The 69,558-nt window shown below is 55.8% G+C and overlaps 2 protein-coding genes across 2 annotated transcripts; one reads left to right on the top strand and one right to left on the bottom strand.

Moving 5' to 3' along the window:
- Nucleotides 1–33,830: 33,830 nt before the first annotated feature.
- On the bottom strand, nucleotides 33,831–45,961 carry MTCH1 (mitochondrial carrier 1). The gene is given in 14 exon segments (XM_050911179.1): nucleotides 33,831–35,564; nucleotides 35,991–36,066; nucleotides 36,784–36,851; nucleotides 37,044–37,091; nucleotides 37,458–37,551; nucleotides 40,833–40,892; nucleotides 41,741–41,792; nucleotides 42,265–42,322; nucleotides 42,642–42,719; nucleotides 43,170–43,276; nucleotides 44,652–44,736; nucleotides 45,581–45,694; nucleotides 45,696–45,776; nucleotides 45,779–45,961. Coding segments are annotated over 14 exon segments (1,179 nt in total). The 3' UTR covers nucleotides 33,831–35,489.
- A 713-nt stretch (nucleotides 45,962–46,674) lies between these two features.
- On the top strand, nucleotides 46,675–55,401 carry FGD2 (FYVE, RhoGEF and PH domain containing 2). The gene is made up of 16 exons (XM_050911416.1): nucleotides 46,675–46,791; nucleotides 48,930–49,197; nucleotides 49,880–49,960; nucleotides 50,467–50,615; nucleotides 51,016–51,172; nucleotides 51,302–51,440; nucleotides 52,004–52,062; nucleotides 52,461–52,607; nucleotides 53,018–53,110; nucleotides 53,441–53,520; nucleotides 53,599–53,629; nucleotides 53,737–53,829; nucleotides 54,055–54,180; nucleotides 54,382–54,528; nucleotides 54,943–55,086; nucleotides 55,171–55,401. The coding sequence occupies exons 1-16, from the start codon at nucleotides 46,727–46,729 to the stop codon at nucleotides 55,399–55,401; spliced, it is 2,010 nt and encodes a 669-aa protein (XP_050767373.1). The 5' UTR covers nucleotides 46,675–46,726.
- Nucleotides 55,402–69,558: the final 14,157 nt, after the last annotated feature.

The following is a 69,558-nucleotide window of genomic DNA, read 5'->3' as shown; positions in this document are numbered from 1 at the left end:
TGATTGCGACTGCTGAGGTCTGGTTCAGCTCCTGGCACAGACCTGGGGAGGGATCTCCCCCCCGAGAGCTGCCCAAGGCTGATGTTGCAGTCGCTGAGGGTACAAACGGCAGCTCCCTGCTCTGTGCCTTGTTCTTCCCCGCCGGCAGCAGCGGTCGCCTGGGGTGGTGAAGCACGTTTGCACCAGCAGGAAGGGTTGGACATGGGAGGAGAGAAGGGTGCCCACTTGCAAAGCCCTGGGACTAGCCTTGGGGACCACTTGCTTGGAGCTGGTGAGACCAACAAGAGTGGCCAGTTGCTGCAGACCTTCTTAGGGGTCTTGAGCAGAAGGGAGACAAAAATCACGTGTCCAAATGCCCATCGACTGCTCTGTTCTAAGGGGTGGCGAAGGATCTGGTCCATGGAGCTGTCTCCCCTGGTTTGAGCAGCCTTGGGGTCAGGCTGTTGAGTAAACGGCGCTGACAGTCTGTGGCAGGAGACCAAGACCTGTTTTTTACATTAATGCTGACTGAGTATTGCCTTGGCTGGGATATTCCAGTTGAATCAGACCCCCTCTTTGGGATGGGTGTTTCCCCCTCTCCTCATGCCTTCTTTTTCTTGGCGTCTTCTGCTTCCAGGGGTAATATGAAAGGCCGAAAGCCGTACAAGGAAGGACCTTCATGTTCGCAGTGTCCCGAGGGCAGAGTCTGTGTCAACTCCTTGTGCGGTAAGTGAAGCAAAGCGGCGCGTGTCCCTTGACAGGCTTTTGGGACTCAGACCCCTGGGTTGGGGTCCAAGCTCTGAACCCTCCTGGAGCTATCAGGAAGCCCTGGACCAGCAGTTCCAGGGCTGGACCATGAGACATCAGGTGCGATGGCAGCCCCTAAGACAGGTCAGCTGCCTCAAGATGAGGAGGATCGGACAAGGACCTCGTACCCCCTTAGCCAGCAATTGTTGCCCCGTGAGGATGCCCCGATGCCGAGGGGCAGGAGGTTGTGTGAGGGAGATGAGATGTCTCCAGGTTGGGAACCCCAGAGTGGGGGATGGCCCAGAGTGACCTGAGAGGGGTCGGCTGCTGCTTCACCCCCCGGCTGATTTCTGCGGGCCCTGCTCAGCGCAGGGGATCAGCTGAGGTCAGCCGACCCCAGCCCTAACCCATGGCACTTTTCGTCTCTTACCAGAACCCACTGTAGAAGAGACCACTCCAGCCCCTGTGACAACAAAGGCAAGCCCATCCACCCCAACCACAGCCACGCCAAAACCCACAACCACAGCCAAACCAGAACCCACAACCGCACTCCCCACCACAGCCAAGCCAAAACCCACAACCACAGCCAAGCCGACACCCACAACCACACTCCCCACCACAGCCAAGCCACCACCCACAACCACGCTCCCACCCACAACCACACTCCCAACCACAGCCAAGCCAAAACCCACAACCACGCTCCCAACCACAGCCAAGCCAAAACCCACAACCACGCTCCCAACCACAGCCAAGCCAAAACCCACAATCTCACTCCCAACCACAACCACAGCCAAACCACCCACAACCACGCTCCCAACCACAACCACAGCCAAACCACCCACAACCACGCTCCCAACCACAACCACAGCCAAACCACCCACAACCACGCTCCCAACCACAACCACAGCCAAACCACCCACAACCACACTCCCAACCACAGCCAAGCCAAAACCCACAACCATGCTCCCAACTACAACCACAGCCAAACCACCCACAACCATGCTCCCAACCACAACCACAGCCAAACCACCCACAACCACACTCCCAACCACAGCCAAGGCACCACCCACAACCACGCTCCCAACCACAGCCAAGCCAAAACCCACAACCACGCTCCCAACCACAGCCAAGCCAAAACCCACAACTACGCTCCCAACCACAGCCAAGCCAAAACCCACAACCACGCTCCCAACCACAGCCAAGCCAAAACCCACAACCACGCTCCCAACCACAGCCAAGCCAAAACCCACAACCACGCTCCCAACCACAGCCACGCCAAAACCCACAACCACGCTCCCAACCACAGCCACAGCCAAACCACCCACAACCACGCTCCCAACCACAGCCAAGCCAAAACCCACAACCACGCTCCCAACCACAGCCAAGCCAAAACCCACAACCACGCTCCCAACCACAGCCATGCCAAAACCCACAACCACGCTCCCAACCACAACCACAGCCAAACCACCCACAACCACGCTCCCAACCACAGCCACGCCAAAACCCACAACCACGCTCCCAACCACAGCCACAGCCAAACCACCCACAACCACGCTCCCAACCACAGCCAAGCCAAAACCCACAACCACGCTCCCAACCACAGCCAAGCCAAAACCCACAACCACGCTCCCAACCACAGCCAAGCCAAAACCCACAACACTAGCACCCATCACAACGACAGCCAAGCCAAAACCTGCCACCACAGTCCCAACGACAGCCCCAGCCAAGCTAAAACCCACAACACCAGCAGCCACCACGGCCATGGCCAAGCCAAAGCCCACCACGCTAACCACTACGCCAAAACCCACCACAACTACCACTTCCACTAAGCCAACACCCACCACACCAAAACCCACCACAACTACCACTACTGCCAAGCCAACAGCCACAACGGCCAAGCCAACACCCACCACACCAAAACCCACCACCACTACCACTGCTGCCAAGCCAACACCCACCACACCAAAACCCACCACAACTATGGCTAAGCCAAAACCCACCACAACCACCACTACAGCCAAACCAGCACCCACCACAACCGCCACTACGGCCAAGCCAGCACCCACCACACCAAAATCCACCACACCTGTGGCTAAGCCAAAACCTGCCACAGCTACAGCCAAGCCAACGCCCACCACACCAACATCTACCACCACTACGGCCAAGCCAACACCTGCCACTACAACATCAGTAAAGCCAAAACTCACCACAACACCAGCACCTACTACAACAGCAAAGACACAACCAAAACCTGCCACAACCGCAAAGCCAGAACCCACTGAAACAGAAACACCCAGTCCTACTGAGGCAACTGGGCTAAGTCTTTCCTTTGAGCCCACATTAGACCTGGATTATAAAGTATCTCCAGAAGTAGAGGTAGACACTGGAGAGCCTGTTAGCCCCTTCACTACAGAGGATCTGACCTTATTAGAAAGCATAGGCACAGCCTTCAGCCCCACATCAGTCCTGGAAACAAAGAAAGGTGTGAAAGAGGACGGGAAAGAGAAATCAGCCTTTTCCAGTCCACCTCCATCCCTCAGCCAAATTGTTCCAGACATCAAGTTAGGTTTCAATAGAGCTGAGCTCATAACCCCCTCAAAGTCAGTGGTTTTCAGCCCTGAAGAGCCTACCTTCTTGCGCTTAACATCATCTTCCAAAGAAAAAAAAGGGCAGAGCCCTGGTTTCCAGACCTCCCTCTCAGGTAAGGTAACTGTGGAGTCTGTCCTGGCATGGACACGCAGATGTTCAGTGATCCCCAAGCAGCATGGAGAGCGCTTGGGAGGAACCAGTATCGGACTGGTCCTCTGGATCCTCCTCTTGTCTGTGGCACCAACCCTTTTCCTCACTCTTTCCTCTAACACTGAAAGGGGCTGGTTGGATGTCTCGTTCATGAAGCATGGTTTTGTTTACAGCCTGCTGCACTAACCCACCAGCTGTGTCATGCCTTCGCTGGATCGGTGCACTGCTGCCTCGCACCTCGCGGTGTCTTGGTGCACGTCACCGATGGACCTGCATGAACGGGAGTTTTTCTTTTGTCCAGATCTTCCCCTCTAACTCCAGGTTTTCTTCTTGTCTGCCAGCAGGTGCCCTGGACACTGAAGAACTGGAGACAAACTCAGACCAGACAAGCATGGATCAGCCCACGGCCGGAGCCCCCAGTACCCGCTTGGGGCTTTCACTCTTCCTCCTACCCAGTGTCATCCTGGTGGGCCTTCTGCTTTGAATGGTCTTTCTCAGCTGTCCCTGCACCAGTCACCAAGGCTTTCTTCAGTATTGGTTGTTCCACGACCCTGGTAGGCTTGGGAGATACCACGGACAATTCAGGTTGACACGCTCTCTTCTTACGCTGCCTTATCTGCTCCAGCCTGGACGAGCCAAGGGCAGCTGGCAGTCCCATGGGAACTTGGTCCCCTTCCTGAGGAGACCCAAGGGCAGGAGGGTGTCTGCCATAATGCTGGGGACCTTGGACCCTTCTCCTTTCTTCCCAGCCAGCCTGGGCTTCTGGTCCATTTCCAAACTGGAAGTGATGAGCTATCCCACCCACCTGTGTGGCTGGCAGGCCTCGCCGCACCGTGTCCCCAGGGAAAGCAGAATGACTTGGAAACCCGAGTGGCGATGAGATGCGGTCGTTGGTTTTGGTGTTTGTCTGTAGATGAGACGTGGTGGTTGGGTTTGGTGTTTGTCAGGATGAGTTTCCAACAAAAATGCTCTTTTCCCCTCCTGATGTGTCTGTTTGTCTCAATTTTGGAGAAGTTTCACTTCTTCCCTTCTTGTCCAAAAAGGGTGGCTTTTTTTCCCCCCCCCCAGGAGAGGATCTCTATTTCCTTTCTGATTCTGGTATAGCTATGGCCAGTACTACCCAGATATACTCCTTTCTCCTCCTCACACCTCTGCAACCCTCGCCTCCTTCCTCTCTTCTGCTCTCTGCCGCATGTACCCATTTCACAGTTAGTCCACTGCCATGACTTTATTTTACGCGTGTGCCTGTACCTGTGTGCATGCACAGAAGAAAAACCTTCAGCACTAAAGAGGAGTTACTGGCTCCTTCATACAGCTTTCTTCTGCATGGCTTCCTTCTTTGCATAACTTAAGTGTATTTGAATTTAGATACAGATCCCGGTTGACATATATTTTGCGTGTGGTGGAACCTGGTCCAGGAGAAACAAGTCATCACGTGTGCCGGTACAATTTGAGCTCAAGAGAGCCAAGTGAATGATGTTAGAAGTTACTGGTGGTTCCAGGACTTGTTGCAGGACCGCTTTCGTTGTCTGGGACACTGTGCGTTTTATTCCCCCATGTCTCTGCTCCCTTCACCTGAGGATTCCCAGGAAGGTGTGTTAAATATGTGACAAGCTTTGCAGACCGGTGGAAGGGATTAGGAGATACAGTCCCTTCTCTGGTTGTTGCATCCTTTGATTTCTTAAACAGATGAGGTAGAGAATGACCTGAAGGCCAATATTCGTGTCCTCCCCCATAATGCTGTGTCCTGTGCATCCCCAGAGCATGCACTGAATAAATCCTGTTGTGAAAGGCTGTTGTGGGGCGTGCAGTGTCTCGCTGGGGGATCTGGAGGCCGGGGGTCTGCTTGTTATATCTGGAAAATGCTCTTGATTGTGTGCGTAGGTCGAATTGCTAAAAGACAACGTGGCTCCAGGGGGTGCTGAAGGTTTTTTTTTCGCTTTCCAAAAGCATCCGGGTGCCAGTTTTTGCAAGGTTGCAACTTAATGTTTTTAAGCCTGTGTAAGAGCAGCAGCAGGAGGAGATTGAGGATGACGCAGGGAATATTCCCCGAGCGCCCAGCTGAGTGCACAGCAAAAATGTGTCCCCACCAGGAATTTTTGGGCAAGGAAAGCAAGAGGAAGAGAGCTCAGAGCAAAAAAAAAGAGATCAAAACTGGGGCTGGAGCGTTTCTGGTTCCCTGTTTTGAGAGGCCCAGCAGCCAGCCTCTCCCGTCCCCCCAACACACACTTTTTCATCTTTGCAGCAAAGAAAGAAGTTAAATGCAAGTGTGTCCCCCCAGATCCCGTGCTTCTGCAGCGTTTCCACTGCAGAACATCACCCAGCTGCGAGCAGCAGGCGGGGCAAGGGCCTTGCGAGGCGTAAACTCGCAGCGCAGGAGCGATGCTGGGATCAGAGCTTTGCTTTTTGCTTTTCCCCATCCTTCTGCCCCCGCTTTGCCTGGCGAGGCTGCCCTGCGGCTCTGCGTTTCCCTTCTCCCTGAAATCCTGCTGCAGGAGCCCAGCAGCACCAGCTTTCTTACAGGAAACCAGCTGCCTGCGGGGTTTTTTTAGGTCACGGTCACCGCTAGCCCTGCTAAACGGTGACCGGCAGATGGCAGTGGGAGAGACACCGCAGAGAACTGGGCAGCTCTGAACTCGCTACGCAGAACCCTACAGAGAGTTCAGTGCTTGATTTAATCACAAGCATCAGATGTAGTTAAGAATCAGATTAAAAATAACCTCCTGCCCAGGTGCCGCGGCTGCTGTACGCTCTCGTTGCAGGCTGAGCTCCCGCTGCCGAGCTGCTTTCGGGGAAAAAAATCCAGCCTTGGGTTCGGGCCAGATGATAGAAATACAGCCGGAGCGGCTGCTGTTCGCCTGTTGTAAGGGGCGAGGGTTCAGGCAGGGATGGAGCTGGGAGAGCATTTCAGGACCGCGACTGTTTTCACCTCTGGGTGAAGGAGAACGTAGCATTAATTCCCTATGAACAATAAAAAGAGCAGAAAAGCATTTCTCCTCCCAGCAGAATCAAGGCATTTGGTTAACACCTGATTTTTTTGCAATGCTGAATCCTCCACCCTGCTGAGAGCTATCATGGAGCTGGGAGCAACAGTGCTGCTGATTAACAGCGTTAACAGAAGCCCATCAGAATAATTCTAGGATTTAAATATTTTATCATCATTTTGGGGCTAGTGAACCTCATAAAAACTGTTGCATTTTGTTTTCCTTAAGGTTTTGACTTCTGGAGACACGCAGTTGTGCAAGGACCTATTTATAGAGTTCCTTGTAACAGAAAATTCAAACCCAGAAAGCAAATACCCTTTCCTCTTCCCCCTGCACCCCAGGACAGCAGGGCTGAGCCCTGCCAGCACGGGCATTTGGGTTGGTTTGGTTTAATCCTAAATTAGGGGGGTTTAGGGAAGGAGGGAAGGTGACCGCATGGCAAGGGCAGAGTATGGTGCGATGCACAGGGGAGGACACAAAACGTTCCAGGGAGACTTTTGCAGCATTTCCACTCCGTTTCTGGGGTTGGCATGAAGGATGCTCTGGCGTCGGGGTGACGCGGTGGGCAACTCCTGCGGGGCAAAGGAGCCAAGACCCTGGCGAAGATGCTGCTGGGTCCTGGCAGCCCCATAGCCGTGTATGGTGGGAGGAGGCATTTAACCATCAGCTGTGCTCAGTTGGGTTAAAATCATGGGATTTGTGGTGTTTATAAGGCCTGGCTGCTGCATCAACCCTACCTGCTTGGGTCCCCCTGACCCCTGGGGCCTGTTTCCCAGCAGGGAGAGGGACGTGCGTGCTGCTGGTTGAGCAAGAGGAGGTTGCTTGGCTTTGGCTCCTGAAGCTCCCCTGAACGCGGTGAGTCGGAAGGGTCGGGGCAAGCACATACACATTCCTGGGGGATTTGCAACTGGGGCTATGATGCTGGTAGGTCCGGCTAGCTGCTAAATATTCCCTCTGAGGATTTGGGCTGAAAGCACTCTCATCCCGCAGTGTCCCCGGGGGTGCCGGCACGGACCCACCTTTCACCCTCTTGTTTCCTGGCTGCTTTTTGCTAAAAGAAGGTGCCTGCCCCTCCTTGTCATTGCAGCCAGTGATGCCATTGCTGCCACAGCGTGGCTGCCCCGCGGAGACGTGCCTGGGCATCCTGGCCAGCGAGTTAGCTGAGTGTCCCAAATATCCATAGCTATAAACTCGGACAGCCTGCTAACCCTCCTCCTGAGCAGAGGCTGCCCTTTCCCATCTACCAGGAAGTATTACAGAAAGTAAATATTGCCGTGGCAGGTTTCTGAGCCCTAGTTGTGATTTATCAGAGATAAGACGATGGGTTAGTGGAGCCTGGAAGTCCCTGTGTTCTCCTGTTGCTGGTATCAGAGTTATAAACATGCTTATAGCGAGGACTATCCAAGGCAGAGAGAAGCCCAACCTGCAGCCCTTGAACTGGCTGAGGGTGAGGAAGCAGGTTAGGGCTTCACGATAGGATTCGAGCTGGCCCAGGAAAGCACCTACTGACAGCCAAAAAGGATGGTCTCAGCTGCTCGGCCAACTCAATCTGCCCCACATCCTCATCGTGTCCTGGCTGTGGTTTCCCTTTCATGCTCAGGATTTTGGTCAAACGGAGAATTTGGTCAGTGACACACAGCCAAGAACGCTGGCCACCCCTCTAGAGGTTCCAGTTCACCAGCCAAGCTCGCTTCAAGGCAGTAAAAAGACACTGTTTTAAAAAAGTCAAAACAAGTTTATTTTCACAAGAGAATATCTCCAGTAATATTTTCTTCATGGCTTCCAGCTCACACAGTTTCACTGCTTGAGATTCTCTGCGTTAACATCAATGCAATGGAGGGGGACTGAACTGATTTCATCTGGAACACACAGGATTAGTTCTTTTCTAGGGGATACCTCCTAAACATGAAGTGGATATGCCGCTCTGTTCCCATGCTAGTGGTGCTATTTTGGTACCTTCCAAACAATTTGCGGGTAGGAGCCCTGCCCCTCAGCAAGCAGCTAGAGGATAATAATGCATCTAAGAGGACCAAGCTGTAGTTTTGCACAGCAAGTCGCCAGGACTGCTGAAGAGCCAGATTTATGGAGAGAGGACTGCATTCCTTCGCCGCTAGACGCTGCGGCATCCCCACCCACCAGCTGTCGCCCAGCCTGAGGAAGTCACGTCCCAGCCTCGCTGCAGCTACGCCCCGTCCCAAGAAGCAGAGGAGCCTTAAACAAGCTGCTTCATTTTGGGGAGTCCCACGGCCCAAGCAGTCAGGTCTGGGTCTCCATGTGCGTTTGCTCAGGGTGAAATTTGAGGGCTCCAATTGCTTTTTGCAGCTCTCTTTCTCCTGCTTCATCTGAGAAGGTGTCCTCTGCTTGCCCTCGCTCCCCAGTGTCTCAGATCTCAGGCGTTTCCCTGACAGTGAGATGGCAGTGATAATGGCCTGAGATGTCCTTCAGTCTTGAAGAACTGATGCAGCCCTGATCGTGTTACAGCTCCACTCATGGTCTTGATCCTACTTACTTTGGAATATGGCAGAGATACAGTCCCATCTGCTCCTAAGAAAGAGAAGAAATAACGATTCCCTGTCCCTTGTCAAGTGCCAGAGCTCTGAAGCGTGCTGTCTTCTCATATGTCTGTTGTCATATGACAGTGCTACCTGCCTGGGAGCAGCCAGAAGGATTAGGACTTGCTACCTTTGGCTCACATCTCTTCCTTACCTGTCTCCCTTCCAGGACAGGGTGTGAGTCTGAATTGTTGGCTTATTCTATCTAAATACACAGGAGCCCTAATCTCCTCACCAGGGTTTGCGTATGAGTTAGGTCGATACGAATTATCAAATCAGAAAGAATCGCCCTCTAACTCTATACCATGGGAGAGCTGGGAACTTGTCTAAAACAGAATGCACTTCCTGAGCAGGGGCCAGCCAGCTGAATCCGATCAGCTCCCAGGGCTTTGAGTCCACAGGCTGAGCTTGCTCTTGGATCTAGTTCTTAACCCAAACTTCAGAATGGGGTGCAACAAACTTAAATCGCAAGCTCAGATCTATCCTCTTTGTACCAAAGTATCCACTCCCCTCCAGACTTGAGGACAGACCAGAAAAGAACAGCACACTTAAACCCTTTACACCTTGAGCCCATCTCCTGCAAAAAAAGAATGGGACTGAACACCAGGAGCTGATGCAACAACTCATTTCATTGTTTCTCTTGCACCGATTAAACAGAGAGGTAGATTTTTTGATATGACTGAGGCACGGAGCAGTCCCTGGAAGAATGCAATCCTGGATGCTATAAGAGAAGACCCACTGAGTTGTTCAACAATGCCGTGCTGTGTTTTGGGATCCTCAACAGAAAGAAGTGATGCCTTAGGAGCTCTGTGGCTGAGCCAGTCCTCCAGTGGTTTTGCTGCTCTTTAAGGAAGGCAATAGACTGTATAGTTATCACCTGAAATGGGATAAAATCCCTCCCACCAAACTATACAACCTACTACCTCACCTCCACAGAGCAGTACAGAGGTCTAGCCTGATTCACGGCCGTATCACTGGCTTTGCATTACTTGCACCACCTGCCTCCATGCTTGGAGTAGAAGTAGATGACGAGAACTGAAGACCTGACTGTCTCCTTAGGAAAGACAGTAGATTGTATAGTTAGCTCAAAGGGAGGATAGGACTCCACAACTATTCAATCTACTACCTCAGCCTCAAGGACAGCTTGGGACCATGGCAGTCTAAGGCAATGAGATGATCCTTATCCAGGCATCGGCTGCTCTGCGGCTCCTGTGAAGAGAAATGCATGAAAATTCATCAGACTTCATGATGTTAGGGAGAAGGAGTCTCATACCCAACCTTGTCCTGGAGCTCCCTTTTCTTCTTTAAACCTCCTTCAGTCCACTTGGACTATACTTTATCCTTGGCAATCACACGGGCTGCAAACTTTATGCACCCAAGGGCTTACAGAAGCAGCAGCCCTCCCCTTTGAACCCAGGGCCATACATGCGGATAGCACAGCTCTCGTGAAACTGCAATAACGCCAAGTAACATGCAGCCAGGCTGACCTCACCTCTTGAACACACAGCATATCCAGAACAAACCTGCCAGACCAGATAAGGGAATCCATCAATTTAGCTGCTATGCACTCCAGGGAATTGAGCAGATTAGAAATAACTGAGTACAAGGAAGCTTTTAGGCTGCAAATGTAATGGTATCGAGTACATCAAGGCAGATCTCATTTCCTAAACAAATGAGTGCAACATGCAGGCTTGGTGTCCCTTTAATGCTATAGCACAGCCAGGCAATATTAGCATGGATCTGAGACAGACTGGCTTCCCCCCAAGCCCTTGGCTCACCTTCTGAGGCTTTTTCATTCTCTGTACACCCAAATACAGATGCAAGGTATTAAGCTGGTAGTTTCAAAGAAACGTGTGAGGTTCTTTTGCAATGAGAAAGAATTCCCCTTGAAGATTAAAGCAAGCCGTAATGAAAAGGGAGCCACCAGTAGCACATTAAGCGGGCTGCATGTGCAGCACAGCAGAGACCCAAAGGAGGACTTCCCATGAGAGCTCAGCAGAAGGTGTCCCCAGCCTCCCCAAACATCTGCTGAGTGTTGTGGTGGGAGAGGCAGGGGCTGAGGCAGAAGTCCCCAAAGGGACAAAGGCTGCCTAACGCTTTGTGCTTCCACAGCTAACAGGCAACAGCCTAAATAAGTGAGATTCCCAAAGGTTTGGTGGAGAATTGTAGCTGGGATCCTTGAGGTGAGAGTTTAGGGTGGCCTGGGGAACAAGGATGTCTTTGCAGCAAGGTTTGGAAAGTGCCCCTGTTCCTTTGCAGAGCTGTCCAGAAGTCCTTCTCGCTGGCGTTCAACACAGTCCAGGTAATTCTCTTAATTTCCTTTGACAAACTCAGCCTTCACAAGGGATGACCTACTGTGCCAGGCCATCTGGCCCAGGCCTCTCCTAGTGTGACAGGGTATAAACAATGTCAAAAAATCAATGTTGCAGGACTGATTCCTATAGCATTTAAGTACCCAGCCCATCCACAGTGCCAAGTACCTTGCAGCCCAAACGGCCTTCTGATGGGAAATATTATTCTTCCTGTTTTATTGGCATAGAAAGTGATGCACAGAGGTTCCACATCCCTCTTTAGCACATACAGCACCAGCCAGAGCTTCACCAAGGTTACGATCAAGCTCAAAGGTCCATCCAGTCTGTCACAGGCCACTCTGCCTCCTCAGGGACAGAAGTATTAGTTTAGACTAAAGTGTTTCAGCTTCCCAGAAATTAAGCTAGTGCCACAGGCATCAACCAGAAGGGATCACGGTGGCAAGAAAGCCAGCGGTCGCCGCAATGGTAGCGGACTGGGGAGGTGGGTGGCCCAGATGATCGCATCAGGTGATGCATATAGCAGAGGACACTCATCTTCTCCGAAGAGACTCTTGGCAACTGACCTGGAGGAACAATTTTTCCTGATTCCCAATCTGGTGGCTTATATTATTTTAAGCATATAAGCAAGATGTGTAGGCCAGGCATTTAAAAGGTCACTCTCAATACCATTGCAGAGAATAGGCGTTTGGGCCAATCTCAAACTGTGGGTGGGAAATTACATTAAATAACTCCTGGTTCACATAGATCTAATTATACATGGAGAGAAAAAAAAAAAATCCCTTCTGACTTCTATAAGTAATCCTGAAAACAGGAGATTTAATTATATAATTGTCTTAATGAGTATAGGTTTTGGGAATACCCAGCTGCTGACTCTGCAATCCTGATCTTGCCAGGATCCGTGGAGAAAGGAGTCAAACAGGAGGATTTAGAAATATGCCTGGTAAGGATCACTATGACCATCCTACCCTTAGTATCACTGTCACACTTGTTTGGGCTAGGTGCTATACAAATTGCAGCGACAGCAAGCCCCTCTCCTGGATGGCTCGTGGTCTAAACCATCAAGGCAAAAGTTGGGGAAAGAAGGAGAAGCAGAGAGGTGGCCAAATTTGCCAAAGATCACACAGCAAGTCCATGGTAAAGCTGACACTGGAATCAGCCTTGGGAAGTCCTGCTCCAGTCTGGTTGCACTGCCAGGGCAATGGTTTGCCTGGGCCAGCCTAACCAGGATAGGACGGGTTGATATCCATCTCTCCCAACTGTCTTTGACAGAGAGCAAAAAAGTGATGTTCCGTTTTAATATCTGCAGGAGAATCGTAGCTCCTGGGAGAGAGAAGATCACACACATACTGGATAACAGCTCAATGGTAAAACCCCGCTGGGGTTTCACAAAGAGGCATTATGAATAAGTCATATATCCATGCAGCCATAAGATTTGTGCAAACTCCGTATCTACTGAGATTCTCAGCAAAAATCCCACGGCAATCGCCAAAGTGAGCTGCGTTCCAGCTCTGCCCTGCTTTCCAGACACGAAGCCTTCCCTTCTAGCATATCACTGCTGAAGCAGTAGGTTTACAGCCTGAATGTGATGTAGCTGTGCAAAATTCTGGATAAAATAGCCAACAGGGTCTGTAGGAGTCAGAAGCCTATACCCCAAAGCCTCTCACTGCCTTCTAAGTTATTTAAGCCCAGCTTTTGAAGATTTGTGGGTACTTGACTGCTAAGAACTGGACCTCTTTGAAAAACACCATTTTCTGTGCAGACCTTAAGGGCAGTGGCACTGTAATTTTCCCTTCCCAGATTCATGGGAGTCCTTCAAAACTAGCCAAATTTGATTTTTTGTGAAAAAGCTTGGTCAGCCTCTGCAAGAGACTGCAGGAAGGTCCCTGTGCTCAGAGTGTGCCACAGCACAGTCCTGTTGTCTAGGTGTGCTTGGAAGGGTGAGAGAAATTGGTGGGTAAAGGATTAATATGTTTCTTCGCAGCAAGACCTTCCAGGCTGGCAAAAAAATGGCATTTCCAGTCCAGCTTTCAGACTCATTTTTGGGAGGGAGACGTGACCTACAACTGTTCTTCAGCTACCAGGGCTCAGGGCAGCTCGTGATGACCAACCGACCAGACCCCCAGCAGGCAACGCAAGCTGGTGCCCCCCCAAATTTCAAAGCATCTGCAGACCAAAGATACCCGAGCATGGCCAAGTCTCTGCCTTTGAAACAGGGAGGCACGGAGCCCGCCTCGGAGAGTAGCTGGAAAGGCTCCGAAGCTTTGAGGAGCTGATCTGGTTTACTAAGGAGCACTGAATGAAATGGAGGAGGGGGGAGGAGGGAGGAGGAAACCATAAAACAACAAAGTCGCTCCTTTAAAAGCAGACACTGCTTTCAGCCTTTGTATAGCCGCAGTCCTGCGTGTTGGTGCCAAAACGTGCCGGGGACAGGCAGGGGTTCTCAGCGGGAAATCAGGGCCCCGTGTCTCTGAGAGGCTTTTCAGCCTCCTGGAGCACAGGCTGGACTGGGGCAGAACCAGCCCCGACCAACGTGAAGCCTGCATGCAGCCAGCCGGCTGTGTTGGCACAAAATGGCTGACCATCGGCCATTTTGTTTCCTTAGCTTTGCCTGTAGGGAAGCCGGTAGTGACTTCACGTCCTCGCCTTGCCGCGTTGCTGGAGTGGAAAAATAAAGAGCAAACAGACCGGAAAAAAAAAAACCAAACCAAAACAAACAACCAAATCCCAAATAAGTGAAAATAAAAAGACGTGGGGAAGGTTTTCGATAGCTCCCCAACATTGCCGGAGCATGTATCCACATACAGCACCGTTCAGAGCCGCTCGACTCTACCGGCCAGCAGCGAGGAACCCGCTCACAGAAAAAGCAGCAGACGGCCCAAAAAAATGTCTTGAATGTACCCCGTGCCACTGGAAAGCAAAAAAATGACATTTGCCCAACTAGCCACGAAGACAAGTTGCTTTTAACTTCTCAAAGGCCAAGTGAACCTCTCAGAAAAGCAAGGCCAACCGTCTTCCCAGACAGCCAATCCTGGAGTCAATATTAAAATATCACGCTTTGAAAGAGTTAATCAAAGGTGCTGCGAATAGGGAAAGGGAAATGGAAGTAAAAATATTTAAAGTTCATTCCTGCAACAGCCCCTGTGTCTCAGCAATGCTTTTCCTCCATGCTCTTTTAATGACGTAGGTAGTATTTCATATCAATGTTGTCGTAGCATTTGTTTATTATTAAACAATTAGCAGGTATCTTAATAAATAGCTACTCATCTGTTAGGGGTTGTTTCAGATCCTATCAGATGTTTATAAACATCTGGGTCAGCATTAATGAATCTGGTATTGTTATCTATAATACATGCATCTATAACCTGCTTGTTACACGACTTATCTTTTATTAATCCTTCATAAATCCGTTATTAAAGGTGGCCACAAAGGTAACGGTTTTTCTAAATGTTCGTGTATTTTCCTTGTAAATTAGCATATAATTTACACTCTCCTGAAGGAAAAAAAAATCCTAGAATTTTTGTCATAAAAGTAAAACAGGTGTTATTGATATTTCATAGAGTAATTTCTCCAAAATACTAAAAGTCAAGAGATATAAGAGAAAAAATATCTTTTTGGCTTATTTTTACCTGCTCCATACTCAATTCCATAGGTTAACTCAAAAATCTAAAGAAAGAAGATCCTTTCCTATAATACTCTATAAAATTCTTCCATTAATACTGTTTTCCTTCTCGATGTTCAGTTCAAAAGCTGCTCACGAAAGGTGCGCAGGTAACGTCCACCCCTAACGTAGATTTGAACCAAAACATTTAATTTGCAATGCGAACCGCCCGCCCAGCGCCCACACATGCAGCCCCGGCTCCGGGACCACTGTCGCCCGTGCAATTCTCTACATTGTCCATTTGTAAGCAAGCCAAGCAGATATGGAGGCAAATACCTTTCTGTGCAAGAAAAGCGATTTCACCTCTTTCTGCTCTCCTTCCCAGCTCCTCTCTGCAAGTGTCTGCTTCTCTCCAGATGTCCGGGCAGCCCCGCAAGGAAAGGTAGGACGATCACCCCAACACCGATGCCTTATCAGAGCCCGATCCCCCCATGCCACCGGACAGAGATCTGCTCCTCTGAGCGTCCGTGAACGAAGAGACGTGACTACTAACTCCAAGATATCCAGGCTACTGAAGGAAATGCAGAATCACTTTTAAAAAAAAAAAAAAAAAAAAAATCGCTTTTATTTGGCGCATGTTCTGGTATTTTTGCCACGCTTCTGCGCAAAATTGTATGGTAACGCCACCAAGTTCCCTTAAACTTTCAAGGCATGTTACTGTTGATGGCGTCTCTGTCGTGTATCACACCTTAACGTGTGCAGGATACACACGCTGGTGCAGTAAACAGCTTGTTATCACAGTACAGCTCCATCCTCATAAGAAAAGCAAGGGCTTAAAAAGCCAAGAACAGCTAGTTCTTTTAATATTTAAATTAAGATTTTGTATTCCCGAGATGAAAACTTTCAAGGCAAGAAGGCAATAAACAAAACAAAAATCCCTAAAAAAAAATCCTCCGGATCACATCAGCTAAATCCAGGCACTGCCAGATCAGTGGAAAGGTCAGATCTCATATTCACCAAAAACAAGAGGACACACAACAGGTTAAAATGCTACCGTCCGGCAATGACCGGCTCTAATCATACCAAGCCGATGTGTAAAACCATCCGCCCGTCCAAAAACAAATTAGACAACAGTGCTCTCTGGTACTTTATAAATACAGAAGAAAGGAGGGCTGTTTTATTGAATATAGCGAACAAACCTTTCCGTCCGGCTATACCGTGCAGCCCCGCGACTCTGCATGCACCGAGTAGCCTTACGCTGCTAATACAAAAGCTCAGTTTGGCAATTCCAGGCATTTTCAGTGCTCAACATACGCCAAAACTACCCACTCTCTGCCTCTGACTTTGGTCTCGTTCCAAAAGGTCCTTTTTTTTTTTTTCTTTTTTTTTTTTCCCCTCTCTCTCTTGCTACAGCCGGTGCCACGTAGAGACGGGAGAGTTGGGCTTGAACATGGCCGCAGCCTCCAAAAAAGAGCCAAGTCCCAGCGTCCTGGCTTCCCCCTTCCAGACGGAAAACAAAATGGCCATGCAGCAGCCATTTTGTTTGCTGCGGGATGGGAGGGAGAAGGGAAGGGAGGGGAGACGCAGGCCAGGCGGGAGCACACAGGAAGGATGGGGGGGAGAGGGAGGGAGAGGGGAGGGCGTCGATTCGGCAGGAACCCAAAAGCTCTGCAGCGATGCCCGGGCGCGTCCTCCCTTCCTCCCGCCGGGGCTGAGCGGCCCCGTCCAGCCCCGCAGCAGGACCGATGCGGAGGGACGGACATGGGGTCGGCTTTTCCAGCCTTCCCAGGCCAGTCGAGCTCGAGCTGTCTGGCCTGACAGGGGTTACGCTTCCTTCCCTGGTCCTGGCTGGCACCTCTGTCCTGCCTGCTGGCACGGGCAGGCTCCTGCCTGGCCACTGCTGGCACCGCAGGGCTCGGGCTCTGCGAGAGCTCCCGATGGGAGCCAGGCAGGAGAGCGGAAACCAACCCGGTAGCGTCAAACTCCTGAACTTCCCTGGGCAGGAAACGGTGTAAATAACACCCGCGGGGAGGGGGAGAGGAACCCGGAGCAGGCGAGGAGGCTTTGGGGACACCGGCTCGGCAGCAGCATGGCTTCTACAACCAGGATCCTAACAGCACCTGCGGCTCCCGCTTGCTCGCTCCTATCCAAGACGAGCCTGCCTCAGAAACGGAGCCGCATGGCCGAGGCCTGTGCAGGGTCTGGGCTGGCCTGCGACGACGCCTCTCCACTCTTGAGCACACCAGGAGACAGTGCAGGCAGCTGCCTGGTACCTGCCCGTAACGCGGGGTGCAGGTCTGTCCCTGGTCCCTCCGAGCATGCCGGGAGGAGTGAAAGGCTGTGCGAGCCATGGAGGATGGGGCTGGGCCGCGCTGCAGGCAGCGGGGCTTGCAGGCAACCCTGCCTGCCCAGCGACCAGCTGGCTCTCTCCAGCAGTACCTCGTGCCTGCAAAGCGCCTCGCGAGCTCCATGACTGTTATCTGTCTTTCTGCCCTTCCACGGACCAACACCAGACAGCACGCCTACGGCTTGAGGGACCAGAGAAGCATTTCACTCGACCCTCTTCTCCCCAAAGCACAGGGCTGAGCTCCTAGTTAGCAGCGTTACTGAAGAAGCCAACAAGCTGCATAGATGAATCCCACCCTCTCACCACAAAGGTTCAGTCCCTTCAAGTCCTGACCAAAACCAGAGAAGGTTTTTAGAGCAAGGCAAGCACCTCGCGACCTTGTGTGAGAGTACCTGGCGTGGGAAGACCCTCAGGAGCACACAAATCAAACACCCCCTGGGCTTTCTGCTTCTGTAGGTGAGACAAGCGGTGAAAATCAGGACTATTCCCAGGATTTAGGACGGGTAAGAATTCCCAGTTACAAGCCCTGTCTCCTAAGGATGCAGGGAACTGGAAATGCCAAAACCTAGCACAGTTTTGAAGCTGTTACAGATCTTGTAGGAAAATCCTATAAGGAAGGTTGTTAATTGGACGAGGCACTTTGTGGCATATTCATGTGGGATAAATTTAAGCACTGGAGGCTGGACCTGCTAAGCTTTATCTAGTCAGTGGGGAGGGCAATTTCTCTGCAGAGTAATTCAGAGCAGAAACATAATGCCAACATCTTGAATTATCCTGTGAAGAAACCTAAAATCTTAAAGATTTTTTTAATAACCACTATTCCTCACTATCTGATCCTCCCCAACTTTCTGCAAAGTAACCTAAGATCTCCAGGTGAAAATTGTTATGGATTTATTGCTTAGTCATTTGCTGTGATTCATTAGTCTTATTAAAATGTCCCTGAAAATAAACATCACCTGTAACGAACCCTATCAAGTGCCTGCCCATCCTAACTTCTCATATGGGCTTGGTGGGGAGCCACACAACCTCAGAGGTAGGTTTGTGAACTTCCTATTAACCTTATAGTTTGGGAATTTTGAAGGTATTTGAGAGATCCAAGTCTGGTTTATTTTAATAGGATTTGGGAAGGCAAGGCTCACTTGAAAACCCTAGCCTTTGCACTGAAAGAATATTGCATTTCTTGTGCAATACTCTTCCAGGAAAAACTTCAAGGCAGCTTGCAGAATAACGACCAAAGGGCTCTAGATGCCTATAGCAATAGATCAAGAAATGGCCACATGCAGCGTGTCAGTTAGAAGCTAGGAATGACAAACAATTTCAGCTGCTCTGGCACCAACACTCTCTTCTAGGAAAACCCTGACAAACTGAGGAACTTTATTTTTTTCCTTATTCTAAGTGAAAACTTACTATGAACAAGGTAGGACAAGACACGTTCACAAGACGGGGTGTTTTGCCTTTCCCAATAACAGGGCCCCTAGATCAGCTAGGCAGCACCTTCCTGGTGGGTCCTGAGATGGAGCAATAGGGGATTAGGGACATGCACGGGGCTGGGATTGCTGAAGATATTAATAGGCCACACAAAATTGCATATAGCCCCTCAGCACTAGTTGCTTATTCGATATATCTTAGTCAAATGGGAGGGGTGTGCATGGGGTGAGAGATGGGAATAAGAACTTAAGAATAAACAAGAGCGTGTGTGTGCTTGGGAGGCTTATTATCACGGAGGGGAAGGTATCTGACTGCGTAAGCAAGGGAAGGAGATCACAAATGCACAGGTTTTGTGGACCTGGGTTACTGAGAGAGCTGTGATGGTTTGTGTTAGGAGAGGGAGGTGTGAATATGAATAAAATGCTGGCGCTTTAGAAAGGACAAGGGAGTAGTTGCTGAGCAGGGGGATATATTTGTAGCCTCCAATCTGGGCTGCTGTGGGCTTAGTAAACTGGTGGTACATTAAGGTGGTCATGAAAGGAGTCCCTTCTACAGGACAGACCGCTTGCTTTTGGTGCTTTCTGCTTTCAGTTGCTGCTGCTGTGGCCTCACCAGAGCTCTCCTTCAAGGCACACCCTTGACATTGCTGTTCAAGCTTCCAGTATTGTGAAGGGCTTACTGCCTGGGCAAAAGCCGGTTGAAAGCCAGGAGCAAAGGATTGGTAAGGCACATGGGCTCATACTTAAGCCCCAGGAGACTCTCTTCCTTGGGGATGAATCACTGAATGCAGGAATTGGTTCTCATTCTTCTACACGCATATACTTGCTGCCAAGGATTGTCATTTGATAGTAGGTAGAGCAAAGCATGCTGTCTGACTTCAGATCAGAGCTGGGTGGGGAGAACAAGACTCCTATTTCTGTTTGTGATCAGGACTCGTGAGAAAGGGTCTGTGATGCTGTCATGGGTCTTGCAAGCCAAAGAACTCTATCCTTGTGCTTTAGCTCTGTTTTTTCCTGCCACGTTGTAAGGTTGTGGAAATCAGCTGCTCATCATCATGTGTTTGAGTTGGTGAACTTCCTCAGCACCAAAGCTTCCTCTCTGGCTGTTTGCTGGAGTCCCTTCAGGTTTTACCCTTCTGGTCTGTTCACATCCCAGTGAGCCCATATAAACATAGCCCCACCATCATCTCTCACATGCTCTCTCCTCCCCTCACTGGCCTTTTTGCTTCTGGTTCATGAAATTTAGAGTGGATGAAAATGTGAGTAAGAAGCAAAGGGATTCTATTCATTTGCTGATGAGAAATACTTTCCTTGTGAATGGGGAGAAACGGCATTAGCTTTTTTCCTTAGTTGGTGCGAGCATGTGGGTGAACCAGATTGCCTTCTCTGGGTATATTTGGATGGATTCTTTTCTTCTCCAGGTTTGTCCAGTGGCACCTTTCCCCACCGGGCCTGAGCACTCTCTTGGGAGTCTTTAGGACTCCTCCGTTTCTGTCTCAGGGGAACTATGTACATAAGGCGGCAGCAGCAACAACAACAAAATCATTTGGGAAGGAAAAAGACAGACTTAAGAGCTGCATTGGTGAGCTCCTGCATCCAGTCTTAGTGAGTCACTTTGCCTCTGTTTCCTCCTTTGGGAAATAGATACTTCCTACCTGGAATGCTGAGAAGGTTAATTAGTTAATGTACTAATTAACCGAATGTGCTTTGAACAATGGAATTGCTTGAGGCGGTAGATCTCATGAAGGTCTAATACTGGCTTTAACAAAGGTGGGCTCCCAGTTCTGATCAGCTGGGACACCTTGCCCTCAGCCAGAGAGAAAAGAATTGAACTTATCTGCATTATTCATACTGTTGCTACAGCACATCTGAAGCACAAATGGCCAGAGTCCATCCAAGGTCTTCCCTGCCTGCTTCTCCCATCAAGGCTGAAGATGCAGCTGACTTTCTTCTTCTCACAAACACAGCTCTGGGGCTCCAGACCAAGGAAGTGGAGAAATCCCAGCTAGGGTTTTTGACAACATTGCTAGTCTTTTTGGTACACGCCCAGCCGTCTGTCTGTGACCCATATCCCACCTTGCTCGGGAGGACTGCATGCACCCAAGGCAGTTTCTCCTCTCTGTTCCAGAAGATGCATGGTGGTAGAGAGCACTCTGCCTGCTGAAGTGAAAGGCAGCTTCACTTTCCACACACTGGGACCCGTCCCAAACTGGATTTAGAGCAGCAACTGCAATGAATCCCGCAAGCCAAAGCATTTCAGACTCTGGCCAGTCCTGAGCTCATCCGAAGGCCATTTGATGCAGCTTCAAGCACCTTCTGTGTCTACAGAGGCAACCGAACAGTGAAGTCAAACCTCACAGCAGAGGCTGTAACCTAGTTCTGAGAGGTTCCAACAAAGATGTAACCACCAGAGCTGATGGAGGTTGTTCGCTTTACTTGGGCGTGAATACAGCAATCCATCCAGAGCCTGCACTTCATCAGGGTGCCAGAAGTTACCCCTTAAGAGTGAGACTGTCCCCAGGCTATCCTGTGTGGGCTGGATGGAAGAGAAATTGTGACAGTTTTGATTGCTCAGGGAACTGAGGTTGAGTTTGATTTCCAAATGTGAGACTAAATTCTTCTTCCACTATGGTTCTGCAAGCTCTGAAACTCTGCAGGTTTAGCTGGGTTCCTCCCCAGCTGGAAAAGAACATGCAAGGCAATGTCACAGCCATTTCTTCTGTGTCACATTTATACAATGCAAAGGCCTAATCTTAAGAAGCTGAAAATCATAATTAGGCAGGCAAGAACGTACAGTCTGAAAAATGCATCCCTCTAGTCTGAGGCGTGTATTGTATTAGACTCTTAAGGGCTCAGTTTTCAGAGCTGCATTTTCAGAAATGAACTGCCGCTGAAAGCAGGCCCCCTAAAATAAGCAAGATTAGCAAATGTTGCCACCTCCACCAGTTCTGACGATGACACCAACAGACAGATTTTCATCACCCTTTTGGCTCAGCCCTTCTGGAACTGTGGACATATTTTCTACAGGCAGAGTTCTGTACAAAACTCCCCTTTTCCAACACAGAAACTATACAGATTCCTAATTGCAGCCAAGTTTGACCACAGATACCATAACACAGATCCATCTCTCTTCCCTCTTTGTTGATGCAAAAATGCCTTGGAGAAATAATATCAATATGTCTTTGCTAATTGATGGTGTTGTGTTGGCTTTGACCCATCAGTTGATTGGCCATCCTCAACTGTCATTTCCTAAAAACAATATTTTCCTGTTTGTTTATCTTCCCTGGCCTTGTTTGCACATAGCCACCACCCAAAAACCTCTCTCTGTCCAGGGAGTAGGATTTATCGCCTCTGTTTCAGTAGCAGCAGAACACAGAACAATGTAGGGCCTATGCAAACAAGTACTGCTGTTTTCTTTTGCTTTTCATTTATTCCTTAGTGGTAAATCAGCGCATTCCAAAGTAAACAAAATCAGAAGATTTAGGACCCAAAGAGCAGTCCAGAGCGATATAATAGGGGCTGAAGACAGGTTGCATTTAGAAGTTAAGCAACAAGTACCCCTTGAAAGCAAATGAAATGTTTAATCTGTGATGCATACCTCAAATTGCTTCTGGCTGGTAATGATGTTTTGGCACTCTGCAAATGGCAGCAGCTCAGGTGCCTGGATCACTTAACACTACATGCAGGAGAGATCTGGGCTGAGCATGTAAACTGCTCTGGGTAGGGACCATCTTTATCTTCCGTGTGTGGACAGCACTTAGTACAATGGATCCCACAAGACACTCCAACAACCAAATGCGACACAAGTAAGAGCTAATATAAGTGCAGGTTAACACAGTTTGAGTATACAGGACACCAGGACTGGGAATTATAACCCTTAGATTTTGTCCTGACACTGTCACCAAGCTTGACCTTTCAGAACACCCTAAAGGACCGTGCAAGCTTGAGCCGCTGCATTACAAAAAAGCATTGATCCTCACACCAGCTCCTCCTTTGACTTCATTTCAGCCCAAGCTGGCACATTGGCCTGGCATTTGCAAGCCAATGCAGGGCTGCCACGTGTCTTTTGCATAGCTGGACAAGATTGCCAAGGAAAAGATGGTGGAACGAATCCTCAGGATCCCGCACCAGCACCTATCAACTTTAACCAGCGTTCTTATAGAGCAGGACTGAAAGCCCAGTCCCTTCCGCAACCACATGGGGACTGTATAACCCATGCTCAGGATCCCACGTGATGAACAAGACTTTACAGGCCTGGCAGCCGAACGTAATCCACCTTCACCCGCTTGCGGTAAAGCTGAGCTCGGATGAGCAGGCAGTGTCTAGAAAGCTGAGCTTATCAGCGTGTTGCAAAGATCACTTTGAACAAAAGTTCAAAGCCCTTTGGAGAAGACGCCCGCCCTCCCTCCAAAGAAGAGGCTTTTCCTGGGTTTGGTCCTGCTGTTTGCAGCAATCGTAGCCGGTTTGTTGGCTGCAGCTCTCCTGGGGCTCCCTCTGGCCTGCCCTACGCTGCTGAGCCCGGCGGGGAGAGGGAGCAGACGCCATCATGGCATCCACGGCTCAGAGCAAGCCTTGTTCTCAGCCTGCCTGGAGTGGCCATGGCAGACACGGATAAAAACAGTGCCCGGGAGGCATCTGCCTGCAACGGGGCGTGCGCTGTTGATGCACAAGGATGAACAGATGGGTTGATTACACAGGGAGAAATGGACACTAATCGTATCCAGATTCACCAGCTGCAGGATTTCCTCCTGAGCCCTAAAGGACAGGAAGCCCTTACCTGCTTCGTTATCCTGTCTCTGTTCATTAGCCCCTTCCCCCGCCCTGGGAACCACATCTCAGCTAATCCCCTGGGTAGGGGAGGGCCCAGACTGCAAAGCTGAGATCCAGATGGGAACTCCTACAGTGCTCAGGCATGGCTGGATCCAGCCTCAGGTCAGGGGCCTATCCTGGCCGTCAGCTCCAGCACAGCCAGGCTCCACCAGCTCAAGCTTCCCTACTTTGGGAGCTCGTTGCCAGACTCTTCTTTTGCCGCTGCTTCCCTGAACAGCCGGGAAGATTTCAGAACTAACAAGAGCAAGTTGTGCAACAAAGACTGCGTTGGGGTTCGACACATCGTGAGCCTCCATGTCTCTGCTGAGATGCAGCCACTTCTGGGGTGCAGCCTGGTGTGCGTTGAACAGCACACGGCTGATGGAGGAGTGCAGCCTGCTTGAAAAATGTTATAACCCAAGCCGTTGCTCCAAGTCGGGCTTTTTGGGACCCTCCTTGCGTGCCCAGGGTGCCTCCATTCCTAGCCCTCAGGCTTCTGTTGTCAAGCTTGGTGCAAGCAAATTAGCCTGCTCCCATCCTCCTGCCTGCTCCCAAGCCATCCTGGCTCCACATGCCAGGATGCCACATGCTGCTCCTGTGATCTCCGTTCCCCTTGGCAGAGCCGGTGCCCAGCACCGAGCAAGCCAAGACTGAAGGAGAGGAGAACCGCTCCCTGAATTCTTGGTGTTAGTCCCAGAACTTCCCTGCCCAGCCAAAGCTGCTTCAGGTCCCCACGCCTGGCACTAAAACATCAGCACGGGCCATCCCGCGAGTTCAAACCAGACCCTGAAGATCCTGACTGAACAGTCGACCAAGTCAAAGGTGGCCATGGCTGCCCCACAGAGCCCTCAAGCTGGGAGGAGAAGGAAGAAGCACAATGCTTGTCATGGTCTTGCAGGTGAGGAGAAACCTCCTGCCCGGTCCTGCATGGGCCAGGGCTGCCCTGGGATGCACGGCCATCTCCCTTGGGCTGGTCCTCTGTCCCCACGCCCAGCAGGACGGTGACGCTGCTGTGCTGGCAGCAGCCACAGGACAGAACAGCACTGGTGGGAATGAGCGGGAGAGGTGTTTGCAAAGCCACCACCCCACAGCCTGGCTACGGACCTCCCAAAACCACAAGGTGTTACATATGGGGTGATATTTGGTTGTCATCATCACAATAATATAATACCTACCTCTTAGACTCCACAGACCTCACTTTATGCAGCATGTTGGTTGTGCCCTTTGCTGGGCTACTTCTTCTCTTACGTTTTCTGTGGCCAGGACTATCTCGTGAGCGACCCTAGCATGCCAAACCCAGCGTGCATTAGCCCTGCGTATCTCATGGGCTTTCCAACTGCAAAGCCAGACAGCACAGCTCAGTGCCCATGAGCAACCCTACAATAACAAACCGGCCGCCTCGCTTTGTCCTCCCAGACCTCACCTTTCGCAGCAGCCAAGTAACATCAAAGATAAACAGTAGCTATGAGCAACTCCACAATAACAAACCAGTACTACAGAAAAAAGTGGAGGGAAATTAGGGAATGAAAGAGGTGGCAGAGAGAGAAAAAACTTGCAGGAAGGAAAATAAATGATATTGATTCTTCTGAGGACCAGCTGTGGGGTGGTGCGCAGGGTGAATCAGATCTGGGTACCTCTGGATACTGTACGTTCCCCATGGTGCATAGAGCTGCTAGCATCAGCTCTCCCTTGGATGTGTTTCTACAAGGATCTCATTAAACTTGTGCCCCCAAATCCATTGGAACAATTAGCGGAAAGGCTGAGGACGGAGCCCACAAAGGCCAAATTCAGTTTCCCTGCCTTTTACTCGCTCTTTCCCCACCAGAAGTGGTCATTGGAGTGGTGAAGCTGATTACATGGATGGTCCAGCACGGGGGAAGCTGATCCCCTCGGGTCTGGCCTGTGGAGACACAGAGCACAGCGTTTTCTGCAACTGTAAATCAGGCAATTTTCACCAATGCAAGTTTTGCTCTGAGGTTTTTTTTGGGTTTTTTTTTTTAAAGGGAAAAAGAAAAAAGGAAATCACAATCCAAACTCTGCCTTGGCCAAAACTGGCCCTTTTAAGGAAAGGAAATTTCCCAGAGCCACCCTCGACAAACCTGGAGGCCCGATCCTGCTTTCAGGAATGTCAGTGCAAATCCAGAGTGGCTCTGCTGACTGCTGGGGGGTTATAGGAGCCGAATGGGGCTCGAGCCTTAGAGAAAAGCTCCTGGTCTCCCGCCTGGAGATGGAGCAGAGCTCGCACCAGAGCAGCCTGAGAGCAAACTTGGGATTCAAAGGCAATAAACAGCAGAAAGATCCAACTCCCAATTTCAAGAATTCATCCTTTTTGCTGAGCCACGTTCTGGAAGCACGAGCCCTATTTTGCTGTGAGCTGTGTGGAATAAAACAGCTGCGTCCCTTGGCTGGATGGCTCTTCCAGGGGTGCCAGATGTTTTGCTTAGGACACGTCAGAAGTGTCTTGCTTGAGTTCAGACTTTCTCTCCTCTCAGGCTGCCCACTGCAGAGCCCACTGGAACTTCAGCAGGTTTTTTTATATCCGCCCTCCACCAGCTTTTCCCAGGGAAGCAATAGGGACTGGGAGCAAATTGGGAAAGGTCTGGTTTCACCCCAGCCCCTGTTTGTATAAATAATCTGCAAGGAGAAAGCTGGACTGATGAGCAAAACACTTGTACTGCCTTCTCACTGGCATTAAGGTCTGGATGTAAACCGGTGTGGAAACACGCGCCGCTGAAGAGGGCATCCCAGCACATTTTGGGGGTCAGACCCCATGAATGACTGACTGCCCCCAGCTCCCGCAACACAGGAGCTTCAGCTTCCAAACCAACCGCGGGATATTGTGAAAACCTACCTACGGCTGTGCCGAACGGCACGCCAGCGAGCGGCAAGGTTCAGAGCTCGACCCCGGCATCCCGGCAGCCAAACCTGGGTGCTCGAAGCCATGCAGCTCGCTGTGGGGCCAGAAAGATGTGCAACACCCAGGACAGCATCTCTGGGAAGCAAGGAGCAGGCGAGGCAATATTGGGGATGTCCCCGGAGCGCAGCCAAGACGGCCAGCGCAGGCTGGTGGGTCACGGAGGCAAAGCGGGGCCAGGGTGTTCGGGTGCTTTGTGGCCAGTTCGAAGGCTTTACTGGAGGGCCACGCGTCACTCACTGAAAGAGGGGGTTTTTTTGGAGAAGGGAGGAGGAGGGGGGAAGCCAGGCGGGGGGGGGAAGGAGGAGGAAAAATTTGGTGAAGGAGGAGGGGTGGCTTTCATGGCTCCCGGGCGCCTGTGAAGTGCGCGGCGGCCAGGAAGGAGGACCCTGCCCTGCAAACAAGCTGCTTTTGTTGCATCCCAAACGGGCCTAAATTAAGTTTGACAGAAAGAGGGCAGATTCACACACGTTGGGGCCAAACCCCCGGGCTCGGTTACAGCCAGGCAGACCTGGAGAGCTTCGGCGCGGCGGTGCCAAATCTCGCCTGGGTGTGAGGGGAAAGGCGCGAACCTCCACGAGGCAGGAGGCACTGGGCGGCCGCGAGCAGCCCCGTTAATTGTCCCGATGCCTTCGCAAAGCAGCTTCCTCCCAGGAGTGCCCGGCTCAGTCCATCTCCAAAGCCTAAAGGCCGCCATCGGTCCGGGAAAAGCAGCCGCCAGCCGCCGCCGGAGCGCTCCCTCGGCCGGCTTCGCCCGCCAGGGCCGGCAGAGCCTCCCGCCCCTCTCCTGGGCATCTCCCCAGCCCTGCCGCCCGCCTTGGCACGCCGTGCCAGCGTGAAAAACAAGCCAGCTTCTAAACAGTTAATGCTGACAAAACCAGACCGCTTGAGTTCCCTCCTTCCCGAATCGCTCCTGGTGTAATTCACCCCCCCAAAATGAAATAAAATTATCCTCCTCCTCTGACCTCGCCCGGGCGTCCTCCCTCCCGTCCTCCCTCTCCCTCCTTCCACCCTTCCCGTGCCCCCACCCTGCGCTGGCACGGCCGGCCGGCAGCACGCGTGCCCGCCGGTCTGCTCGGCGCTAGGAGCTCCCACCACGTTAGCTGCGGCTGCCATGTTGAATTGCAAATCCGACATGATTCGACATATTTTTTTCCCCCCTCGGCAGCGCCCGGTGGGGAACTAAAGAAGCACCCGTGCGACACGCACCCAGCCCTGGGTGGCTCTTGGGGACGTCCCGAGTGGCGGGGCGTAGGGCAGGGAAAGAAATCACCCTCCGGTCCTGCTCCAAACACTGCACGTAGGGACCTGCCTATCTGCTATACATCCCTCTCTATAGGAGACCAATTTTAAAGTCGGATGTTTTAGCACCAAGGGCCGGAGGACTCAACGGGAAGGGGTTTCAGGGAGAAGGCAGGTTACAGCAACAACAAAGCGACTGAGCGACTGGAGAAACAAAACGTTATTTCAAATCAAAGGCAAAAAAACCCAACCGCACAAACGAAAAAAAAAAAGAAAACCCAAAATTAAGAGTGAGGTTCGATTTCGTACCAAGGCAGCAAGAGAGACGCACCGTGGAAGAGAGTGGTTTTGTTGTTGAGTGGTGGCTGGATTTAGCTCCGCTTATCCGGACAATCATCGGGGAAGGATCCTTTTCCGAGAAAGGCCAGTTTGAGTGAGACAGCTTTTTTTTTTCCCTTCTCTCGCTCGCTCTCTCCCCTTTCCTTCTCCTCGCAGCTCAACGCCAAGAAATGGGCGGTGCCTGGATGCCAGGCTCCATCCGAACGAGACACCCAAGGCCAACGGAGGCTGGCACAAAGGCGAGCTGGCAGGAATTCCTGCACTCGGAGCCGCGCGCCCGCGGGACGAGCCCGCCACCTCCCAAAAAATCAACCTCCGACACCGCCCGCTCCAGAAAGTTGCCCCTTTGGGCTCGAAAACGCCCCGCCAGGCTCAAGCACAGGGGGGAAAAAAAGGACAAGGGGAGTTAAAAAAAAAAAAAAAAGCCAAGACCTTCCTTTGCATCGATGCAGGTTAAACAAAAGGCCTGGGGAGGTGGATTATTTTTTTTTTCCGTCCCCCCCGAGGCTCCTTTTCCCGCCTGCCTGTCTCCCTCCTCCCTCCTCACGCCCTCCGTCGCCGGCTCCCTTGCCCGCCGCCCCAGCGTCCAGGCAGAAATGAGCCCTGGGCTCCCTCCTTCCTGGTTTTAGCACGACAGGAGGCAGCGGGTCCTTGAATAGGAACGCGCACACCCAACGCGAGAGGGATCCGATGGGCGGGGGGGGGGGGGAGGAAAAAAAAAAAAGGACCAAAAAAATATATATACAAACAACAACCCACCCGCCATGGAGGAAGGTTGGGAGCAGTCGCCGCCAAGGGGGGCGGATTGGGGGTGGTTTGGGTGCCAGGGGGTATTTTTGGCCTTTTTTTTTTTTGCTGCCCTAGCACCTGGGTTGTGCCGATTGTAAAAGGGGAGTCACGGCGGGTTGGGGAAAGGACCGGGGTGGCGGGGGGGGGGGGGGGGGGGGGCAGCTAGGGTTGGTAGCGCTGCTGGGGAGATGCCAAAAAAACAAAACAAAACACGTTTTCATTTTGTCTGCACCAGCCTGGGCGCAGGCGAGCGCGGGAGAGAGGGAGGGAGAGGGAGGCGCACGCCGCCAGAAAGCCGCCGCGCTCAGACGCGGGCCTGCGGCCACGTCCCTCCGCAGCCGCCCCGGCAGCCGCTCCCGCTCCCTCGTCCCCCTCTCCCTGCCCACCCGGCTTCGCCTGCCAAGTCCGAGTTGGCACGGCTCCCCCGGCTGCGCCGAACAAAGCCGTCACCCATCCCCGAGCCGGCGCTGACAGTAAGCAAAGTGACAGGCGCATCTTCCGCATGTTAATCCAAACGGCAAGAAGGCGAACGAGCGGGAGAGGCCCCCCCCTTGCCATGCACGCACACACACACACACCCCCCCCCGGCAGCCGGCCCGCGCACCCCACCCTTGGCACCCGCCGGCCTCGTGCGGGGATGGCGAGGCCCCCGCCGGCGGGAGCACCGAAGCCTCCCCATCGGCGAGGTTTAAATCGAGCCAAAGCCCCGCTCGGCGGGCAAACGAGGCCACTCGGCATCAGCTGTACCTGTTCCCGCTGCCTTCATCTCGCCTTGGAACCGTGACAAGAGCGCACTCGCCTCTGGTGGGCTCTCAAAGCCGCGGGTCTGTAACCCTTTGCAGGAAGTTGGCACCGATCCCAGGTAGGACTTTACTCCCCGGCTCTCGCTCTCTCCCCCCACCTCCGCCTCCCGCTCCCTCCCCTCCGCTCCCCCACCCATCCTGTCCCTTGGGCCCCTCTCGCGTCCCCCAAAACACCACCCGGGCCCCCCGCTCCCCCTCCGCCGCTCGCCCGCCTCGTCGGCCGAGGGGCAACGCGGAGGGCGGCCGACCGCTGCTGGGCGCCCGCCGAGCCCCACGCGCCCGCCGCTCTTGCACACATACCCTTTAAGGATGACCTGGGCAAGACAGAGAACAACAACTTCCTGCTCCGGCTCCCTAAAACGCCTGTTTCCACGCAGGGGTTAGGCGGCGCGGCGAGACGGGGGGAGCTGGGAGGAGGTTTGGGGGTTTGTCGTCATTGAACCATGCTTTTTTTTTTTTTTTGCCTTTTTTTTTTTGCCTTTTTTCTATTTTTTTTGCCTTTTTTCTCTTTTTTTTTTTTAATGCCTTTTTTTTTTTTTTTTTTTTGAAACGTATATTTTTGCCCGGCAGCCCAAACCCAACGCGAAGGGAAAGGGGGGGAAGAGAAATCAAATGGGAAGAGAATAGCTCCAAGTCGGCAGGACAATGCACGGGAAACGGGGAGATTAGCGTAGCTCTCAAAATCCATCGCGCCCGCCCCGTTTCTGAACCGTTCGCCCCCGCGCCTCGTCTTTTTTAATTCTCCCAGCTCCTGAATTATTCCAGTCCACGAGCGGGAGGGGAGCGCACAGTCCAGAGTCCCTCGGAGCTGCCAAGAGCATTGCAACAGGAAAGAAAGAAAGCGAGAGAGGGAGAGCCAGGCAGAGCCCTCACAATCGAGCAGCGAGAAGAGCAAGGAGAAATTAACATCCAATTAGTGCCGTGTTTAACGAGGGAGACAGAGGCGGCTGTTGTTTTATTGCCCTGTTCTTTTCAGGCGCATCTGACAGGCAGCGGGGAAGGCACCCCTGCTTCAAGTGACGTCATCATATTTTATTTTTTAATTATTTTTTTTCCCCCCCTTTTTCCCCCCGTCTTTCCTCCTCCAAGTTTCGCGGAGACGGTCTCGGCAACTCGGCCAGAGAAATTTGGGACTTTCTCGCATTCAAGCCACCGGCTCCCCCCTCCGCCTCCGGCCTCCTTCCCCCCCCCATCCACCGACACCAACCCCGGAAAAACAAACGCGCCAACCCACCCCAAAGTCTTTGTTCTTCCAAAAAAAAAAAAAAAAAAAAAGAGGAAAAAAAAAAATAAACGTTGGGATCAGAGCCGGAGGGAGCCCGGAGGAGGTTTCTCCGCGTGCGCGTCCGAGTGCGTGCGTGCGTCTGTCCCCTCTCCCGTCCCTCTCCCCAGACGGCTCGCTCGCCTTGTAAAACTTTGCGGCATGTGACGCTGCTCCGGCCTCCTCTGGCAGCCTGACAAGAGCCGCGCCACCCGGCCGCAGAGCGCAGGCAGCTTTTAAGGGAGAAACTCCATTCCTAAAGATTAGAGAATTAACACGTTTTCAGCAAGGGACGGAGCCTCGGACAACGGCTGCTGCGGCAGCGATGCGGACCCTCGCCACGTCGGCCCGGCCATCGGGTCGCGGCAGGGGGAGAGAAGCCAAATCGAAAGCCGGGGAGGCTTTTCCCCCCTCCCCAGCTCGCCGGGCCTCCTGCTTCTCCCCCGGGACGGGGGGGGGGCCCACCGTCGTGCAAGCACCGAGGGAGGCGTGCGGGGGCCACGGTGGCCATGGGGAAAGGCATCTCAGCCGACCCCGGCCGGCCTGTGCGGCCACCTCTTTCCCCCAAAGCCTGGGGTCTCCTCGGGGTGGAATAAAACGCCGCCGGCTCCCCCCGAGAGCGCTGCCATCCCAGGAGGGGACAAGGCAGCTCGGCTTGGGGGGATTTGAGGGAGTTCTCCCCCAAAAAAGGGCCCGCAGCAGGCAAGGGGAAGCGTGGAAAGCAGCTCGTCCCCTCCCTTTACAAGCCGCCAGTGACGGACGGAGCCGCCACCGCCAGCGTGGCAGGTCAGGCCACCGCGCCGAGCTTTCCCGCCGTGCCCTCTGTGGCCTTTTCTCCTTGTTTCCAGCCGGGATTTCCCTTGCCCAAGGCGGGGTGAATCCAGCAGGACCTGACTCCTCCGTAACCTCCCACTTCGGGCGAAGGCCATCACGGGGGACGGGGCCACCCCGCTCCCAGCAAGGACGGGGCTGTGCGAAGACAGGGGACAGGTCCAGGGCCACCGTGCCGCCAGCACCTGGGTCCAGTCCAAGTTCCCACCCTGAGCATTTCGCGGCACCAGCCAGTCCCACCTCCCCAGCGGCAGGATCTCCTTCGCGAGGGTTATTATTTTATATATACATTTTTTTTAAACAATTATTTGCCTACGTGGAGCTCGGCGCTGCGGGAGAACAGTGCAAACAGCCTTATCGAGGGCAGCCGTGCCGCAGGGACACTTCCTCGTGCGCGGCTAAAAGACGGGGCCCCTCCATTGCTGCCGGGGCTGGCAAGGCTGGCGGGGGGAGCTGGCAGCCCCTGGCCTTCCCGCTGACCAGACACCAGGGTGACGGGCACCGTGCAGCCATTGGGAGAGGTTGTGCTCGGCTGCTTTCCTCCCGGCTCTGCAGCGGGGAGAGCAGCACGGCCGGGGGGGGTTTGGTTTTAACTGAAGGGTCTTTAGCAGGACGGCTCTGCAGGGGGAAAGGGAAGGACGATGCAATCGGTCCGAGCTCAGCTGCACTTTCCCTGGGCACAAGGGCTTCACCAGTACCTCGTTGCTCCCCAAATCCTGCCAGACCCATGCATCCGGGCCCCACAGAGAGTCAGGGCAGCCTTGACCTGAGTTTCCCTCTCCGGGCTGCAGTCGCTGCCTCCCTTCTCCCCCCGGCAGCTGGGAGCAGATGAGGCCAAAGTCCCGGCGATCTCTGTTTTCCACTGAAGGCTGATAAACCGCACGGGCACAGAACGGCAGCGATCTCCACCCATCCCGGTTTTGTGCAGGAGAGAGTCAATATTTAAACTCAAGTTTGTTTCCTGGGCAGATAGGGGAGCGCTGGGGCTGTGTGGGGGAGAAATCCCCGGCTCCATCCCAGGCGCCGGACCCAAACCTTCCCCTGCACCCCTTCATTTGTTCTCCCAACCTCAGGTTTCACCCCGGATCCCCTCTCCTGCAGGAGCGGGGCCCCGTCCCCATCAGCTGTGCTACATGAGCACCAGCTGCAGGGCCCAGCACCCGCTAACAGGGCAGCAATTTAAGGGAGGGGGGTGCCCAGCCAAGGTTTGGGTTGTCTCCTTCCTTGCTTCTGGTGCAGATGCTGTCCCCATGGTGGGACACCTCAAATGAAGCATGGGACAAGAAGAACCAGGGTTAGAAATGGGAGGAGGTAAGGAAATATTTAATCATCCTATGAACGGCAGCCCCCACTTCAAGGTAAGGCACTGCACTGAAAGCTTTGAAACCTGGTTTTCATTTAAATTGACCAAAAACTATATTCAAGTGTTGTGCTTCCAGCAAAGTTTGTGGGTCTCAGTGAACTGGGCAGAAATTGCTGGCAGGATGCTTGCTCTGGTGCAGATTTAGGTGAATTCCTTAGGTAAATTCCTCAAAGGAAAGGAAATGGCACTTCTCATTGCAATGGCTGCAGCCAGGCTGTGCACAGGGCGTAGGAGGCTTTACAGGCCAGCAGAAGGTGGCCTTAATTTTGAAGGTAAAGGCGTATGTTCCTGAGCAGGCATTGTGTGATCTGGGAGATGCAATGCCCGGTGTTGGGGGAGACAAGAAACCAGCTAATGCAATAAAAGGCCGGTGGGTGAGGATCCTGCGAGCTGTGCAGGGGAGGATGGAGCGGCTGAGCCCACCTGACAGGTCTGACAGTAGCAAAAGCTCTCCATCATCCCCTCCAGAAGAGCTCAGGGTCAATTTTAACTCAAAATACCTACTTTCATGTATATTGTTTCAAGCAGCCAAGCCCACTGCTGCCTCCACCCTCACTCCAGGTGCACCCAATGCAGTTTGCTCAGCCTAAACCTCCCGACCTTCCATGGAGGTAAAGAAGATCAGAGGGAATCTGAGTTTGCAACAGCTGGTTTAGTCCCTGCTTTGGGGAAGAAACCAAAGGAAGTGCCTGTCTTAAACTGAAACCTTCCCTGAGTGAGGGAGCCCGTTACGCAGAAAAAATTAACACTTTTTAAAAAAAGAAACACCCAAGAGTTGTTGTTTTATAGCTGTATTTTGGAGCATAGTTAAATCCTCTGAAATAATCTCTGGTGTTAGGGAACAGGGCCATGCATTATTTAACTTCTGTTACCGTAACATAAACTGTACGGGAGGAAGGGAAGACAGGCACGACTGACTTCACGACACCAAAGGGAGCTGGGTGGGGACTGCCGGTCCCAGCACGTACCAGCACTGTCCCGCAAGCCCTGGCTGGGAGGTGTGGATCAAACCCGTCTGACGGAGGAAAACCCCTGTGCGATGGCAGGCTGGGGTCCCCAGAGGACCAGGATGAGATGTGACCCCAGCTCCTGCTGCAGCAGCACACGGGAACCTGCTCAAGGACCCTAAAACCTCTTCCCAGGGAGTGCAGCAACACCTCTGTGCAAAAGACTGCTTCGTGGGGGAATCAAAACAGGAGAAATCGGCCTGGCTGCTGTGACAGCACAGACTGGTGCAAAAAAACTCTTGTCTGAGGAGCTGACGATAAATCCTGCCCTGCTGCCACCAGTGAGCTCTGCTACGCAAGGGCCAGCCACGATCCCATGTGCATGAGGAGCCCTTGACCCCGACACCTTGCAAGCCTTTGGCCAGCTCAAGGTTTATTCCTTTATTCCAGATAGCAGCGGACCGAGTGCCCCTCCTGCAAGGCAAACCCTTCTGTGCGTAGCTATTAGCAGGACGCTGCCACGCAGCAGCCCAGCCCCACAACACGCGGCTCTGTGTCCATCAGCGAAGCGGCGATGCTCGGGTTCGGATGGAGCCCAGCGGGGCTCGTGGTCCTGCGGGCTGGCAGACGCTCATGCGACGCAGTCGTGCCAGTCCAACCCAGGACCCAGCTCCCCCAAGAAACGCGTACAGGCTGCCTGCCCAGCTTACAGCCAGCAGCTCTGTTGGGTGTATCCTAAGTACGGCCCGTCCTGCTGCAAAAAGCCTTCCCGAAGCAGTTACCATCTGCAGCGCACATCCTTCCCCAAGTGCTCTCTCCATGTCCAAGTCCCAACGCAGCCCTGGAGCCGAGCCGTACCTGTCTCTTTGGGACTGTGTTGTTCTTTGTAGTAGGACTCTGTTTCCCTTTTCTGTTTTGATACTATAATTTCCCTTTCACGCCCATGGGAGGTGGTGTGCTCCTTAGTGTTCAGGTACCCTCAAAACCTTAAATACGGGTCGGAGGGTTGATCTCGCCCAGGATGAGCTACCTGCCACGCAAACGTTTGCCCTCTCCAGAAGAGAGGAGGCGGGAAGCCGGTCAGCTGCCATAGCCTTCCCAGCAAGGTGACCTTGGATCTCTTGCTGCTTCTCAGCTCAGGCAGAACGAAGCAGTCTTTTGTCCCTGCACCTCCGGGCTGGCTCGTTCAGTACCTGGGCATTTTCTGGTTTCCTGGACTTCCCCAGTGACTCCAGAGCTACAGCGTGGACCAAAGAGATAAGACAATGCCCTTCTGCTCTCTCTGCTATACGTCCCAGTCGAGACAGCCATGAGGATGGAGCTTTGGTCCAGCTGGAGCCTGAAGCCAGATCTCCAAAAGCCAACTTGTTGCTGGCCTTGCTGGAGAGGAGGTGTCTTGTTCTGGCACCATGGACTTCGGATCGAAAAGAAAAAAATATACATATATCGAAACAAGCTTAGGGTTTCTTGAGGAGTCCAAGTTCATCACCTCTCCCTGCCGAGGAGTCAGTCGATGGGGAAGCAGGCGGCTGGCATGGGTGCTCTGCGGAAGAGCAGGCTGGAGCCGCGGAACAGTTGCCCCTGAGGAGGAGAGAGAGCAGAGGGTCAGGGCAGCCGTGCTGAGACCCGGCCGGGGAATTGCAGCTGGTTTAGCAGCGACTGACTCGTGCCCGCTGCAAGGCCAGAGCACCCTGGGTTGCTACGGAGGAGAAAGTGGGGTTTCAGCCCTGTGGGTGCTGGAGTCAGGCATTTCCCCCAGGGATGACCGACGGAGAGGGGCAGAGCCACCTTGCTTTGCTGCATGCAATGCACTGGCTAAAAGTTTGCATGCTGCAAGCTCAGGGCATGTAACGGGCAGACCAGTACTGCCACGCCTGGTACCAGTGCCAGAACTGGAGGGATGGAAACAGGTTACAGAGCACGTCAAGGCTGCGGCACAGGCATTGCTGGAGATGTCGGGAAGGAGTAGAGGGAGCCCAAAGCCCCGTGTGTGCCCCGCTCCCTCACCTGAGCACTGAGATACCTCCAGCAATGGATCCAGGATGTAAATGCGGGAGCATAGGGAGGGAGGCCGGCGCGCAACCTGCGTGGCAACAAGAAATAGCTGAGACAGTCTATACAGATGTCACATTATCCAGACAGGTAACACAAGAGCAGCAACAAGTGGAAGCGAGGACACAGAAACAGTGTCCGCACCGGGCTGAAGGCCAAATGACCAGCTCGTTATTTACAATGCAACAGATCATGTAATTTAATTACCCCTGGAGTGTACAAACAAGGAGTGTTACCTGGATACATTGAGAGTCCAGGACTATGCGCTGTATCTACACCTTCAAGAGCCAGCAGATATCGAGAAAACACTACACCAGCGGCTTGGATCCAGTCCCCTTCCCATAAGCACAAATGCAGAAGACTTCTTGCAGCCGTGGGATTGGGAAAGCAAGCTTGGTCCCGCTCCTGCGTGCACCCATCGCCGCATTAAGAGCTTTGCTTTCCCTTGTGCTGCTCCCTGGAGCCAGCACGGTCCCTTTGATCCCTTCTGCCTCCAGTTTAGTTCAGATCGGACCACACCACCATGACTCTCCCTGTTTCTCTCCACTTGAGCTTTTATGCTGCTCCTGTCTGTGCCCTCTGATCTAAAATTATAAGCAACCTGGGACAGGAAATGAGCCAACTCTGCGAGGTGCCATATAGTTTATGGTTCTGTATGAAAGCTTTACGATCGTTAGCAGAGGATTCAGACAACAAGGGGCTGGAAGAAAGGAAGGGAAAGCCTTAGATCTCAGTGTGATGGACATACCCACAGTTGTTCACTGCCATGAGATCTCCCACGAGAAGGAATGGGTACGTCAGCATGCTCACAGCGATCTGAAAGCACAGAAAACCGGTAGCCTCTCTAATGTTCACCATGTCAAAAAAGCTAGTTCCAGCTTTTGCATGTTAGCAAAGTTATCCTCATCTTTGGATATAAAGTACAGACCAGCCTTTGCCCCGAGACCATAGGCTCTCGTCCCACAGACAGCAGGAAGAGGAGAAATGAGATGGCAGTTGCCTACATACCCCCATCACGAATTTTGTGTAGCTCCGGATCACCGATGCCTGGCTGAACTGGAAAGGGAAACCAAAGGGATTATGGAGGAGGCAGATGATGCCAGGCTGTCGCTGTCGCTACACGACATCCCTCTGAGCCTGAGATGATGGGTGCGGGACAGGGGAAGAAGGCAGAAAGCAATGGTAGCCACACTACATCCCAGCTGAGAATCAGGGAAGACATTTGCTATCAAACCTGATCCCCTAAACTGCAGCTGAAACACAGCCCCAAGCAGACACTGCATCTTTAGCACTTTTACAGTGTTTTATCCAAAGCCCGGTGTCTATTTGTATTAAATTAGCCCTTAACCTCCCATTAACTCCTCGCAACCGCAGGTGCTTGGTACGGGCCCCCAAAACCCTCCATCGGGCTCTTCCACTCACGTTATCGTCCACCGCGTAGGTGTTGATGAAGTGAGCCAAGAGGTTGCAGCACCAGAGGAAGATGACATCGCCCAGGATGTGAGGGACTAAACCGCTGCAATGGCAAAAAGAGGGGCGTGAGGTGCAGGAGGGTCCCAGTGCTGCCTCCCGAGGTGCCCAGCCCTCCCTCCTTCCCTCCACCAGCGTAGAGGAACCCCACTCCCCCAAAATGCATCTTTACTTTGGGAGGAACTGAAGGGAAAAGGGGAGATTGCAGGGAAGAGCTCTCCCGGCCCTCAAACATCGTCCTACGTGTGCTGCCAGCTGCTCCGGCTGGGGGATGCTCTGGAGTAGGAAGTTTGGGATCTGTCATTTGGGCACGACTCAGCCAAGTCCCCTTGTTCTACCCCAAATCCCTTCTTGGCCCAACTCCTGCTCTGAAACCCAGGCAAGACACAGATGAAGCGGGTTTCTGTTAAGCTTGTTTTGCAGATGCTCTTCCGGATGCAGACTGAGAAGTTCATCTCTTTGTGGAATCTCCCTCCTTTTAGAAATTAAAATGAGGGGGGTTGTTCCTGCAAAACCTGCTCTACTGCAAAGTGGGATTAACTGGGGGCAGCATTCCAGTCCCACTGATTTTCCCGGTCCCTGCTGTCACCTCGGCGAACAAGGACACACGGTGATGTGCTGCTTTGGCTTACAGCTCTCATCGACACGTGGGCCGGAGCTCCCAGCAGCATGAGCACCCCCAGCTTCTGCAGCTAATGGCACTAAAACATTTAACAAAGCGTTTCAGAGGGGTTTTCCATTTTGTCAGCGCTTCAGCAGCATCTGTTGCACCAGTGCAGGCATCGAGTGCAGGGCTTCCTGCTTTGGCTGTGCAGTTGTTCCACTGCAAAAGGATCCAGGTGTGGTTTAAACTCGCCTGTTTCACCAGCAGATATGTTCAGACAGTTCTGAAAATGAGCCTGTTGAGAGCCACACGAGCGTTCGCTGGGCTGGAAAGAGCCACCTCCAAGCATGCCAGTCTGGGTCATTGGTTTCTTCCCCAACACAACGCTGCCTCGTTGGAACAGGGGACCAGTTTTCTTTCCTGCTGTGGTCGCTGCAGCAGCAGAACGGCAATTGGGACTGCATGCTCTGATCCAGCCTGCTTCGCTTGCTTGGTGTTAGGGTTTATACTTTTTGGAGACAACGTGTGTATTGTCAAGGCCCCAGCAGCTCTGGAGATGCAGCTGAGGTCTCGGGGGCTAGGCACAGCAGAAGTCTTCAACAGAAGATCTGCTGCCTTAAAAGATGTGATACATGAGAGCAATAGACAGAACAAAGAAATCAAAGCTCTCTGGTCCCAAAGAGATGGTCTGCTTTGCATTTAGCATTCAGCCTTTGTAAAAAAATTCTTTCTCTAACTCAAAGTCAAGTCTGAAGCCGACTTCTGAGCTGCTGCAGATACAACAGGGGCTTAATAAAGTCTGGAAACAGAGGGCTGGGCCACGGCAGCCATGTAAGTAAAACCTCACCCATCTGTTGATAGAGAATCAGATCATTTGTTCCATTTGCAATAAGAATCCCATCCCTCTCTCTCTTCTGTCACCAAAGTAATGACAGATGCTGGGCCTGAGTTTATGGGATGACTGGAGACCAGGGGTCTGAGGTTGCTGCAGAAGGGGACCAAAAAATCCAAATTCATTTGTGCTACAGCTCTCACGCCTGGTCCAAGGAGATCTGGACTAGGAGTATTTTTAGATGACAAGTCATTAAAAGCTGAAAGAGCAGCAGGCAGATGGTGAAGGCTGTGATGTACGGTGATGCGACCCAACAGGAGAGACCCCAGTGCCCGGCAGGGCTGGGACAAGCCATCTTCGAGCTGACCACGCGCAGCAGTTTCGGAGCCCCAGGAACATCTTTCTGGCCTGCGGGCAGGCAGGAGACTGCTGCAGGTATGAGGGTAAGCGAGGTAAGTCCAGCCCCTGAAAAGTCTTTATCTCTAGCCAGGCATACATCCAGAGCAAGCGTGTGCCACTGTTATTGCTGTGTAGAGGTTACAAGGCCGTCAGAAATAAGTGCACCACGATGATTTTAAGGGAGTGGATGTGTTTGGGTTGCGTTAGGAGGGCTGAGGGCAGAAAAGCAGCAGTTTGGTCCTACAGATGCAGTTTGTGTTCCCCTCACAGCAGCGTGATTTCCTAGCGGGGTCGTAGAGCACGTATAACTTCAGAGCCCTCCTGAGACACTTTGGGTTGTGTTAAAGCCTTTCCCGTGAACTATTAAGTTTAATTAGGCTACCAACAGTGTTTATTTTATGTGGAGGAAGGGAATGTGGCGGCTCCTTTCACGTTATTTCCTCGGGAGGTGGAGGAGAAGGAGGACTGCCGGGCAGCATGCTCCGGCCGTGCCCCACGCACAGGGAACATCCCAGAGGAACCTGTATTTAATGGAGGAGATTTGGGGCTGCACAGCTCAGCAGAGAAGCTGTGGGCTGCAAAAGGAAGATGCAGTGACACTCAATTGATGGGGTCTCTGCAGACCCCTGGCCCTTTCCCCTTGGGGAAGGACAGGGTGAGACCTCCTGCGATTGCTTGCCTCTTCCTGATACATTCATGTTTCATCTGGAGGCCCAAACTTTGTGATTGCAGAGCCAAAGGGGTCAGCCTGAAAACCCCTCCTGAAATTTCAGAGCTGCCTTTACTGTTATTGACATAATAAGGTGAGTTATCTCCCCACCAGGAGCGGAGGCAGCAGGTGGTTCTGCTTTTAGATAGATGTGGAAGAAAAGGCAAGAAGCGTTAATTAAGGGTTCAAGCAAAAAGATGTCCGCTAGACTTCCACTTCAGCGACGCCATCAATTCGCCATGCTTCGTCAGCGGCTGGAAGCGCCTTTCAGCTCCTTCTGGTCCAGGCAGCGACGCCGCTGAGCCGGGCAGCATCACGCTCCCGCCGTACAGGCAAACCTGCTGCCAGCACAAACCACCTGCTCATTACAAGCACCCACAGTGCTCCTCAGAGGAATGTGCTTCTTATCCAGGCCCTGGCTTCTATTTCAACAAGGGGTCTCATTGTTGCACTTGATCTTGGTGCCTGTTGCACAAACAAACGCTTTAAATGGCCCTTCACTGAAACACAAAGCAGCGTCAAGGGAAAAAGAAAGGTAAGAAAAAATACAGGGTTTTCTCTGGGCTCTGAAGGTTTGATTGAAGATAAGATTTGGGGCACGCTTAATGGTCAAACTGGAGCGCTGTCAAAGGCACACATTTAATCTGATGTGAGAGTCCCACGGTCAGACAAGGTTTCAGATGGGGGGAGCTCAGCGCGACGCTAACTGACGTTGGCAGAGTGGCCAGGAGAGCCATCGGTGCCTTCGGACTATGGGAGAAAGTATTTAAACAACTCACGTACACAAAGAATCCCAGGATCCCTTCTTCCTTAAATATCCTGCCGATGGCGCTGAACACACCGCTGCCAAGAAAGGAAGAGAGCTGTAAGCGTGCAGGGGTTGCTCTGTCTCTGTGCCGCACAGCTTCGCCTGCATTCTCCAGCCACCAGCCATAGCAGCGTCCCCCGCAAGCCGCCATGCCAGCAATGCAGCAGGCAGCTCCGTTCTGCTCCTTCTCCTCAACCCCTTAAGGAGGGTCGCGTCTGCACTCTGCCAGTCTGCAATAACGCCTGGGACAACACTCAACTTGCTGACAACTGTTTAAATGCCAAAGGTAGAAGAGCTCTGCTTGGCTTTGTGTGAGTGGATACACGTGCCGCAACCACGGCAGATAATATGCTTTGATTAGGCTGATTCTCAGCCCAAGAACCCTGTCCTACCTCTGGGAGCTCGTGCTGGCAGTCGTGGGTTAGCTGCAATCGTGTCTAGCATGCTTTCAGGTGGCTGCATGTATAGTTTTGCCCTGCAGAGAGGCAGGTATTACTGAAAAAGGCTTGGAAAAATCTTGCAGACTAGGAGGGCTGCAGCAACGCTTTGTATTACCTACTCTGCCTCCCTGCTGACTTCCCTTTCTATTAACACCTAAAGCAAAAAGGCAGGAGACTCACTGTGTGATCAGCAAGGTGTGTTACAGCCACCAAAATCCCCACGGGCACAAGGCAGAACAGAGGCACGCCAGGGACAGAGCCCAGCCTCCCCGTGTCCCTTCGCCCCCCACTCATCCACCCTCTAACCACAGCTCAGATTCACTTTTTGGTCTCCCAGACCTCCTGGGTTGCCATATCCCCCACTACATGGGAGCATCTGGCACCACTGACTCCCGGACTCGCGCTTCTGTGTGCCCAAATCCTTCAGAGCTGCAGCCACGCACCTGTATTTGACTTCCCGGCCTACGAACTGGACCATGCAGCGCATAGAGATCACTAGGAGGAAAGAAACACAGGGCTGACAAAGAAACAAATCCAGTTTGGGTTGCAACGGATGTGAAGGAAAATGCAACCTGACCCTTCTGCCCTCCCTTCCCTCAACTCGCATCACCTCCAGCTCCTCTCGGTGGTCCTCATCACTGCAAGACTCATTAGAAACTGGTGCGCTCCCCTAGCCTGTAAGTGATGCAAAGGATTTCTGGCCCTAATCCTAACGGGATCTCTAGGACAAGCTCTTGGATGAATGGGAAGAGAGCACCTCGCCGCTCGGCTGGGTTAGTCCCTGAAGGCCAACCCAAGCGTCAGCCTCCCTAAGCAACCACTCAGAGCCGCATCTGTTCTGCGGTTTCCTACAAAGCCATTTCTGACAGAGAAGCACATCGAGTAAATGGGGTTTGGGGGTGATCCCTGGCCAGGGCAGGGCTCCTCAAAGTGGGAGAGGGCTGCCAGGCAGAGGGACAGGACTCACCGTGCAGCGGATGTGAGACAACCCGGGACACGCACTGCATCATCATCTCATGAGATGTCTGGGAAGGGGAGAAAAAAAACCACACCTGTATGAAAAGCCGCGCTGCTCCACCTGCACAGATCAGGCCCTTTCCCTTGGTACAGTGAAACCCATTTCGGGTCCCTTTTTTGAAATCTGTTGTTCGTGGTAAACCTCTGTTCCTATGAACTATTTCATAGCTGGACACAGAGTGGTACTAAATACCAAGGCCTTTTTACCCAGAGTTTCTCTCCAAGTAATTTCATCCACAACCCACAGTTTAAGCTTCCTTTGCTCTCAGGCACATCCCCAATGCAATCTCCCTGATCACTCGTTAACGTGCAATATCCACTTCTCACCTCTTTCACCACTTTCCTAAGGGAGGTCTTCACATCATCCTTGTTAGAAACGTGCTCCATGTCTTCCAGTGGAAAGGCCTGAGCGGAGAGAGAAGAAACATACAGTCAAAACTGATGGAGACACTGACCCACAAACCCTCGATGTCTGAGGACAGGAGGAAACCACAAGCAGTTGTGCTCTAGACAGGAGGAGAAGGAAAAACAGGCAAGAAGGAACATAAGAGAAGGAAGGACGGAAAGTAAAATGGGAAGAGAGGGGTCAGGAAACTGCTTACAAAAGATAAAAGGCAAGTGGTTGTTCAAACTAAATTAAAATTGTTTCAAAAATAAGTTTTAGGGATATGGGCACTGTTCTCCTCCTGTCCTGGAGGACTATTCAAAGCCTGATGGAGATGGAGAGGGATGGGTGCTTTATTCCTCCGCGCGCAGTCATGCTGGGTGCAGGCACATGCAGGCTCCCTGGCTCCGCGGCAGTAGCACCGGCCAACCCAGCAAAGCTGATTTACGGAGAGAGAAGCCGACCTTTACCTTCTTCACGCTCCCCCTGGTGATGGTTGATAAAGTGCTTGAGATGAGGCGAGGAGTAAGACCGCGGAAGAGGCCTCTTTTCCCATCCACTTCCACAATGTGTCTGGCTGGGTAAGAAAACACCAGGCTGCCGTCAATCGGGAACCGGCCGACTCACGGAGAGCAGCCCAAACAGCTCCGGCGTTCAGCCGAAACCGCACCGGAGCTCAGCACAGCACGGCAGCCGCTCTGCGGTCCCACCGTAAGTGATTTATTATAACAGTCCTAAATAAACTTCATACAGGATGCAAAGAATCCTTAAGTATTCCCTGCCATATCTGTCTAATCTGGAAGGAGAGCTCCAGTATTTTGGGCTATTTCTCATCTTTTGATTGTTTTGCTCCCCTGAAAGGGCTACAAGGCAGTTTGGACTGAACCAGGGTAGGGAGGGATCATCTCCTGTGTTGTGTGGTGTCACCTCCTCCCTCCGCCCCGGGGGGGTCAGACTCAGGGTTAATATGGATCTCACAAACCCAGGTTCCGTTCCTGCCCCACCACCTTCTCCCAGGCAAACTTCCTCAGGTCTCCAGCTAAAAAAAAAAAAAAAAAAAGCCAACAGATCCAATTTCTCCCTGATATAACAAGGTGGAATACACTACGTGCTTGTGGGTGCCGACTGCTCCTGACCCCCATCCTCTGCTGTCCCAAGGGAAGCCAGGAAGGCTCTGCACATCTCCATTACCCAGCACTGTAAATCTATTTGGAAAACGCATCTTCCAAAGGGCAGCACCGGAGCGTTTCCAGCCCCGGGTGTCCCAGAACGGGTTTGCGGTGCTTTCATGCTGCTCCTGCGCTGGGTCCCCCTCAGCCCATGGGTACTGCTGTCTGATTTTGGGATCGGCCCAACTCAGCTGTCAGGACTGTGCACTCCCCTTCCCCACAGCAAACCCGCTGGGAAAGCAACCCCCAAGGTCACAAACTATTCACCTGCCTCTCCCGTGCCGCTCCACCCGCAAAGAAAGAAAAATAGTACTTTTTTTCCCTTCTAAACACATTACCTTCCCTTTTCTTGGTATTTCTGTCCCTTTAGGGCTCCTTCTACAACACAAATGAGCAGGGCAGAGCGCTACGTTATTGCAGGGCTGTTTTGTAGCGAAGAAAGGCGCTTTGCTATCTCCAACACACACAAAACCCTCCACCAAGAAACCTACGCCACCTAAACCCCCACCACCCCCCCCTCCGCTACGGTACAAACCCAGAGCAACGTGCCATGTGAAGGGGACGCAGCACCAACGCTGCGGCCACCACCTCCTTGTCCTCAACAACAGGTAGGTCAATCTGACGGCCTTGCAACTAGTTGTAGTGTTTTATGTCTCACTGCAGCCTCGGGGTGATCCCAAGGGGATGTGGGAGCGCTGCTGGAGGTCGGCTCGGTCTACCTGGCAGCTCCCAGCCCCGTTTTTGGGCAGGACCTCGCGCTGGCGGGGAAGGCCGTTCGCTCACCGTAGGTGAAGAAGCCGGGCAGGTACAGGACTTTCCTTCCCAGCACGTTTCTTCCAACGGTTGGAGGTAGTGGCTCGTGCCCAACCTGCCAAGAGAAACCCCGTGAGCAGGTCCCTGCCCCTGGCCCGGCATTCCTGAAGCCCCCGGACCACACGGCCTCGAGCCCGGCATCCGCAGGCTGCCGAAGGACCACATTCCCCCCATCACCCTCGGATACGTGGGGGTGCCGTGACGTGGGCAGTCCCCTCCCCATCATAGAGGGTCCCTCGGGTACAGGGGGTCCCCAACTCTCCCATTTTATGGCGGTCCCTATTACAGAGGGGTTCTCGGGATGCCCGTTATGTAGAGGTTTCCCATCCCTCCCTATATAGGAGCCCCCATTGCAGAGCGTATCCTCATCCCCCCCATTTTTATAGGGGTCCCTACTGTACAGGGTGTCCCCATCTTCTGTCGTAGGAGGGGGTCCCAATGCCCGTGCTATAAAGGAGTCCCCACTGTATAGGGGTCCTCATCCCTCCACTATATAGGGTTTCCTAGTCCCTGTTATATAAGGGGTCCCCACTGTAGAAGGTATCCTCATCCTCCTATTACATAGGCTTCCCCATTTTATAGCTGCCCTCATCCTCCCAGTTATATAGGGACCGCCATTATACACGGGGACCTCATCCCCTGTTACATACAGGGGTTCCCATTACATAGGGGTCCCCCCCATTATATAGGTGCCTCCATTGCACAGGGTGTCCCCTGTTATAAAGAGGGGGGGCTGTATATATAGTGGTCCCCAGCGCATGGAGGTCTCCATAGGGGCACTATATAGGAGTCCACCTCCTCCCATTACCTTGGGGTCCCGATCCCCCGTTAAACATGCTGTTCCCGTCCCCTCGGTGCCCCCTCCTTCCTTCCCCCAACCCCCCCCGGCGGCCCCGGACCTGGACGAGCAGCTTGACGTAGAGCAGCGGGTGGCTGGCGGCGGCGAGCCCCGCTCCCAGCACCACGAACAGCCCCTCGGCGCCCTCGGCCCGGGCCCCCCCGGGGCCGCCCCCCCGGACCCGCCGCCGCCTGCCCCGCGACACCGCCAGGGGGCGCCCGCGCCAACGGGGGCAACGGCGCCGCCGCCGCCGCCATGGCCCCCCGCCGCCGGCACCACTGCGCCTGCGCCGCCCCCCCCGAGGCGTCGCTGCGTCACCGCGCAGGGCGGAACCATTGCGTGAAGTGCGGTGGAGGGGGGGGGAAGGCGGGCGGAACCATTGCGTGAGGGGCGGGGGGGATGGAGCCACGGTGTGAGGGAGGGGACGGGGCGGGGCGGCCATGACAGGGCCAGGCGTGGGGCAGCGGCGGCCGGCCGAGGGCCGTGACAGGGAAGGGGAGAGGCAGCGAGGCCGTGGGGCACGGGGGAGATGTGGTGTGGTAGGGCGGTGCCCTGTGCTCGGCTTTCCCGAGGGCTCTCCTCAGAGGGTTGGCTCCAGCAGGTCACACGCGAGGGGGTTGTCCGTGGGGCCTGCAGCGCTAGCGAGCCTCTCGCCCCTTCCTCCCCTCCATCCTTCACAGCAGGTCCCTTCCAGCCCGTTCACGGCCGCTCCTAGCAGCAGGGCTGTTCAGACTCGCGCACAGCCTGTGAGGGGCACCCCGGGCTCCCAACGCGTGGTGGGACGCGGCCCACCCCATTGCTGGGGGCTCCCAGCAGACGGGCGCATGCAGCAGGTCAGGCCTCCTGCCCAGCTTGTGCCCTTGCACCGTCCCCGCTGCTGCTCTGGGCTTGGTGATGCCGCCGGTTTGGGGCACGCAGCAAGGTCCCCCCAAACTGAACAAACTCCCAGTGTTTTCTCAGTGGTTTTCCTACTTGCAACCTGCTGCGCTTCCTCTTCCCTTTTGAGGCCAACCCAGAGACAAGCTCTCCTACCACGGAAAGAAGGACAGCAGATGGTCTTCGCCTTGTGCAAATCCTCGTCCCCAAACAACATCCTGGGTCCCAGAAACACCTCGAAGCAGAGAGGGGGAGAGAAGAAGGGAGCCGCAGCCATCAGCACCCGCCCCTGCAGCTCCTTTACACCCAGGACCCGCTCCCAGCCAGTGCCATGGAGGGAGAAGCCAATAATCAACAGCGCGTGTTGAACCTGGTGGCTGTGTTTGAAGAGCACTGGTAAGGAGGGAGGGTCCTGGGTGCTGCAGGTGCGTTAGGGCTCCACGTGGTGTGGGTTTTGGAAGGAAGAAACCCACTGTGGAGGTGGTTTGGAGGCTGTGGAGAAGCTGACTAGGCGATTTGGTATTCTTTAGCACTCGGATCTGCCCCAGTGTCTTCCTCCTGCTGTGGGTCATGGACAGAAGTCTGAAAACCTCAGTGGGATGTGACTGACTTTGCTGGAGGTTTCTGTGCCTGGCTCAGGGTTAGGTTGTGGCATGCTCGTTCCCTCCATGCTCAGCACCTTTGCGGTCAGCCTGGCTGGTGGATGCTTTTTCACCTGCTGCTGGGGAAAAAGGATTTTGGTTTGCAAATATGTAGGCAGGGGTCTTCACTGGGAATTAACTGCTTGAGCATCTGGGAGGATCCAAGCCTCAGGCACCAGCCTCAGACTATCCATTGTTTGCAGCGATGTGGATCCTAGGAAAGGGAAGAGAAAGCATCGTGTTAAGGGGGAGAGCAAGTTCCTTTTGGGCTGCATGGCAGCCCCATAAAACAGCACCTTCACTTGGAGCGTGAGCTGAGACCCTCAGACTGCGTGTGCCAGGGTCGGAGCGAGGGGATCTGCCTTGCCCCTGGTGTAGAAGCAATTCTGAGGTTTGGGGTGAGTCATTGTTGTGGTCCGTGCCTCAGTTTCCCCATCTGTTGAATCGGGATACCGAATCTTGCCTTTCCTTGTATCAGTGAGGTGCTCTCAATGAGCCTTAACGAGGCTGGGTGGTTGGGCAGATGAGTTTTGCAGCACTTCCTAAAGATGGTCAGGCACGAGATTTCCTTCTGCTCCAGGAACTTCGCCTGCATCTCTGCTGCGTGCTTTGCCCCCGGCTTTGTGCTCTGGATGGCTCCAGAGCAGCGTGGTTGTCCCCGTGGTCCCACAGTCGAAATCTGGCCTGTGATATTGTTGCATTGGAACCATTTGTGGCATTTGATCTGCCTCCATTTCGCTGCTGCAGTATGTTTGTCATTTATCATGAAGGATGAGTTTGATTTAGAGGAAATAAAAGTAACTTACGACTTTCGGAGGAAGCTGGGGAACCTGGAAACGAGTTTTCTGGAACAGAAAACAGTTCAGCCCAAGTCAGCGCAAATAGAAAGAGGGAAGTTCCCTGTCAGATCTCGGCAGTGGTTTTAGGCTGGCACAGGTCTGGGAGGCACCGGGAGGGACACATAAAGCCTCGCTGTCATGTGAAGGGTTATGCCAGCCCCCATGGACAGGAGGGGATGCGTGCATGGCTGCGAATGCACTCCCGAGCTCGCAGACGCGTGCTCATCAGCATGGGGATGGACCCATCGTCCCCTTCAGATGAGTGTCTGCCCCTCAAGTCATCTCCTATCCTCAACTTTGCAGTGTTATGTCCAGTTTCATCCTGGTTTTCCCCTCCTCCTCATCCCACTCCTGTCTGCAGTCCACCGGTGGACGTCTTTCCAGTTTCTGCCCAGAGCAATTTACTACAGGAACCAGCTCTCGGACGACAGACAACTCACTGTTGTCGTCTTCAAGGCCTGTGCTCTGTGAGGTTTTTCCCCCGTGGCTGCTCTGGACCTGTTTTCCTTGTCTTTGCCAGAAAAGGGAAGAGAGAAAACCACCAAAAAACTATCCCTCTGCAAAACCACCTACACAAGCCCTCCTCTTGGCTGACACCTCTTGGCTATTTGGCTTTTAAAGCCTCATGCCCGAGGCTGCTGGCTCCCCGCTTTGGCTCCGCGGTGGCCGCAGGCGGAAAGCCAGAGCTGTGCCAGCGCCGCAAAGGGCAGGGCTACAGTTCGGGCACCAAATTGCTGTGGATGAGCAATAGCTGTGGGTGGGATAAAAGGCAGAGTCGTGCTTTTCTAGAGCAGGATGGGGGTCTGACCACATCAGCAGGATGCACTGGGAGAAGAGGGGCTGGATCGTGACCCCCTTGAAGGATGTGTGGGCTTTCAGACCCCGATTTGTATCAGCAGGGTTGTAGCGGAGTGAAGCAGCATCAGCGCTGGGGTGCTGCTATGTCTCATCGCCTTCGCTCGAGGCTGGTGGCTTTAACCTGGGCCTGAGTGGGCTGCGCTGTGCTGGGGGAACGGGTGAGCTGATCACGCCGATTCCTCCGTGGCAGGGCCAGCAAATTTTCCTGGAGGGACAAGCAGGCTCCGTACGGCCAGGCTACTCCTGCAACCAGCCAGCCCCAGCAGCTTCCAGCATCCCCTGCCAGCCAGAGCCTCTCCCAGATGGCTGCCAGGGACCAAGAGGAGCAAGAGAACAAGGAGGAGGAGGAGGAGCAGCAGGGTCAGCGGGGGCTCAGCTTCAAATGCCTCCGTTCTTTCCGGCGCAAGATCAGTGAGGACAACTGGAGGAGGCAGCAGGACCCAGGCCTCGAGCCTGGCAGCAAGGTAAGCTCTGGAAGCGGCTCAGGCGAGGCTGGCGGGTGCCCATGCTCAGGCGGGGAGTCGCGTGGGCTGGATCGGAGCTGAGGTCTCTGCTGGCCCTGAGCAAGTCCCTGCCCTACAAGGGCCGGTGCATGAGGTGACAGAGAAGTGGCCCCTTCCCTGGTGCTTCGGGCACAAATTCCCCATAGTCAGATAGATCCAAGCAGACCTTGTGTCTTCCAGCTCTGATATAACTACGCCGTGGGGGTCAGATACACAGGTGGGCCCAGCCAGCTCCATCCCAGCGTGTCCCCGGGGCTGTCCTGCCCTTTGCCGGCCGCAGGCACGTTTCTACAGGACTGCATTCAATTCCTAGGTGCAATGGTAGACCATGGGGTTAATCCACCCCACCCTGCCCCACTCCTCAGGATCGCTAGCCCTGTATTGCTCGGGGAGAAACAGGCACAGAGAAAGGGGTGACCTGGGAGGACATGAGCCAGGCTTCCCGACAGCCCCAAAACAGCTTTGTTTTCACCCTTATTTTCACTGCATGCTTTGTAGAGGTCCTTCCCTTGCCCTCACACGGAGCGAGGTCCAGTTTGACGCTGGGCTGTGGTCTGTGAACACTGGGGGACAGAGCTGAATCCCCTGAGGCCAGTGGGGGTTGCATCTCTGCCCACGAGATTGAGCCCTTCTCCCCATGCAGGAACCAGAGGAAAAGAAAATTGCTCTGGAGCTGCTGGAGACAGAGCAGGCTTACGTCAACCGCCTCCACCTTCTCGACCAGGTGAGCTGGGGAGCAGAGAGGCCCACGCAAGTCTGGGAAGCCATAGCCCTGCTGCCATCTGCCCCCACCAACACAGCTCAGGCACTTCACGGTGACAAACCAGGCAGGACCACGCTGCAGCTCCACACTCACCAGTTTTCATGTACTCCTCGGCAGGGCTTGGACCCTGTGGCAGTGCCCGGGCTCAGTTCAGGGTATGCACAGGCCAGGGACTGTTACTGGAGATTTTGGAGAGAATGGAGCTGTACAGATGAGAGTGACGCTGGGCTGCTGGTCTTCACGGCCAGAGAATGGGTCTGGCCTTTGCCTTTCCTACACCCCACACCTCCAGGGAGCACCTTTGTCCCAGCAAAGCCTTCCATCCCCCCTGCTTCTCTCTTGGGGCCTGGCATTTCCCTCCTGCACAGAGTTAGGCATTTTCCCTGAGCGATGTGCCAGTCTCAGAGAAGGAATGGGATCCTCAAGCCTCTTCCTGACCCTTTTTATTCACCCCTTCTTTCTTCCAGATATTCTATACAGAGCTGATGAAAGAAGCCAAAAATGGGAAGACAGTCCCAGAGGAGGTGGTGAAAATGATCTTCTCCAACATCTCCTCCATCTACCAGTTCCATGCCAAGTTCTTCCTGCCAGAGCTGCAGCAGCGCATGGAGGATTGGTGAGCTGCAGGAGGGGAGGGCAGGACGCCTGGGTTGCTTTGCCAGAATGGGGGAGCAGCGATGAATTTGGTCTCCCACCAGGACCAGAGCTCAGCCTGTTTTGCTCCAAATGTCTTTGTGCTGGAAAGCACTTCCTTAAAACACTCCAGGGTATTTCTGAAAAGAGGGGTGACATCTCAGGTGATTTAGGGGTGTGTCCAGGCATGAAGGGCCCAGGCTGGCTGCAAGCTGGGGACATTCCCGGTCTGGAGAGCAGGAAGTTGTATGGGGACATAGCAGGTCACAGCAGTAAAAACCTCTGTCCTCCACTGTGCACAAGGTGCCCCTTCGCTTTATCCCTCGCTGTCTGGCTGCCCCGCTGGACTGAGGAAGCTGCCGGCCTGTGGTTCCCTCCTGCAGGAGCTGCAACCCACGGATCGGGGATGTGATCCAGAAGCTTGCACCGTTCCTCAAGATGTACGGTGAATACGTGAAGAACTTTGACAAGGCCGTGGAGCTCATCACTGTCTGGTCGGAGAAATCACCACCCTTCCAGGAGCTCATTGCTGACATCCAGGTAATGGGCCGCAGCAGGGTGGGGGACCGCAGCAGTGCTCCCCAAAATCTCCCTGCAAGGGGGAAGCAGCGGAGGGTGAGAGCTGCCTTCGTCACTGTTTCTCTCTCTGCGCGTGGTGTCTCTGCCCAGAAGAGGAAAGTCTGCGCTAACCTAACGCTGCAGCACCACATGCTGGAACCTGTGCAGAGGATCCCGCGCTACGAACTCCTCCTGAAAGATTATGTCCGAAAACTACCGCCTGAGTCCCCAGACCGGGACGATGCAGAGAGTAAGGGCTCCGTCTGGCTCTCCGCGCTGTGGGGAGTGGCAGGGTGGGTTTGTAGGGGAAATAACAACCCCTGATGTTGTATGCGGGCATCAGGATACCTGGATTCTCTCACCAGCTGCCCTGTGCCCTTGGATAAACCTCTTAGTCTGACTCTTTTCTAGCAGGGAGAGGGATTAATCTGCCCTTTCAGGGTCTGTGGAGGTCAGCGGGGAAGGTGGGTGGTGTTTCAGGATAAAGATGATCCCTCCCGAGCGTCCCCCAGGGAGACCTGCAGTGGCTGGGGGAGCTATCAGACCCCTACGGCTAACAGCAGTTCCCAGTCCTGCTGGGATGGAGTGATAAACGAGGCGGCTGGCTGTCCCCCCCAGGACCCAACCACGCCACACCGCACAGTCCGGCCGGACCCCGACGCTTGTGCAGCGTTTCAGGGCCATTCAGGTTGTGTCCAGGGGAGGGCAGCAGCCACCACACACGTGTCCCCCCCGTGAGGGACAGACCCAGGGGTTTTCTCCCACAGCTCCATAGCAAGTGTTTAACCTCCACCCTTTCTCTTCTCGTTGCAGAGGCCCTGGAGATGATTTTTATGGTGGCCAAGCATTCAAATGCAGCTATCGCCGAGATGGTGAGTGCCTGTCCCAGCTGGCAGTGCTTTGCGGTTCACGGCAGGGTGATTTGCCAGATTTCCTCATGGTCTCATTGCTGTGCGACTCAGTGGAGCACAGCCCTGCCCTGAACGGGACAGGAGCACTGTGGGTTCAGCAGAGGAGGTTAGACCCTGCTCTTGGTGCCTGACCCCATCACCCCGAGCCTGGGGAAGTCATGTCTGCAACATCAGCCGTGATGTGACCGGCTGTTCGAGGCTGGGAGTTGCTCTGGAAGATCAGTCTGGGGTGAGAGAACTGTGCCGCTTCTCCCAGTACTCAGCAGCTGGCCTGGGAGGTGGGAAGGGAGGGGACCCAAGGGTGACAAGGTTGTGGCTGCTCAGCTCCCCACAGAACCAGGTCCCTCTGCCTCCCCCAGGAACGGCTGCAGAACCTCTGGGTGGTCTATCAGCGGCTGGGCCTCGAGAACGACATTGTGGATCCCTCCAACGAGCTGATCAAGGAGGGGCCGATCCATAAAATCTCCACCCGCCACAACAGCACATCGGAGAAGTACCTGTTCCTGGTGGGAGCTGGGATGCCCAGGGCAAGGGGGCAGGGAGCAAATAAGATGGGAACGGGGAGAGGGGCAGCACAGCCTGGCCGGGGTGTTGCTGGGTCATCTCTGCACAGAAGGGATGAATTCAGAGCTGGGGGGTTTGACCCCTGCCAGTGCAGGGCACCCTGTATAGGACGTGGTTGGGAACCTGCCGATCCCCTGGGCACGGCAGCCCTTGGCGGATGCCACGCATCCAAAGCACTTCGCCTTTGCAGGGTGGGAGAGGGTTGGGGCAGAAGCAGTCACTTTTTCGGCTGGATTCTTCCCAAGGACCAGCTCAGCCCCAGGGGGGTGAAGGACCCTAGATCCCAGGGAAGCCCCCAGCTCTGAGCAGGCAGGTGCTGGGCTCCAACCAACCCTCTTCCCGTCCTGCCCAGTTCAACAACATGCTGCTCTACTGCGTGCCCAAGGTCATCCAGGTGGGTGCTGAGTTCCAGGTCCACCTCCGCATCGACGTGGACGGCATGAAGGTCAGACAGGCACCTTGTCTTTGTGCTTCCCCCCGACCCTGGCTCCTCCAAAATGCACCCCGCTCTGCTGTAATGTGTAATGTGGCTGCTGTCCTGCGCTTCGTGGGAAAGGAGGGAGGAGCTGGAGCCAGGGGTGGCTTTGTGGGTGAGGGGGACTGGTTGCTACGCTCTGATCCTGTGAAACAGCAGTGAAATCTTGTGCACGTAGGATTTGAGGGGCTGAAGGGCTTGTGCCCGAGGGAAGTCCCCGTCCCCCACATCACAGAGGAAGGTACCCGTGTGCTGGAGGTGGGTTCAGCTGCTCCACATCCTTTCTTTGGTCTCTCTCAGGTGCGGGAGCTGAACGACACACAGTTCCCTCACACCTTCCTGGTCTCGGGAAAGCAGCGGACACTAGAGCTGCAAGCCAGGTAAGGGGAAGGGTGACGGTCCTGCAGACCCGCGGGGAGGAGGGACAATGGCTTATCCATCTCCCTTTTTGTACCCAGGTCTGGGGAGGAGATGAACGCCTGGATCAAGGTACCACTGAGTGCTGGGAGAGGCGGCGCATCTCACTCACCCCAGCTGGATGTCCTGCGCAGGGGCAGGCCCCCCGACTGCCCCTCCAGCCCTGCCTTCCCCTCTAGGCCTTCCAAGATGCCATTGACAGGAAAGAGAAGAGGAGTGAGACCTTTAAGACAGCAGTACATGGGCTGGAGATGGGCACCCCTGCATTGAAGGTAACCCTCCTGCCCTCCCCATGCCTTGCCTGCCTCCAGCACCCCCCTGCACAGCAGCTCAGGAGAGCCCACCTTGCCGTGCCTCAGTTTCCCTATCTAAACAGAGCTGGGGGGAGGCTGCAGATGGAGAGAAAGGGCTGAGAAGGGGAAGGGGTGAGAGTGGAGGGGCTGGGACCACCTGGACTACGGTTAGCCAGCCCCAGTGATGCAGTCTCCCACCCCTAGACAGAGGAGCTGGGCCGCCGAGCTCCACAGTGGGTGCGGGACAACCTGGTGACCATGTGCATGCGCTGCAAGGAGCCCTTCAACGCCATCATGCGCCGGAGACACCATTGTCGAGCTTGTGGATACGTGAGTCGCCCCGTCCGCCCTCTCTTCCCTCCCTCCTGGCCTGCTCAGGTGGCCGCTGGGGCAGGAGCACACCTCTCCTACACCTTGTACCCCTTTCCCCAGGCTCAGGGCTGCTCCTGCCCCTCAGCTCCTCTTGGAGTTCTCCCTGGGTTCCCCCAGCCCTGCCCCAATCTCACCAGTGTCCCTGTCTGGTGGTTGTAGGTGGTGTGCGCTCGCTGCTCTGACTACAAGGCCGAGCTACAGTATGATGGGAACCGCCTGAACCGCGTGTGCCAGGAGTGTTACGTCTTCCTGACAGGCCACGTGGTGCTCGAGGACCGGGAAGGGAAGCACAAAGGCATCCTGGAGGTGAGCTCTGCCCCTCTCTGCCCGTCCTCCCTGTGCCCTGCTCTGTCCCTCTTCCTCTGAGCTCTGCCACCCACCCTGGTCCCGAGCCTCGCTGTCACAGCCTGGCTGTGTACCTGCAGCAGGAGAGCTGGGAGTCGCTCCCCCAGCAGTCGGAGGGTGCCTGCTAATTGCGAGGCTGGTGGATGTGCTAAGCTCCTTCCCTCCTCCTCTGAGCCTTGGGACCAGGCATCCGGGGTTCCCTGCACCACAGGATCTCACCAGGACCCTCACAGCCAGGACCACCCCTCGCCTGCCCCTGGTTTGGGAGGTTTTGTGGAGCAGGCAGGGAATTCCCCAGGAAATTACCTTCGCTCAGTGCCCTTTCTGCCTCCCGCACTGGGTATTTAGGGATTTGTTTGTTGGTTTTTTCGGCAGAAAGGAGCCGCAGAGGTATCAGGCAAGAGTTTGCTGTGCGGTTCCCTGCAGCTGCTGGACAAGAACGGCAAGGGGGGCACGCGGGGCTGGTTCGTGATCCCCCAGGATGATCCCCTCGTGCTGTACATCTACGCAGCCCCGCAGGTGAGGCCGGGCTCGGCTCCATCTGCAAGGGACATCCCGGTGTGCCCATCCCCTGCCTCCCACCGCTGTCTCCGCTCTTGGCAGGACGTCCGAGCCCACACCTCCATCCCGCTGCTGGGCTACCAGGTGAGGGACCTGCCCCAGGGCGACTCCCGCCGCCTCTTCCAACTGGTGCAGTCCCGGCAGGTCTACACCTTCGTGGCGGACACCGAGGAGCTGAAACAGCGCTGGATGAAGGCCATGGCGCGCTCCGCCGCGGGGATCACGCACCCGGAGGAGGGCGAGGATGCGGACTCCTGCGATGAAGCAGAATGAGGCCATGCCCACCTCCTGGGCTGCCTGGTGGGTCAAACCTCCCCCTGCCCATCCTGCTCGCGGCTGGCTTCGGGCAGATCCCCGACCTCTCTGTTTTTTGGGTTTTCGTCACGAAAAGGGCAAGGCGGTGGCACGTTTGCCATCGCACAGACAAGCCGGATCCCTCTTCCCCTCCCTCCTTGCTCTCCGCGCTGGACAGAGACGATGGAGGTACCAAAGCCGTGAGGTGGAGGGAGAGCCAGCGGGTTTGGGGGAGCCTGCACCCCTGCAGCCGGCCTGGCCCCGGCCCGCTGTGCCGTGCCGCCGGCTGCCGCCCGAGGGCAGCAATGCCTCAGCCTTCCTCCGAGCCGGGCCCCGGCAGTGGATGGTGCAGGGGGGATGCCCAGTTTTCTGAAAGCATCTGTGGAATTGGGACTGCTGTGATAAATCCTACCTGCAACCCCCGTGTGCAGTCCAAGGAGCCTTTTTGGGGGTTGTATTTTCCAGAGCGCCCCGTGGGATTGTCACCGGGGCCCCACATCACCTTATCTGTAACCAGCCCCGGTCTGACACCCTGCAGAGACCCGGCTTGTAGCTCACCCTCACCCGGCTCAGGGACCCTAGTGCTGGATTTAGGATGTCCCTCTCCCAGCCTGTCACCGCTCCTGGCCTCGCACTGCTGCAATCCCATGGTGTGGGGGTACCCCTTAACCACAGACACCCCCAGCCTGCGTCGCTGAGCCAGCCTGCACTCCTGCCCATCCCAGACTTTCCCTGCGCCCCATCCTGCCCACGAGCCCCTTCCACCCTTGTACCTCTCTCGGTCACTGGTTTCCTGGGCAGGAGACGCACTGGGACAAGGCCGGGTCCACGCAGGTGGTGCTGCCGCGCTGGTGCAGGGCAGCAATGCTGGGCAGACACGGGGGAATTCCCCTCTCCATCGTCAGCATAACGAGCACCCTTGGTTGTTTCACACAGCGCTGTAGGCTGCAGCCCCACATTTTTCTCTCCGCATCCTCTTTAGCTCCCAAAAAATGTTGCCCAGGCAGAAGTTGCCACTTCTGAGCCTGCCAGGGGCTGAAATGGGATGGAGGAGCCCCATGCAGGGAGCTGGGGGAGCCCGCTGTCCCTGGCAGGCAGGGAAGGCTGTGCCTAACAGGCAGGGATCACGCAGCAGCTCCAGCCCACCAGCCAGAAGCACAGCAGCCTCAGGCAGAGCCCAGGGGTGTCATGGGCTAAACGGATCGATGGAGAGCGGGAAGGGAAGCAAGTTGGGGCCAGATACTGCAAATGGGGACAACACTCGGGGATAGGATTGAGAGTAAAGATGAACCACAGCCGTCACCACTCTGGGGGGCTTCGGGAAGCGAGGAGAAAGGTGTGAGCATCATCCTCCTTCCTCAGCCCATCCCAGGAGAGGGCAAACCATAGTGGCTTTGTCTCCTCCAACTTAAGAGATACCATCAAGGAAGGGGGAGAGGAGCTAGATGTTGGGGGGAGAGCTCTGCCAAAGCAATTGCCCCTCGGGGTGCCACCCAGCACGGGGCCGAGCCCAGAAGCAAACAGCACGGGGGTTTCCAGAGACACCCCAAAACCGCCCTCACCTCCCACCACCGCCTCATGTGAAGGGGAAACCCTAGCACCCCTGGAAAAGCCAGGGAGCGCAGGGTGCTCCCCGGGGCAGGGGGGAAAGAGCGAGCAAGGGGAAGCTTGCGTGGCTGGAAGGTTCTGCGTGGTGGTGGCCTTCCGCCTCAGCGTCACCCCTGTGTCAGCGAGGAACAAAACAAGCCCGGAGCGGGGAGCTGCCGTCAGCCCGCGGCTCATGAATGGGCTGAAGAATAGATTTCCTGTTTACTGAACGAGAAATTGCTTCTGGGGCAGAGGGCACCTGGGTGCTATTTTTACTGGCCCCCTCCTGGTCCCCAGCCACCCTCAGGGACCACTGTCCCGCTGCAGCATCCACGTGTGCCGCGGGAAAGGGGCTGCAGGGAAAGAGAGGTGGCCAAGGGATGGAGGGGATGATGGGGCACCGGGGCAGGTTACTGCCGCAGCCGCGGCATCGTGCCGTCCCCAGAGATGCCCCGAGCATCCCTGAAACAGGCTGGTGGGAGACCTAGCTCACGGGGGGTTTCATGATTCCCCCCGCTCTGTTTTCCCAGGAAAAAAAAAAAAAAAGGAGATTTTTGCACCCAAGACGTGCAGCAAACTCACTGATGAATTTTCTCTTCCTGTGCTTTTTCGGTCCCCTGGCTGCGTCGCAGCGATGGTCAAGCGGAGCAGTTTGGCCTCGCCTCCCCACGCAGAAAGTGAAACCCTGTGGAGAAGTCGCCCAGTTTCCTATTCTCAAGAATGAGGAAGGCTCGGAGGCCATTTACTGGAATCCCCCCCCCTGCCGCAGCCCTCCCCACAGCCTCTTCTTGTAAGCACTGACCAAAATACATTGTGAAACCCGCGCGCTGCAGCTATGCTGGGGGCCGGGCCACCCCTCATTGAGAAAACCCAGCCCGCAGCAAAGGGGAACGGGCACCCGTGCGGCCGCCGCTTCGCAGAGGCTTCGGTGTCCCGTGCTCATCCCAAACCGCGGCCGGGTACCGCACGCCCACCCGCGCTGCGGGAAAGGGGATGCAGAGAGGTTCAAGGGCATGGAGAGAGCGGAGAGGTGGCCAACGGGGACACGGAGAAGTAGGGGGTGTGCTGTGGTCCCCCCCCCCTGCGCCCCGCTGCAGGGCTCTGTGCGCTGCAATCTCCCCCTGCTTCCCAGGAAGGGGCTCAGCAGGTCCCGGGGCCGGTTCCCCCACGTGCCCCCCAGGTGTGGGGTGGGATCGGGACCATATGGGCCCTATAAAACCCCACGCCCCGCTGCCTGCAGGGCTGCTCCCTGCTTGCCCTGGGAGCTGCTCTCGCTCTATAGGGACAGGCTCTATAGGGGGTTTCTCTACAGGGTAGGCATTCCCCCTCTATAGGGACTGCCTATCGGGCATATTCTCTTGCTTGCTAATTGCAGGTCCCTATAGGGGCTGCACTCTGCTATATGAGGTGGGGTTTCCTGCTCTATAGGGGCTGGTCTCTAGGGGACTGTATCGCTCTTGCTCTATAATGCCTGGGGTTGGGTTGTATAGGAGCTGGGCTCCATAGGGGCCAGCCCTCTGCAGCGGGGGTTCTTGCTCTATAGGTGTTGGGCTCTATAGGTGTCAGGCTCCACAGGTGTGTTCCCCTGCACCCTGCCCTATAGGGGCTGCCACCCATAGGGGCTCTGCTCACCGATGCTGAGCGTGCAGCCCCGCGGGGCCGTTCCGGCGGCATCGCCCTCGCCGCAGCGCCGCGGCGCTGGGGCTGCGCAGGCCGGAGCTGCGGCAGCACGGCCTCTCCCCGCCGCGCAGCCTCCGCAGCCCACGGGGGTTTCCGCCGCTCCCGCCAAGCGCTTTAAATAATAGATATGCCGAGGCCGAAGGCAGCCGCGGCGGAGTCCTGCCCTGGTGCATCCCTCCCCTGGTGCATCCCTCCCCGCCACGCCCGCGGCTGTGGGGGCACGTGGGACCCCCATCTCCCCCGAGGCTGGGGGCATCCCCCTGGGTGGGGGGATTTAAGGATGGGAGATGATGCTAAGTGATGCAAAATATCTGTGATGCCCACCCCAAAAAAAAAAGCCACAGCCAGGATTGTGCAACCTTAAGGCTGGGGTACCCCCATCCCGCTCTGCATCCCCCCCAAGGCCCCCAGGGAGCAATGCAAAGCGGAGGGGGACCCCAAGATCCACCCAGCTGCACCCCCTCTTTGCATTGCACTGGCAAGACCTCGCTGCCGGGGTGTCCTCAGGCTCGGGGGAGCTTGTGGGGGGGGGTGTGCAGATTCCACCTCCTTTTCGGGGGCCCCCACAGGCTGCTGGCAAAGGGCGTTTCGTGCAATTGAGAACCAGGTCGTGCATCTCGGTGTCTGGCGAGGCAGGAGGTGTTTCCCGGTGGCGCAGGAATTTGCTGTTTGCGCCTGTGTTGCAGGAGGCTGGGGGAAGGAAGGGGGGGCGGGGGGGGGACGACGACGACGACGATGACGGCTGGCAGTTGTTATTATTTAATTTTATTTTCCTGCCTCCATCCAGGAATCTCTGCAATGTGCCGGCTGCTCCCCGGGAGGCTGGGGCGGCCGTGAGTCACTGCTGCCGCTGGAACGTGACTCAGTCCTGCTGCTCTCCCCGGCAGGACATGACCAGACTGCCAAAGCCACGGAGAAGCCCCAACGCCGCCGCCTGCCCGCGCCGGCGGGCGAGGATGCGCGAAATCCCCCCCGGGAGAGCTCAGCCCCCGCTTCCCGCAGGGATATCGGCCCATCGCCATGGGGCAGAGCTCAGGCTGGGGGGCAGAACGGGCTCTTTTATTTATTTGTATTTATTTTTTCTCTTTTTTTCCCTCAGCCAGGAAAACCCTCTCCACCCACTCTGGCTCGCCCATCCACGGGTTGCCATTGGGCTGGGGGTACTTCCCTGGGGTTTTGCGACCCCATCTTCCAGGCCAGGCCCTATGGGAGAGCAGGGAAAACTCCTGGCACTGCTCCTGCCCCAGTTCCCGTGCCTCAGTTTCCCCATCCGGTGGGGAGCGGATGTTTCCCCAGCGGGGAACAGGACGGGGGTTACTTCAGGTTGTGCTTTGAGGTCGGTGAATAGCAGCTGAGGGGGGGTTATTATTAATATTAATAGCCAGGCTCGGTCAGGGCTCAGGTGGTGGGGATGTGAAGCAGCCCTGAGTCATGGAGCAGGAGCCAGGGGTGGCCCAGCCCTGCGCTGAGCCCCGGCACGCTCGCTTCACCCCAAGGTCCACAACAGCCGGGGGCTGAGGCCGCCCCGGCTCATCTCACCCGGGGCTGGATGATACCGGGCACGAGCCCTCCTCATCCTCACGCCGCTGCTTCACGGGGAAATGGGCTCCTGGGGTGGGAGAGCAGCAGAGGCGGCCGCGGGGCAGAGCTGAGCACTGGGAAGCTCATCCCACCTCAGGCTGTGCGGTGCCTCCGCGGCCGCAGCTGCCTCTGTCAGCTGTGATTGAAAGCCAAGCCGGGCTGGCAGGCCTTCTCTGTGATCTTGTTAATTAAGAAATACATTTAATTAGCAGCACCCCAGCTGTGACTCAGCTAATCATCATGATCGAAACAAGAGCCGGACTCCAGCACCGGAGCACGGCAGCGCCAAACCTTCCTCCCCCCCCACCTTCCCCGATAGCTGCGAGCCCCCGGCTCTGCCGTGGGACCCCATCGCCCGCCAGGCGCAGCCCGATGCCCCCCTGGGATTTTGGGGTGAGTTTTCCCCCCGCGCTGGAAGCGGGTTGGGGCTGAGACCGTCCCCATGCAGCACCTCGCACATGCAGGGTGTCATCCCCACCCGGGGCAATTACCCATTGCCACACTGCGAATAATCATATTAATAACCCATTTAGCGTGCTATAAATAGCCTCGATAATAACAGCCTGGGCTTTCCAGGAACAGATCGTCAAAAAAGCGGGGAAAAGCCGTTCCCACCCTGGCCTGGGTTGCAGATGGGGAAACTGAGGCCCGGCTGGTTTCGGGCACGGCTCTCACCCGCTGCACCGAGCCGTCTGCCAGGCAGCTGTGGAATTTGCTCCCGAAAAAACCGTCATGTAAATGAGCCCTTATGTATATTTATAGGCACCGTCCTGCCAGCTGGAATCTAATAGGGGAGAAAATAAACTGGGAAACTGCCCGGAACAGGAGGGCGGCGCTTCACACCTCAGCCCCACGCCCCGCCGGCGCTGCCGGGGATGGGTGTCTGTCCCTGGTCTCAGGTGCCCAGCCCTGCACCCTGGGGTGCCCACTCCTGGTCCTGGATGCCCAGCCCTGGTGCTGGGTACCCAGCCCTGCACCCCAGGGTGCCCAGCTCTGGTCCTGGGTGCCCAGATCCCTGGGTGCTCAGGTCCTGGGGTGCCCGGGAAGCCAACACCGGGTGCTCTGCAGCTCCCGCAGGCTGCAGTTGGCTTTGGGGTGTGGAAAATTTGGGGGTGTTGCCAGCAGTGGGTGTAGGGGGGGTCACAGTGGGTGAAGCTGCAGCACGTTTGGCATCCCTGTGGGGGGGGGGGCTGGCACAAGGGGTCCCTCCCCGCTCAGCAGGGCCTGGGTGGCACCTCCGTCCCCAGAGCTCATGATGGGTGCTCCTTCCTTGCTGTGCCGGTGATGCACACACGTATGTGTGTGTGTGCATGTATGTGTGTGCGCATGCATATGTGTGCATGCATCTGCGTGCATGCATACTTGCGCATGCATGCGCACACATGCATGTGCATGGGTGTGTGCCCATGTGTGTGCATGTGGCGGTGCCACGCGGGCGCTGCAGGGTGCGGAGCACCCACCCAGCAGGCAGCCGGTGCAAGGGTGGCCGTGGCAGCGGGGCCGGCGGCAGCACCCATGGCGGGGGGAGCGGAGCCACGCGCCCGGGGGTGCCCTCGCCCGGATTTCCCGCAGCCTCCGCAGCGGCGCTGGGCGGGGGAGCGGGCGGCAGCCGGCGGGAGCGAGGCCGATTAGAGATGCAGACAGCGCCGCTCGCCTAATGCCTTCCTGTCTCGAGAAGACAGCAGCAGCCCACGCAGCCCCTCCGCCGCCAGCCTCCCCTCGGCACCCCACACCTCAGTGGGTGCCCGTGCCGGGGTGCAGCCTCGCTGCCCCGTGTCCGGCTTTTTGGAGCGCGGAGGCAGCGGGTGGCACGGGGACGCGGTCCCTGAGGTCCCGGCAGGCCATTAAGGGATGCGATGGCACCAAGGCCAGGCGTGACCCCGCAGCCATGCCGGGTGGGGGGGGGGTTTCCTCCCTGAAAAGGGAGGGCGGTGAGGCCGGGGGGGGGTTTTCGGAGCAGGGATGCTGGCAGGGCTTCGTGCTGCAGCACCTCTCCCTTCCTCCCTCCCTCCTGCTGCTCCCGAGCGCTCGCCGCCGTGATTCCCTGCAGCGGGCTAAAAATATCCCCAGGAGCTGCCGCCGCACACCGGCACTTGGAGGTGGTTATAAATAACCCGGGGGGGTGGCTCACGCTGGCCTCGCGTCGCTCCGACCCTTGCTGGCTGCTGTGGGAGGAGGTCGGAGCCCCCGTTCTCGCCACGCGGCTGGAGGGGTGGATGGACAGATGGAGGCGTGCGGGGAAACGGGGACGGAGCAGCCTCTGCCCCTTGGCCACGCGGGGAAACTGAGGCACGGGTGGGGCTCTGCTGAGGGGGGTGAGGGGAGGTTACGGGCCCGTTTGCCCGTGATGCCAGGGGAGAGGGGATCAGCCCCATGCTGATGGCAGGGCTTGGGGAGGGGACAAAAACCCCTGCGCTCGTGTCACTCTGAGTCACATCCTTCTGCCTCAGATACAACCCTCTGCATCAGACCCATCCCTTTGCAGCAGCTCCAGCCCCCTGCAGCAGAACCAGCCTCCCGCATCCGATTCATCCCTCTGCGCTGGATCCGTCCCTTTGCACCAGCTCCATCCTTCTGCTTTGGCTCCTTCCCTTTGCACCAGATCCACCCTGCTGCCTTGGATCCATCCTGCTGCCTTGGATCCATCCCCCTCCATCGGATCAAGCCCCAGACCGGGACTGCCTCTCTCTTCCCACATCACCCTCCTCGGGGTGGGGGACCAGCTCGGGGGATCTGCCCCCTTCCCTCACACCTCTCCATCCCACGGGGACCCACTCCTGCCTCTGATCCATGCACCGAGCTGAGGCAGTTCTCATGCCCACGCACCTTTGGCAGCTCCACGTCATGGCCAGCTTCCTCCAAGGCCACAGGGAATGGGCTGCAGGAGGGGGGGGGGTCCCGTGCAGGAGGGGGGTCCCGGTTCAGTCCCATCACCCTGTTGGGGCCGAGCATCCCGGGGGAGCCACCTCCCGCTGTCCCTCCCTCCTCGCTCCCGTTCCCGCCATGTCCCAGCCCACCCCGGCAGAGCTGCCAAAGCACAGGGCAAACGGGGACAAGCCGGGAGAGAGAGTGATTTTTGCGAGCGTTTATTTTCCTCCATCAAAATCCACCAGCCGGAGAAAGCAGCGGGGGGGGGGGAGGATGGGAAAACCCATCGGGTTTCACGGGAGATGCTGCCGCCCCCCGCGCCGGCGCTGTATTTATTTCCCCCGCTCCCTGCACCACATTTCATGTCGGCCCCGTAACGAAGCTGGGTAATAAATATCAGCGTGCTGGTAAGTGGTGAATCACCGCCCGCTCCCGGCGCTGACACGCCGCCGCCGCGGCACACGGCGTTTCTGTCCCCAGCCCTGGCCCCCCACCAGCCCACCGGGTCCCCGGCCAGTGAAGCCCCCGCCGTCCCCAGCTCTGTGCCGCAGCCAGGCCACCGGGCAGTTTCGGCCACGGCACAAACATGTTTGGCCGCATTCCCCTGGCTCCCGCCCCGGGCCGGTGCCAGGAATTGGCTCCAAAAAACATGTTTTGTTGGAAGGCACCCGCTAGGCAGTAACATTTCGCCAGCTGACGGGAGGCTGCAGGAGACCCGGGGATGCTCCTGCCCCCCCGGATGCTGGGGGTGGCCCCATGCTGGACCCCACAGTCACCCCAGCCCTGCCTTGTCCCCAGTGTGTCTAACTGGTTCCAGTGGATTCATCTGACCCTGGGGCAGATGTCCCATTTTCCAACCCCACGTCCCTCCCTAAACACCCCTGACACCCATCAGCCCCGGGTCCTGCCACCTCCCTGCTGCCTGCACCCATCCTGCACCCTTCGGCCTCAGCCAGCTGGTCCCCGTGGGATGGAGGGGGACCCCGACCCGGCTGCGGTTTCCCTCCCCGCCGGGTCAGCGAGTCCCCGGTTGAAGAACCAAAACGACACATCTGTAAAGTGCAACCGCTGGCAGGATGCCCCGGGTTCGGGGAACACCTCCCGCCAGCCCCCCAGCACCAAGCCCCCTCCATAGCAGCTCCTCAGGGACCCCAAACCCACTCCAGACCCCAAACCTGGCCTGGACCCCACTGCTGCAATGGGGCCAACACATCTGGGAGGCACATGTGGGGCCGTGCATCCCCCCCGGCTCGGCGTTACCCTCGGTGGCGAGTGACACAGCCCATCCCAAGTGCCGCGGAAGTCGCGTGGTCCCTGGGAGCCGGAGTTCAAAGTCCCCCCGAGCGGCTGATCCCCTCCACAAGTTACAGAAGGTCCTTGGACCTCGTGAGCAGCTGGTGTGAAGCTGTAATTACCTTAATTAGCTCTGGGATTGCATTCCCTCCCCGTGCTAATTTCGTTTCTACAGTAACCAGCCCGAGAGGTGTGCGTGCGCTCGGAGCGAGACGGAGACAGGAGCCCCGGCAGCCAAAGCAGGCACCCCGAAACCACCCCGAAACCAGAGGCCACCCCCAAATTCCCATGCCCCAGGGGCTCTGCCGGTCCCGCTCTCCCCGTGCAGAGCTTCAAGAGGGTCCTCGGTGTTTCCCACCATCCCAAGGGGGTCATTTGCTGCCGGTAGCATCTGTCCAGCTCCAGGGAAGGGACCAGTCAGGGGGAGCAGGACCGGAGGCTGACAGTGCCCAAATGCACCGGTGGATTTAGGAGTGGGCAGAGCCTGGGCTCATTCCTCGCTGCTGGTATTTGCTGTAACCCAATATCCCCCTGATGTAAGAGCCATTTGGGAGGAAACCATAAAAGCTTCAGGAAATGGGTATTAATTCACATCGTGGCAATAAAAGGGAAGGAGGGCTCCCGGGCAGCGCGGCTGCCTCAGGGGAGCGAAGGTGAGCGGGGCTGGGGAGCGCATCCTCCACCGGGCAGCGGCTGGGCAATCTTGGAGCAAACCCCCTCATAACTGGGAATTAAACCCCCCCTTGAGTGTTTTTGGATGGAAAGGGTGGGGGGGGGGCCGCAAGGTGGGAGCACTGAGGTCTCACCCGGGTGAAGCATCACCAGCCCCTGGAGTCGAGCATTTGTTTGGAGCTGGAGCGGGGCTTGGGGTGACTTTCTCGCCCTGGAAATTTGGAGCAGGTCCAGCTCTTCCCCTGCAAACACCAAACCCTCCTCTGGCCGCATCCCTCCCCGATGCCAACCGGCCTTGGCATGGAGAGGGCAACCCCCCAGCACGGGCAGAGGCCGGGGCTGCTCCTGACCCATAGACCGAGCAGGGGGGAGTGAGGATGGGGGAGCCCCACACTCCCACCCTGCACAAGGGCAAGGACTGGGCGATCCCACTGCCATGCTGGTCCAGTCCCTGCACCGCGGCCATCACCACGGCGGGCATCATCCTGCAATAAAAAAAACCCTGGGCCGGGCAGGATCCATCCTGCTGCTTGTGGAGGGAGCGGGGTGATGCTTTGTGGAGCCCCGGGGGGGATGCATGCGGGGTGCCCTCCCCTCTGCCACACCAGGAGCCCTGGGCTCACCACGTGCGTGGGGCTATAAATAATGCTGGAAAACAGGTTGCGACGCTCCCGTCGCTCCGCAGAAGTTTCGGCAGCCCAAAAAGCCAGCAGAGCTCAGGGAAAGGGGCCGGGAAGGTGCGGAGCAGGGACCACGCTCCTGCCCCCTGTTTCAGGCATCCAAAAGCCGTGTTTCCCGGGACAGATTTCTCCCCGGCAGCGGGCAGCGGCAGCAGGACGGGCGGCAGAGGCGAATTTCGCTGAGTGGTTGCTTTTTAAAAATAACTCTGCCTTTGTCAGCAGGTCAGGGTTGCTCCAGATTGAATAATCGCAGCCGCCCAGCCCTCCCCTGCTCCTGGGTGCTTGCTGGCAGCCCCAGCCCGGGATGCATCAGGCAGATGCTGGACCACGGCCCCCTTTCACCGCCATCGCTGTCCCCAGGGGTTGAACATCTCATGGGGGACACAATGCTCTGCGTCCCCCACCCTGCTTCCTCCAAAACCGAGCCCAAAAGCTGCTGCCGGCAACGATGCCCCAAGCTTGCATCCCCAGGGCTTGGGGGGGGTAACGGGGGGAGCCGCGGGAAGAATCGGGGCACGCAGGGACGGAGCCGTCGGGCGTTTGCCGAAACGGCTGACTCACGCAGTAATTACGCCTTAAATGTGAGCACGTTTGTGCAGGGATGAAAGATGCTCACATGAGCCGAGGCAGGGAGCTCGCCCGCTCTCCCCCCGCCGAAGGCGCTGCCCCAGCCGCCGCCATGGCAGGGAAGGAGCAGATCCAGCTGCCTTTCATCGGGAGCAGGGAAAATGCCCCAGCTTTGGGGCAGCGGCCGAAGGACGGACAGGAGGGAGCACGGGGGTGAGGGGGGGAAACCCGGGGCAGAACGGACAAGCGGCAGGGGAAGGAAGGTGAAACCCTGCGGAGCAAACCGCGACGGCAAAGAGCGACGAATCCAGCGATGCTCGGACCAGGCACGGCGCGGCACGGCACTTGGACGCCTGCGCGACACGGTTCGAGGGCTGGGCTGGTTTCCAGGCGGGCGACGTTTGGAAAGAGATGAAGCAATTTGGCAGCACCGGCCTCGCCAGGCACCTACGGCATTGGGAGGGGGAATAAAGCGCAGGGGAAGGAAAAGCTGGAGCGCGAACGGCAGCGAGCTCGGACCAGGGCCGGCTCCAGGTGGTCAAAATCGATTCCTTAAATTCTTGCAATTGGCGAAATACTGCCTGATGTGGGGAAAATGGAAATGGTCTCTGTCTCGGTGGCCAAAGGAGGGGTTTAGGGCAGGAAAGCAGCTTCCCGGGTTTGTCCTCGCTGCCGTGGGAACCGGGGATGCTGTGCTACCTAGACTACGCCGCACTGAAAGGATGCTAAGGAAAATGGGGAGGAATAGAAACCCCCCCAGCCATGTCCCCCGTCCTGTTCTAGGCAGGATGGGGACAAGGGGACAGGCCACCTGCAGAGGCCAGACTGCCTCTGGCCACCCAAGGGCTCCCCAGAGAGCCCCTGTCCCCATCTCCGTCTCTCTTTGGGGCAGCTTGGGAGCAAACACTGGTGTTGCACAGATAAACCGCCGTGCGGGGAGGGAGCGGGTACAGTGCAGAAACCGCAGGTGCCTCATTGCTCCCTACAAAGACCCGCAGGGCCACAGCGGGTGAGGAGACGCCTGCTTGGCTGGGACTCCATCAGTGGGACACGGGAGGGTGGAAAACAGAGGAGACGCTGAAAAGGGGTTCAGACTGCCGGGAGCTGCCATGCAGGCTCCCCCAGGGCCATTTTCCCCCAATAGCAGAGCGGTGGCACGCTCAGCATCCTCACGCAGACGTCCTCACGTGCCCTTCGCCAAGGCGGCGGGGACGCGAGGTCTCCCCGTCGCGACGCCGTCACCGGAGCGAATGCCAACGGCGAGGCCAGATCTCGCAGAGACATCCTCAGCCTTGTTCAGGTCTGATTTACACCCCGGAGACGCTGCCGCGCTCAGTAAAGTCGCCGCTGATTGATGGCAGCGCGACAGCATCCCACCCCGCGCCATCTGCATCCTCCCCCGGCACCCGGGGACAGCCCCGCGCCACCCGCCCTCCCACAGCCCCATCTGCCCGCCATGGCATCGCCCCACGGAGCCGTCCCCACCCCGCCACCGCCACCGGGATGCAGGGATGATGCTCCCCGACACCCTGCAGCACCCTTGGCTGCCTCCATCCCCATTGGACCGCGGTGGGACCGTGCATCCAGATGCAATCCCCGCTCGGGGGAAGCATCACCGGGGTCCACCAGCCCCCTCGCCGCGGTGCCCGGTGGGTACCGGCTCTACCGGAGGCTGATCCAGTGATGAAGCAATGGGGACCTTTCCACATCCCCGTTGCACATCTGCAGTTGCTCCCTCTCTCATTGCAAAATGCTTCCCCGAGCCCTTCCCGTTAAAATCAAACCCTTCAGCCCGTTTGGTTTCGGGGTGAAACACCGGGGATGGGGCAAGGGGGAGGATTTGGCCTCCCATCCCTCCTCCTCACTCCCCATGCCATTTCAGAGGTGAGAAAGAAAATCGCAGCCTTGGTTTTCCTCCCTTTTTTTTTTTTTTTTTTTTTTTAAATAATAAAGGCAGGGAGCAATTTGGGATTGTGCTGCTCGCAGAGGGGCTGGCGGCGCGCCGGCGCTCTCCGGGCTGGCGGGGAAAAACGGGGAGGGGGGATATAAAAGGTTTCATGCGGTGAGCCGGGCACTCAGGGAAGAGGCTGAAAGGGGGCGGTGAGTGCTTTGTATTTCATGCTTGAAGGCACCGAGGCTTTTACCAGCCTTCCCGCGATGATTTAAGACCGGCTCTGCAGTTCAGGAGGGAATCGGAGCGGCGGCTGGCAGCTCGGTGGGACCCCCCAGGTTTGCCTGGGGTGAAGCCTGGTCCTGGCTTGGAAATGCCCCGTGTGGGCAGGTACCAACCGTGGGCGTTCGTGGGGCAGCTACCGAGTCCATGGGGACATCTCTGGGGCACGAGCCTGGTTTAGACCTCTGCCCTGGGATGTGCCTTACGGGAACGGTGACGAGCCCCGGTCCCTGCTGTTCCCCCCATCCTCGTCCTGCTCAGCACCTCGTCTGCAGCAAGAGGGGTCTCATCCATCTCTGCCCGCGGAGCTCATCCCTTCTCAGAGGGTTATTTACCATCAGCGAGTGTGGTAACCCTATAGAAGAGGGTGGACACGGGTTGTGGGGTCCTCTCTCATCCCCCGGTCCTCCTGAGCTGAGACTCCAAGAGGCAGAGCCCCCCAAAAGCAGGTTATTGCCTCCCCAGGGCGCTGTGCAAATGGGCACGGGGGGGTTTGGAGCCAGCTGCTCCCCGGCGCAGGGATCTGGGGGGGACCAGCCGCAGCCCCCAGACCCATTTGCTCCGGAGCACGGGGTGCAGCCCACGTTTTGGGGAGCGCGTGGGGCTCCATCTCATACTTCAGCCACAGCAGCAACGCGTTTGGGACTGAGGTTTTTACCGCTCTCGCCGGCACAGCCCGGCAGCCTGGGCTCCATCAGGTTGGTCCATGCCCTGGGACCCGGCCCCTCGGGCCCCCCCAGGTGCACCCCAAAGCAAGGACGTCTCCTCCAGGCCCCCTATTCCCCACCCTCCATCCCAGCCACCTCCATCCCAGTTGCGGGGCTGGCAGCCCTGCCCCATCCCATCACCCCAGCTGGCCTGGACCCGGCCCAAACCCCCTCACCCCATCCACCCGGGGCTATATAAGCCCTGGGCAGCCCCGGCTGATTTTCCCCTCTCTGGGCTTTGCTTTTTTCTTTCTAATTCTGCCTTAAACCAGGCCTGTGGCTGCTCGTCTCCTGTGCCACGGCTCTTCTGCTTCATCCAGGGCTCTTT

The sequence above is a fragment of the Gymnogyps californianus genome, chromosome 27 (genome assembly GCF_018139145.2).
Source record: "Gymnogyps californianus isolate 813 chromosome 27, ASM1813914v2, whole genome shotgun sequence".
NCBI classification, from domain to species: Eukaryota; Metazoa; Chordata; class Aves; order Accipitriformes; family Cathartidae; genus Gymnogyps; species Gymnogyps californianus.
Note: the sequence above shows the minus strand (reverse complement) of the source record. Positions and strands in the feature narration are given on the sequence as shown.

What these genes read in the sequence shown, in the direction of transcription:
- FGD2 (XM_050911416.1), top strand. Translation starts at nt 46,727, where the DNA reads ATGGAGGGAGAAGCCAATAATCAACAGCGCGTGTTGAACCTGGTGGCT. An exon ending in GCTGTGTTTGAAGAGCACTG is followed by an intron (nt 46,792 to 48,929) that starts GTAAGGAGGGAG and finishes TGGCAGGGCCAG; the next exon opens with CAAATTTTCCTGGAGGGACA. An exon ending in AGCACAAAGGCATCCTGGAG is followed by an intron (nt 54,529 to 54,942) that starts GTGAGCTCTGCC and finishes TTTTTTCGGCAG; the next exon opens with AAAGGAGCCGCAGAGGTATC.